Source organism: Trichechus manatus, unplaced genomic scaffold, assembly GCF_000243295.1.
Source record: "Trichechus manatus latirostris isolate Lorelei unplaced genomic scaffold, TriManLat1.0 scaffold00039, whole genome shotgun sequence".
Taxonomy (NCBI): Eukaryota; Metazoa; Chordata; class Mammalia; order Sirenia; family Trichechidae; genus Trichechus; species Trichechus manatus.
Window position 1 is genome coordinate 9,794,668 of NW_004443975.1, and position 72,089 is coordinate 9,866,756.

Sequence of the window (72,089 nt, forward strand, 5' to 3'; positions counted from 1 at the left end):
CCTGGGCAAGGGTGTGTCTCCCTGTGCACGTTGCTTAATCTGTGTGACTTAGTTTCCTCAACTTTAAATGAGGACAATAATACTTATTTCAAAGAGCTATGACAAGGCTTAAATGAGATAATATATACAAAGGGTTTAGCCTAGTCCCTGGCATATTCGAAACGTTCAGTAGCTATTATTGGCACTCTTTAATGGTCCTTTCTAATTGTTACAAAGTTCTTCCTCTTATTGAGCTGAAACTGGTCTCCTGTAACTTCCTCGAATTGCTATGAAATCTGTGCACTCTTGCAGTCATTCAGCAATGTTGACTGGATATCAGCTGTGTGCCAGGGCCTAGGCCAGGTCCGTGAGAACCCTGAGAATTAAGACCAGTCCCATATACAGGATAAGTCTCTCTCCCCAATATGAGAGTCATTGGAATAGGTAAAAACGGCTGTCCTGGCTTCGTTGATACACCTCTTTTCCAGGTATACCCTCCTTCTCCCCAATCCATTTAGTTGCTCTTCTTGCCTCGTGTTGTCAATTTCAGTTAAGGCTCAAAAATACTCCTCCTCCAGGAAGCCTTCCCAAATTGCACAAAGTAACTGGGATCACCCCTTTCTGGCCATCCTGTCAGCACTTGGGGACCCAGTTCCCACACTTCCTATTTGTTTGCACTTGCCAATTTTCTGGTGTGTTCACATTTTCTGGAGTGCAATTTAGACTCTCAGGCACTGTGTAAAGAAGTAGAGGACAGAATTGTTGAGCCACAGTCAGTATCCTTCAGGGGATTTTGGTCAATCTTCAGCCTGGTCACCAGGGAGCTCAAGTCAAGTATAAGGAGGCTGAGCTGTATGAGTAAGAGTGTGTCTCGGAGCTGGCAGGAAGCTTGGACTGGCTCCAAATTACAGGGCCAGTGAGTGACTGAGCCATCCTAGAAGCTGGGTCTCCTGGTTTTAGTTCTCTGCTCTTTCAAGAGCAGCCCTTACAAATCCTCAAGCAAGGCACATTCAGACTTCGCAGGGCCTGAAGCTTATACAATTATGGGGAGAGCTGGGGATTGTTAGATAAAATAACACAACAGTAGGTACAAACATGAATGTTTATTTACAATGAGAAACCACAACAAATTGAAAATGTTAAAAAGCTGACAAATACCACAAAATTTAAATAACATAATAATTATACTTCTTAGCAATTACTTGTATTATTAATACTTATTAATATGTTATCATTATTAATTGTCTTCCTGACACTCCTCTATAGTACTTTTCTTCCTAAATTTTTGGGCTGCCTACCTCTTGGTCTCCTCTTCATATGGTAACAATTTCATAATTTAATTTTCCAGAGATAATAAGGAGCCCCTGGCAGTGCCGTGGTTAAGTGCTCAGCTGCTAACCAAAAGGTCGGCAGTTTGAACCCACCAGTTGCTCTGCAGGAGAAAGACGTGGCAGTCTGCTTCTGTAAAGATTTACAGCCTTGGAAACCCTATGTGGCAACTGTACTCTGTCCTATAGGGTCACTATGAGTTGGAATCAACTTGGTGGCAGTGGGTTATAGATATAATAGAAAGATAATTCAGTCTTGCCTCTAGCATAGCTGATTGAAACTTTACCTTTTATACTGAACGTTTAGAAAAGTTTTGTCCTCCACCTTGTCACACCTGGGGCAGGTACACCCAGGACCCAGCCTTTGCACTGGCTCTGCTACTCCCAGGTGGGACCACACGGCTGCACATCTTCTCCCCCACTCCCCTACTCCTCTCTTCTTACCCATGAGGTGGCCCTGGGCCATAGAGTAGTGCCTGATCCACAGCTTGCCCCCTGTGGCCAAAGGACGGATCCAGATGCTGGATGAGGTCCAGGGCAAAGTGCCAGCAGGGCCTGCCGTGGAGCACGATCCCGGCTGGGGCAGCGATACCGCCTCCGGCCAGCAGGTGGGGGTCAGGAGTTTAAGTGTTAGTGAAAAAACAATTGACGTCAAGTAGGCTCCGAGGATCTTTTGAACAGGTCCTTGGAATCAGAGGCCCCGTTTCCTAGACTCTTCACCTCTTATTACCATATTTGGGAAACTCTGGTGGTGTAGTAGTTAAGAGCTATGGCTGCTAACCAAAAGGTTGGCAGTTCGAATCCACCAAGTGCTCCTTGGAGACTCCATGGGGGCAGTTCTAATCTGTCCTATAGCGTCAGTGAGTCGAAATGGACAGCACGCAACGGATTTTTTTCGAGTTTTTACCATAGTTGGCCGTTATTACTTAATAATAATTATCAGTATTATATGAATATTAATATTTGCGAGACAAATGGAATAATGTGCCCACATTGTTAAGACTGGTTACCTCTCAGGGATGGAATTAAGGGAGACAGGCTTTTGTGTTTTAAAATACAAATTTCTATAAATGTTTAATTTGTTAGAATCATTTTTAGTTTTCAATCTGAAGAAATATACATAATTTCATGATGGACAGTGGTCCCTAAGGGTGGTATGGGCCTGAAGGCAGCTGGAAGAGCCCTCTCTTACTTGTTTATGGTATTTTATAGTTTCTAAAGCACTTTCACAGAGATTAGCTGAATTAGGCCCATCAGCACCTTGCCATGCAAACGGGGCGGAACAATTCCTATTACAGGTAAGGAGACGGAGCCCCAGAAAGGTAAAGTAACTTGCCTAAGTTCATAGAGATGCAGCTAAAAAGTGGCAGATTCAGTCCTTTTTACTACTGTATATTGCCTCTCAGTGCTAGATGTTTATAGCAAATGACACTTATAGATTCCATAAGCTCTCGCCTCAAAAAACCAAACCACTGGGGACCATGGTCTCCCGGGACATCTAGCTTAATTGGCATAACATCGTCTATAAAGAAAATGTTCTACATCTGGCTGTCGAATAGTGACTGGGGTCTTAAAAGCCTGCGAACGGCCATCTAAGATACATCTACTACTAGTCCCATCCCGGCTGGAGCAAAGGAGAGTAAAGAAGACCAAAGACACAAGGGAAAGATTAGTCCAAAGGACTAACGGACCACAACTACCACAGCCCCCACCAGACAGAGTCCAGCACAACTAGATGGTGCCGGGTACCACCACTGACTGCTCTGGCAGGGATCACAATAGAGGGTCCCGGAGAAAGCGGGAGAAAAATGTAGAACAAAATTCAAATTCACACACACACAAAAAGCCCAGGCTTGCTGGTCTGACAGAGACTGTAGAAACCCTGAGAGGATGGCCCCCGGACGCTCTTTTAACTCAGTACTGAAGTCATTCCTGAGATTCACCTTTCAGCCAAAGATTAGACAGGTCTATAAGTGGTTAAGCATTCAGGCTGTTAACCAAAAGGTCAGCAGTTTGAATCCACCAGCCCCTCTTTGAAAACCGTAGGGCGCGGTTCTACTCTGTCCTAACGGATTGCTGTGAGTTGGAATCCACTTGATGGCAACAGGTTTAGTTTTGTGTTTGTTTGTTTGTTTAGTAGGGCCAACAATAACACACATCAGGGACGTGCTTCATAGTTCAATCATGTATCTGAGACTAATGGGCACACCAGCCCCAAAGCAAAGGCGAGAAGGCAGGAAGGGACAGGAAAACTGGATAAATGGAAACAGGGAAGCTGGGGTGGAAAAGAGGAGAGTGTTGACACATCGTGGGGTTGGCAACCAATGTCACAAAACAATTCATGTATTAACCGCTTAATGAGAAACTAATTCGCTCTGTAAGCTTTCACCTAAATGACAACTTAAAAAAAGCCAGTTGCCATTGTGTTGATTTCTACTCCCGGAAACCCCATGTGTAGCAGAGTAGAATTGAGCTCCACGGGGTATATTTTGTTTTTGACTTTGCCATTTTTAAAAAATTTTATTGTGGTAAAATATATGTAACAAAACATTTGCTATATTAAACATTCTTAAGTGTAAAATTCAGTGACATTAATTACATTCACAATGCTGTGTTACCATCACCGCTATCCATTTCCAAAAGTTTTACATCACACCAAACAAACTCAGTACCCCTTCTGCAGTAATCCTATTCCACAGAGTTTTCAATGGCTGGTTTTTTGGACTTAGATTGCCAGGCCTTTCTTCCAAGGTGCCTTTAGGTGGACTCAAACTACCAAGCAAGTGCTTAACCCTTTGCCCTACTCAGGGCCTCCGCTTTCACCCTAACCTAAACCAAAACCAAACCCATTGCCACTGAGTTGATTCCAACTCATACTTCACCCTAGTACTTCCTAAAATACTCATTTCCACTTTGTGGAATAGTGAATTTATGGGGTTCAGCTCTTCTTGGGACAACTTCCTTAAAGTTCCTGAAAAGTAACTTCACAGAAGTTTAGTCAACACTTTACAATCAGCCAAGATTAAAGGCTGAATAAATGGTGCCTGGACTGCCACTGCACATGGTTGGAGTTTTGAATTGTTAAAGAATATTTTCATGGCTGTAAGTCATAATTCAGCATGGATCTCAAAGCACTGTTAAAGAATTTAAAAAGTAGAGTGTTTCAAACTTTGATTATCCATAGAGTACTTGTATTATAAAGGTACGGAGCCTGAACTCTCTTTATCTCAGGGCTTCAGGTAGTTTCCAGCCCTTATCAGGAAATATTTGCTCTTGTGTTCTTGAGGTGCATTTCAAATTTAACGTGTTCCAAATCCAAATGCAGCACTTCCACTGCTATTGTTCTGCCAGATTTGTACTTCCCCTTGTATTGCCAGCCTTCATGGTACACTACCTTATCAGTTACCTTTGGGTATTATTTGGATTTGGCTCAAATCTCAGAAACCCAAATAACAATTTAATTAGAAATGATAAGGCAGCCCGGGATTAGTATGGCAACTTCACTTTCATTAGGGATTCAGTCTCCTTTAGCCGACCATGGCTTCCACCTCCTACTCAGCCATCAGGCTTGCATTCCAGCCAGCAAAAAGTAGAAAAAGGGAAGGTGAAGACACTTCCTGGAAGTAATACCCATCCCATTGGCCAGAATGAGTCACATGACCACAGCCAGCTGTAAGAGAGGCTGGGTGGCCACGTGCCTAGATAAAAATCAGAGTTTCCATTACTGTAGTAGAGAATGGGCATCGGTGGACGTATTAGTTTCCTACAGCTGCTGTAACAAATTTCCACAAATTCAGTGGTTCAAGACAACACAATTTTTTTTTTTAGTTGTGTTCTAGGTGAAAGTTTACAGCTCAAGTTGTTTCTCATAAAAAATTTATACACACATTGTCATGTGATCCTAGTTGCTATCCCTATAATAAGACAGCACACTCCCCCTTTCCACTCTGGATTTCCCGGCTTCATTCAACCAGCTCCTATCGCTTTCTGCCTTCTCATCTCCGGACAGGAGCTGCACATTTAGTCTCCTGTATCTACCTGAACTAAGAAGCACACTCCTCGCTAATATCATTTTATGTCTTATAGTCCAGTCTAATCTTTGTCTGAAGAGTTGGCTTCAGGAATGGTTTTAGTTCTGGGTTAACAGAGAGTTAGGAGGACACGTCTTCTGGGGTTCCTCTAGCCTCAGTCAGACCATTAAGTCTGGTCTTTTTAGTAGAATTTGAGTTCTGCAGTTCACTTTTCTCCTGCTCCTTCAGGGACTGTCTGTTGTGTTCCCTGTCAGGGCGGTCATTGGTGGTAGCCAGGCGCCATCTAGTTCTTCTGGTCTTGGGCTGATGAAGTCTCTGGTTTATGCAGCCTTTTTTGTCTCTTGGGCTAATATTTTCCTTGTGTCTTTGGTGTTCTTCATGCTTCTTCGCTCCAGGTGGGTTGGGACCAACGGATGCATCTTAGATGGCCGTTGCTAGCTTTTAAGAACCCAGACACCACTCACCAAACTGGGATGCAGAACATTTTCTTAATAAACTGTCATGCCAATTGACCTAGATGTCCCCTGAAACCATGGTCTCCAGACCCTCGCCCCTGCTACTCTGTCCCTCTAAGTGTTTGATTGTATTCAGGAAACTTCTTAGCTTTTCGTTTAGTCCAGTTGTGCTGATTTTCTCTGTATTGTATGTTGTCCTTCCCTTCACTTAAGATAATTCTTGTCTGCTATCTAGTTAGTGAATTCCCTTCTCCCTCCCTCCCCACCCTCGTAATCATCAAAGAATGTTTTCTTCTATGTTTAAACCTTTTCTTGAGTTTTTATAATAGTGGTCTCATACAATATTTGTCCTTTTTCGACTGACTAATTTCACTCAGCATAATACCTTCCAGCTTCATTCATGTTATGAGATGTTTTGAGGATTCATCGTTGTTCTTTATTGTTGCATAGTATTCCATTGTGTGAATATACCATAATTTGTTTATCCATTCATCAGTTGATGGGCACCTAAGTTGTTTCCATGTTTTTGCTGTTGTGAACAGTGCTGCAGTGAACATGGGTGTGCATATAGCTATTCGTGTGATGGCTCTTATTTCTCTAGGATATATTCCAAGGAGTGGGATTGCTGGATCCTATGGTATTTCTATTTCTAGCTTCTTAAGGAAGCACCAAATCAATTTCCAAAGTTGTTGTACCATTTTACATTCCCACCAACAGTGTATTAGTGTTCTAGTCTCTCCACAACCTCTACAACATTTATTATTTGTGTTTTTTGGATTAGTGCTAGCCTTGTTGGGGTGAGATGGTAGTTTTGATTTGCATTTCTCTAATGGCTGATGATTATGAGCATTTCCTTATGTATCTGTTAGCCACCTGAACGTCTTCTTTGGTGAAGTGCCTGTTCATATCCTTTGCCCATTTTTAAATTGCGTTATTTATCTTTTTGTGGTTGAAGTTTTGCAGTACCTTGTGGATTTTAGAGATTAGACCTTGATCGGACACGTCGTAGCCAAAATTTTTTTCCCAGACTGTAGGTTGTCTTTTTACTCTTTTGGTGAAGTCTTTTGATGAACATCATGTTTGATTTTTAGGAGCTCCTAGTTATCTAGTTTCTCTTCTGGTGTTTGTGCATTGTTAGTTATGTCTTGTATTCTGTTTATGCCATGTATTAGGGCTCCCAGTGTTGTCCCTATTTTTTAGTCCATGATCTTTATTCTTTTAGATTTTATATTTAGGTCTTTGATCCATTTTGAGTTAGTTTTTGTGCATGGTGTGAGGTATGGGTCTTGTTTCATTTTTTTGCAGATGGATATCCAGTTATGCCAGCACCATTTGTTAAAGAGACTGTCTTTACCCCATTTAACGGACTTTGGGCCTTTGTCAAATATCAGCTGCTCATAGGTGGATGAATTTACATCTGGATTCTGAATTCTGTTCCGTTGGTCTATGTATCTGTTCAAAACAACACAAATTTATTACCTTAAAGTTCTGTAAGTTAGAAGTCTGACACTGGTCTCATTGGGCTAAAATCAAGGTGTTGGTAGGGCTGCCTTCTTCTGGAGGCTCTAGAGGAGAAACCATTTTCTTGCCCTTTCCAGCTTCTAGAGGCTGCCCACATTCCTTGGCTTGTGGTCCCCTTCCTCCGTCTTTAAAGCTAGCAACATTCCATCTCTCCAACCATTCTTCCATAGTCGCATCTCCCTCTGATTCTCCTCTGCTGCCTTCCTCTTCCACTTTTTTTTTTTAATAGACTTAATTTTTTTAGAATAGTTTTAGGTTTACAGAGAAATTGAGACGAGAGTATGGAGAGTTCCCATATACACTACATTTGGTTTCCCTTATTAGTACCATCTTAACATTATTAATGCTGTATTTATCACAATTAATGAACCAATGTTGATACATTATTATTAACTAAAGTCCATGATTTATTCAATGCTCTTAGTTTTGCCTATTGTCCTTTTTCTGTTCCTGCATCCCACCCAGGATGCCATATTACACTTAGTTGTCATGTCTCCTTAGACTCCTCTTGGCTGTGACAGTTTCTCAGACTTCCTTTGTTTCTGATGGCCTTAACACTTTCAAGGAGTCCTGATCAAGTATTTTACAGGATGCTCCTCTGTTAGAATTTGTTCACTGTTTTTCTCATGATTGGACTGGGATTATGGGATTCTCTTTAATTTTTATAATTTATTTTATTTTTGTTGTTGAGAATATACTCAGCAGAACACAAACCAGTTCAACAATTTCTACATGTACAATTCAGTGACATTGATTACATCCTTTGAGTTGTGTAACAATTCTCACCCTCCTTTTCTGAGTTGTTCCTCCCCATTAACATAAACTCACTGCCCCCTAAGGATCCTATCCAATCTTTCAAGTTGCTGTTGTCAGTTTGATCCCGTTTGTTGTTGTTAGGTGTCATCGAGTCAGTTCCAACTCATAGTGACCCCATGTACAACAGAACGAAACACTGCCTGGTCCTGTGCCATCCTCACAATCGTTGCTATTTGAGCCCATTGTTGCAGCCACTGTGTCAATCCATCTCGTTGAGGGTCTTCCTCTTTTTTGCTGACCCTCTCCTTAGCAAGCATGATATCCTTCTCTAGGGACTGGTCCTTCCTGACAATGTGTCCAAAGGACATAAGACAAAGTCTCACCATCCTCACTTCTAAGGAGCACTCTGGCTGTATTTCTTTCAAGACATATTTGTTGTTTCTTTTGGTGGTCCATGGTATATCCAATATTCTTTGCCAATACCATAATTTAAAGGCATCAATTCTTTGGTCTTCCTTATTCATTGTGCAGCTTTCACATACATATGGGTCAATTGAAAATACCATGGCTTAGGCCAGGTGCACCTTAGTTCTCAAAGTAATATCTTTGCTTTTTAACACTTTAAAGAGGTCTTTTGCAGCAGATTTGCCCAATGCTATAGGTCGTTTGATTTCTTGACTGCTGCTTCCATGGGTTTTGGTTGTGGGTCCATATAGATAGATCTTAAAAGAGCACAGTGCTCATGACAGACATTCTTTACTAGTTAAGCTAAAGTATTGTTTGGTTTTAAGAAGACTTCAAGGGATATTTTTGGTTTAAGGTTTAAAGATTATCTCAGGGCAATAGTTTCAGAGGTTAATCCAGGCTCCATAGCTCCAGAAAGGTTTATGAGTTTTTGGGAGAAAGACGAAGAGGTAAAATGTCATTTTCATCACATCACATCAAAGGGACTGTTGTGAATTGTTTCCCTCAAAAGGATATGTTGAAGTCCTTACTCCCGGTTCCTGTGAATATGACCTTGTTTGGAAATATGGTCTCTGAAGATGTTATCAGTTAACATGAGGTCATACAGGAGAAGGGTGGGTCCTGATCAAATCTGAGTGGTGTCTTATAAAATAGGATAAAAGACACAGAGACACACAGAGGAAGGATAGCCATGTGAAGTGCATCTACGAGCCAAGGAACGCCTGGGGCTACCAAAAACTGGGAGAGAAGAGAAAGGATCTAGAGACTTCCGAGGGAGCATGACCTGCCTGAAACATTGATTTGGACTTCCAGCCTCCAGAAATGTGAGATAATAAATTGCCATTTTTATAAGCAACCCACTTTGTGGGACTTTGTTATGGCAGCCCAGGAGACTAAAACAGGTGCATACTATCAACATGATTTATCACTGCTGATGTTCACCTTGACCACCTGGATGAGGTAGTGTTTGTCATGTTTCTCCACCGTAAAGTTACTCTCTTCCACCCCCCCACCCCCTGCCATACTGTAGGAGTCCTGGTGGCGCAGTGGTTAAAGAGCTCAGCTGCTAACCAAAATGTCAGTTGTTCGAACCCACCAGGCGCTGTGCAGGAGAAAGATGTGACAGTCTGCTTCCGTAAAGATTTACAGCCTTGGAAACCCTATACGGCAGTTCTGCTCTGTCCTGTAGGGTTGCTACGAGTCAGAATCGACTCGACAGTGGTGGGTTTTGGTTTTGGTTTCCATACTGTACTCTTTGGAAGGAAATCACTACATGCGGCCCTCACTAAGAAGTAAAGAGTTATGCTCCACCTGCTTGAAGGCAGAGTATCTACATAAATTATTTGAAATTCTTTTGGAAAGGAGATTTGTGTCTTTCTCCCACTTATTTATTTATTCAGTCATTTATATATATCATTATGGACTGGCAGATGTTCACTTTATACTTCGGGTTATATCCAATACTACTTTATTTATCTTGTTGCTCAAAATGTTCAATTTGTTGCTCAATTGTTTGGCCACTGGGAACTCTTTCAGTTGATTCCTGTGTCTCTTTGACACAACTGCATCAATGTAGGATTTTTGTTTGTTTTGTTTTTTAGTAGTTCCTTACCTTCTGACACTATGAGATGCTCCAGGCACATCTTGTATGTTTCCTGCCCCGGTCTTAGAATCAGCCATTTCTCCAAGGAGCTATGGTTCTTTCGAATGGAGATGGTATTAAAAACCAAGATTAGATGTTAGCTATCTCCTTGCTACTGGAGTGTCTTTGCTTCTAGGCCCTTGCTCAGTAGATAGAACAAGGAAATACATATGCATTTATTAACCCATGTATATATACATATCTATAAGTATTTATATATGTATCTATATTAAGCTAAACATGATAGACAGCATAGTGATGTCTCCAACTCTAATCCGTCACCACATGGATCACTGTAGCCTTCTCCTCTTGTTGGTCTATAAATTCCCACTCCAACAGTAAGAAACCTGGCTCCCACAATCTGCCATCCATTTACTTAATCGTTCAATTCCAGTATACATATACAGCAGTATCAGAATTCTCTTCCACTTTTAAGGATCCTTTTGCCACGTAAGGTAACATATTCACAGGTTCTGGGGATTAGGACATGGACATCTTTAGTGGGGCATTTCTCTGCCTACCACAGTGGATGACGACCTGTTCTGCCACACCCTGCCAGAAGCCTTTGTGTCTTCTTTTATTGCCTTCCCTTTGGAGTCAACCCAGCAACACGGAAGAGGAAAGGCTTGACTACCTGCTTCGAACAATTCAGTCATTAAAACCCTACTATGTGAAGACTGTTGAAATGGCAAATGTTTTGGTTTATATTTACCACAATAAAAACAACAAGGCCCTATGTAGCACAGTTCTACTCTGACACACATGGGGTGGCCATGAATCAGACTCGACCAACAGCAACGGAAAGAAAAAGATATATAGAAGAAAGAGACCCACATACAGTCTGGAAGGTTTCAGGATGGTTTCTGAGAGGACATAATTCTCTAACTGGTGGGTTCGAACTGCCAACGTTTCCGTTTCAGTTAGCAGCCAAGCGCTTAACCACTGCGCCACCAGGGCTCCTTATTGTACGTAATAGTGGCTGACATTTATTAAAGCTCACTATAGTTCAGGCAGGCCCTTTAGAGTGAGTATTCACTCATTCAATCCTCTCAACAGTCTAAGAGGTGGATCCTTTTATTCTCTCCATTCTACAGATGAGGAAAAAGAAGTTAAGTAACCTGCTCAAGATCACTGAGTTGGTAAGTAAACTCTAGCACTGGCAGCCTGGTGCTGATATAGTGCTTCTCGCATGGTCTCACCTACCAGATCATTGACTCCTTGAGTTTGTACATCACAGCCATTCACCTTTGTATTTCCTACAGTGCCTGGCATATGAGGCACTCCTTAAATGTACGTTGAGAGGAGGCAGTCCTTTGGATGGCTCCTGGCTGTAGTTACTCCCCGTTCCTCCCCCTGCTGGTATCTTTTAGGCTTTGGGACAAACAATAGCCTACCCTGAAGTCTGATGTTCTGTCCAGATTAGTAAGCAGCAGGGCTAAAGAGATGAAATTCCACCTGGTTCTCGTATGTCTAACCATACCCTGTCCTTAGGAGGTCAGGCCAGAATATCTACAATTGTGCTCCCTGCAGTAAGTGATGTAGCCCGTGGAGTATAAAACTGGGTGGGGAGAGGACTTGCTAGTCCCTTGGTTAACGGCGCAAAGTGGGGGCATGTGTAAGAGTCTCCATCTCTGTTCAGGCGGCTTTCCCAGCCGGGGGACTGCGCACCAAGTAACTGCTCCTGTTATTTGCTGTGTGTTTTCTGTGAGTAATTAAGCGGCTTTCGTTTGCTAGCGCTTTGTAAGTTTCTTGTGTGGGCGGCTCAGTTATACTGGATGGATGTAGCACCTATAGAGGGCTTCATGCTACTGGTTGGGTCCTCATCCCTGTAGTCTTGTGGCTGCTTGCACCTTAGGACACCTCTGAGACAACCTGCACGCGTCAGGCATACATTAGCTGAATTGTATTATATGTAAATCAGGGCCAGATTACCCAATAAGCAAGGTACGCATGGGCCCATTTGTGCCTTCCCACCAACCTGCAGCGCACGTTTCCACCTGTCCCCACCATGTCAAGGATGTGGTGAAGCCCATGTGAAATTGCGCACCACAGCTTAGCGAGTAAATACAACTAAACCCGTACGTAGCTTGCTCAGTGCAAGCCAGTGCATATCGTGCTCACTGGTTAATCCACCCCTGTATGTAATAGATATAATTATACCTTCATTCATTCAGTTGAACATTCTGGATGCCTACCTCATCTCCCATCCTGTGGTAAGGATTGTGGGAGTCCAAGGACATGGCATGGCAGTCCCCCTCCAGCTGCTTGCCATCAAGGAGCACTGTTATGGATTGAGTTGTGCCCCCCACCCCCCCCAAAAAAAATGTCTGTCTACTTGGCTAGGCCATGATTCCCACTATTGTGTGGTTGTCGACCATTTTGTGATCTGATGTGATTATCCTATGTGTTGTAAATCCTAACCTCTATGAGGTTTGTGAGCATTAGAGGCAGTTATGTTAATGAGGCAGGACTTCAATCTACAGATAGGTTGTATCTTGAGTCAGTCTCTTTTGAGATACAAGAGAGAAGCAAGCAGAGAGGAGAGGGACCTCCTGTCTCACCAAGAATGAAGAGCGGGGGGCAGAACATGTCCTTTGGACCTGAGGTTCCTGCACTGAGAAACTCCTAGATCCAGGGGAAGATTGACGACAAGGACCTTCCCTAGAGCCGACTGAGAGAGAAAGCCTTCCCCTGGAGCTGGGGCCCTGAATTCGGACCTCTAGCCTCCTGAACTGTGACAGAATAAATTTCTTTTTGTTAAAGCCATCCATTTGTGGTATTTCTGTTATAGCAGCACTGGATAAGTTAAGACGAGCACCAAGTAACTCCCACTACTAAAATGTCCTGAATTACTAAGTAAGAGTAACTGCAAAGCTTTCCTGAGTACTGATGATTAATTCATTCATCAGATAAAGCAGGGAGCATAATACCCATCTCTGTCTCTGTCTGTTATCTAACAATATTTAACAGAGAAGATGAAAATATGCGGAGACAACAAAGGGAAAGGTTGATTTTAGGGAAGAAACTTCAGAAAGCATTTCAGAAATGCTAACACTTAACTTCTTTTGGCAAATGATTGAAAGGAATGGAGCTTAACTGAAATCCATAGAGTTAAGTTGGTAGGTCAAAAAGTACTCTCTTTTGTGAATTTTTGTGAAAAAGGAACAGATTTGGAGAATATATTTGAAAGGTTTCAAGAAATAACATACCTTTTTGATAATCTGGTGTGACTCCTCACATATATACAACAGGAGTATGGCAGGGAGCTTCTCTGAGCTGTCTCTGTAAGTTAGCTTCTACTGTGACAGGCATATTACAGCAAATGTCTATTGAAAAGTTTGGAGGAGGGACTATAAAATGGGTGATGGATATGTTTATTATCTCAATTGTGGTGATACTCTTACAGGTATATACGTACACCAAAACTCACTATAAACTTTAATTTGCAGTTTATTGTATATCAATTATACCTCAGTAAATGTGGTTCAGTGATAGAATGCTCACCTTCAACGTGGGAGGCCAGGGTTCGATTTTTGCCCAGTGTACCTCATGCACAGACACTGCCCACTCACTCATCTGCCAGTGGAGGCTTGTGTGTTGTTATGAGGCTGAACAGGTTTCAGAGGAGCTTCCAGACTAAAGTGGACTAGGAAGAAAGGCCTGGATGGCCATCTACTTCCGAAAATCAGCCAATGAAAACCTTATGGCTCACAATGGTCCATTCTGCAACTGAGCATGGGGATGGTGCAGAACTGGTCAGCATTATGCATGGGGTCACCATGAGTCAGGGGCCAACTTGACACCAGCTAACAACCACCACCAAGCTGTGAAAACATTTCCTAGACTCTTGCTGTTCAAAGTGTGGTCTACAGACAGCAACATCACCAGAAAGTTTATCAGAAATGCAGACTCTTAGGGACCCTTCCAGATCTACTGAATCAGAATCCATAGTTTAACAAGATCCTCAGGTAATTCCTATGCACATTAAAGTTTGACCTCTTATTATAGTGAATGTCTAGAACTCATCTCCTACAGTGGGTTCTTAAAAGGGAGTTCTATTCTCTAATCTTATTTTAGGTCTCTAAGAGCAACTACCTATAGTATGTCCCTGATGATTCTATTAGCTAGAGGGTTAGATGTTTGCTCTAGATGTTCATGTTCTTCAAGAATATTCAATATGCTAAATTAATGATTAATTGATTAATCTCTTACTATGTTTTACCTATCCACCTTCCTGGTTATATTCTATAGGTTTTTATATTTATACTGTTTTTTAAAATAACTTTTTTTCCTGATTACAAATGAAATGCTTATCATAGAAAACTTAGAAAACAGAAGTAGAGTTATATTTACTATCTCATTTTCACCTTCAACAGTTATAGATAACTAAAGGTAGAATGTTGAGCTAGACAGCAAGGGAATATATTTATGATTTCTTAGAGGGTAGGCCTTGTAATGTGCATATTTTAAAACTAATTAAAGCTAAATCTAAAGATCTAAGCTAAGTGGAAAAACCACGGGACTTGGAGTAGTAGAATTACTTTTGAGAAATGGGTATACCAAGGCCCTCAGAGGGGCCCTAGCAGTATATTCACATGGTCCAATGTTTGTTTTTTTTTTAATTTGCAAAAGTAAGGTACTTAAGGCCACTGTCTCTTTGCATTCTGACTTCCCTTCCATCACTCTTCTCTGTGTTAGGTGGTATTGGAATGGCCATGGACTTTTTGGTGGAAATGTCTAAGGGGACAATGATTAAATAAGGGACACATTTGAGTGTAATGGCATGCATTTATGTGGTTCACAGTCACTTCCGGGTACTGTTAAAATATTGCTCACTGTGGGTGTAGAAATGGCTTTCTGGAATACACCTACTGCCCATTATGCCAACTCAGCCAGCACTACGTCACGAGGTTGCAGAGCCAGAAGGCAAAGAAAGTCTGTGGTGCCCGGCACAGTAAGTACATGGGTAATAGAAGAGAAACAAGGTTTGAAATAAAAGGAGTGAGAAGCTAGTCCATAGAAAATTCTTCCAACTAACAGAAGAAAAATGAATAAGCAGAGGGATCAATTCTCTCGATGCCTAATCAAAATGGACGATCTCATTCATCACGGAATCTACTAAGTAATGTCATATATATAATTATAAATGCACCATACCTCTTTTTGTTTTAATGCAAATCATGCAAAATGGAATATATTAGAATTCCTGTATTGATAGGGCACAAACTTGTAGTTGTACTACAATGTGTCGGTCTGTATGGGAAGTCACATGTTTTATGAATCCCCACAGAGCAGATGATGCCTTAAGGCAGTAGACAAATTTTGTCCTGAAAAACTCTGGGGTTCTAGTAAAAACCGCATGCAAAATTGCCACTGAAGCAGCCAAGTGGCCCTGAAATCTTATAGCTCATATATGAAAGAAACCTAATAGTTTCCCCAATTTTGACCAAAACCCTAAACATGACAGTATCAGTAATGAATTGTGAAACAGAAACTTATAAACAATAATAAAAAACAAATTTTGATCAACCATTCTAGATAAAAGACATTCATCTATTTTCTTTATAGAAAATATTACAAAATAATTATCAGCCAAAAATGTAGGAAAAGTTATTATAATGGGTGTCCATGAGGCCTGGAAACATAGATGAATGTACATAACGTCATCGCGGACATCTTCAATATTTAAAACAAATAAAATTAAAAAATTATGTTTTTGGACTTTATAAACAACGTGTAGAATTCTATCAGGCAGTTAATAAAAATTTTATGGTTGTGTGTGTGTGCTGTTTGTGGATTTTAACTTTTAAAAATATTAGCAAGAGGGTTAGATGTTTGATCTGGAAGATGTTTAAAAATGTCATTTGTGATTTCTTTCTCATTCTAAATCTATATTCACTTTCCTACCTATATTTGTGTTCGTAATTTTATATTCTTCATCTTAAAGAGGGCCCCACTGACTGTATGAGCTTCAGTTATTGCAAAACTAGGATCTGCCCGTTTACAACCACCTCAGAGAAATCACTGACTTTCTCTGCAGCCTATTTCCTATTTAAAAAAAAAAAAAAAAAAGACATTTGCCCTGCATTGCCTCAAAGATGCTGTGAAGAACAAAGGAAACTGGTGGGCAAGAGAGTCCTGCAAAGCACACAACTGCTCACAACGCGAAGCTCCTCGGAACCGAAGGGTAGGCCGCTTGCCTATATTGTTGTCCTCCCCGCACCGACCCCCGCGGGCTCTCCTGACCCCGGCCCTGCCGGACCCCGACAGTTGCCGGGTAGAACGAAGTGCTGAAGACAGCTGGGATGTAGTCGTCGGAGTGTAGCACTTGCCCCTTGGGAGAAACTAAGGTCAGAGAGGACGGGTGAGGGCAGGGCGCGGTCTTCCATCGGGGGCGGGACCTCAGGGGCGGGGCGGGTGGTCGCGGAGGGGGCGTGACTGATGTCCTGGAGGGGCGGGGCACCAGCCATCAGCCCCTCTCCTAGAGCCCTCGAGCCTCTTCGGTAGCGGAAGTTCCGGTGTCGGTGAGTAGAGGTCAGAGGTCAGGAGGAAGTTGATACGTGGCCGCCGCCTGTCCCCGCTGAGGAGGCGCAGCAGCCGGAGATGGCGGCGGTGCTGAATGCAGAGCGACTCGAGGTCTCTGTCGACGGCCTGACGCTAAGCCCAGACCCAGAGGAGCGGCCTGGTGCGGAGGGTGCCCCGCTGTTGCCACCGCCGCTGCCGCCACCTTCGCCTCCGGGGTCGGGCCGGGGCCCAGGCGCCGCAGGGGAGCAGCCCGGGGAGGCGGCGGCGGGGGGCGCGGCGGAGGAGGCGCGGCGGCTGGAGCTGCACTGGGGCTTTGGCCTGGAGGAGCTGTACGGCCTGGCGCTGCGCTTCTTCAAAGGTGAGCCGGGCCGGCCGCTTGCCCTTTTTCCGGCACTGGAAGCCCGGCCTGGGCTGTGTCCCCCAGGGTGACTGGGCCTGTCTCTCCCGCACCCACTGCGGTGACCGGACCAGGGCTCCGCCCTTGGGGCTACCTGAAGCTTGTCACTATCCGCCCGGCCACCAGGTCACACCCCTGAGTGGCCTGGAACCTGGGTTTAGCACTCCCGAGTCCCGCCTTCCCGAGGTTACCAGGGCTTTTTACCTGATTTAATTTCTCCAGTTTCCACGAGCCGAGGTATCCCCTTTTGAGCCCTCTCTCCCAGAGATCCCATTTTGATGTTGCCTTTTTACTGTCGTTTTCCTTTTCCTGTTTCCCATGGCATGGACATCAGACCTCGCCGAGTTTTCCTCCTTCCCCATAGTGAAAGAAGTCTTTCTATAGGTTCCACACATGCTCTGTCCAGCCATTCTGGGGAACCATAAACTCGAATAGGACTTAATTACCTAGCAGTAATAATGTGGCAGAGAGAAGGAAGTAAAATATTAAGCCAATACATCCTCTCCGGCTTGTCATACTCAAAGGAGAAAGGATGTCCACTGTGTTCTGGCAGCTTCTAGATGGTTAAATTTTTACCTTGTAAGCAATTTGGAAGAGTGAATTCTCAGAGTAAGGCCTAAAAGTATCGTCTATGCTTCTAGCAGAATTAATTGAAAAATGTCTTTTTTCTCAGAGCAAGATGGTAGTATGTTTTTTTTTTTTTTACTGGATGATTCACTTAGTTAAATGGTGCTGATAGTCACATGATTTTTTCAGTGAGAAAAACTGGTAAGAAGTCGTTAGTTTGATTCTTAGGGGTAGACGGGTGGGAAGAGATACGTGCAAATGAGACTTTAAAAGTGGTTGCTAGGTTCTGTATACATTCCGGAACAGCATATTTATGACACCTTTCCTGGAGAGAGTACCTTTTTGAAGTACATATTTACTAGCTGAAGTTGAGTAGTTCAATGTAGTGACACATCCTAAAGTTGTTTCCTTGAAATATAACTTAAATTGTGCAAGCTACTGAAAATGTCCCTTTACAAATTTTCCAGAACATTTGATCAGTCCGTATTCATTGCATTTTTTATTTACAAATTTACCCTTGAAATATTTATTGTCATTGCATAATAAGTTCAGCCCTCTGTGCACTAGCTAGCTTGGGGAATTGGTAATGGCTAATGGGTTTTGGATACTTGACCTGTAGGTCACTGGCTTGAATTTAAAGTTTGCTGTAGTGATGATATATTACCACGTTTATAAAAATCTAGTGGTTTCTATAATATTTCTATAACTACATTCTATCTTAAATTTTTAGGCTTGGAACTTTTCCAGTATTCAGTAATATTAAAGGGAGAAATAGCACAGGAGCAATAACAAGCTACCTTTCTGCATGGATCATTACATCAGCTAGCAATGAAGAGGCTATTAGTGTAGGAGATGCCTAATTGAGGGGAAAAAGAAAAATACGGATCCAGAAGCACTCAGAAGAATTATGGAGAGTGGAGTGAGCCAAGTGTTGCTGTGTTTGTTTTAATGTATGAATTTTTCTAGTGAAATACTTGTGTTTTAATCAGTCTTGCAAGAATTTCTAGTAGATCATTATTTTGTGGTTTTGTACCAATAGCTTACAAGAATTAAAATTACATATTCTCTTCTGCTGTGGAGTAAACATAAATCTTGAAAGCATGGATATCTTTTCCATTGAAAATATCTTGGACTGGGGGTAGGAACCCTTTTTCTGGTTCCAGCCCTGTCACAGTGGTCATAGGCCAGTGACTGAACCCATTATGTCAGCTCCCTACCCTCTTAATTTTGTGAAGATAAAAGTAAAATAAAAGATGAAAATGTAGGTAAGTGTAAGTGTCTTAATTACCCAGTGCGGCTGTAACAAAAAATATTTTCTCACAGTTTAGGAGGCTAAAAGTCCAAATCATGGTCTTGGCCATGACAGTTGCTTCTGTGAGCCTCTCTCCTAGTTTCTGGTGTTTGCTGGCATTCCTTGGTGTTTCTTTGCTTGTAGCTCCCAGCCAGCTCACCTCCCTTTCTGTCTATTCTGCTCTTTTTATAAGACACAACACTGAAGGAATTATATTTAGGACCTGCCCTACTCTGCCGTGACCTCAGTAACATAACAAAAGAAACCCCCTATTTCCAAACAGGTTCATATTTACAGGAACAGGGGTGAGGACTTCCATACATCTTTTTGGGAGACACAGTTCAAGCCATAACAGTATTTTACCATCTAAACTTTATTCAGTAGACATCTGTCAAATCCTTATTAGAGAAGGTGTTATATTAGGTTAGCGCTATAGTTAAACAGGGAGCCCTGGTGGTGCAGTGGTTAACAGCTCAGGCTGCTAACTAAAAGGTCAGCAGTTCGAATCCACCAGGCACTTCTTGGAAACCCTATGGGGCAGTTATAGTCTGTCCTATAGGGTCGCTATGAGTTGCAGTCGACTCGACGGCAGCGGGTACAGGTATAGGTAAATAGTACATTCCCCTTGCCATTAAGGAAGTTACAGTCCAAAAGAGGAAATAAAGACCCAGTGACAACTGCAGTACAGGATTGAGGGAGCAGATGCCATTCCAGAGAGGAGGAAAGCCAAGAGCCGTGAAAATCTAAAAGGGCAAGCAATATATGTCTGGAAAATGGCAATTAGGAAATAGTTTGACCTAGAGAGCTGGAAAAGTAAGGTGGAGACAGGTCATGAAAGGCTATGGTAAATAGTTTGGCCTTTTTTTTTTCAGTAGACAGTGGGTAATCGTTGAAGGTTTTTAAAAGGAGGAGCAAAATGACCCATCTCTAGCCTAGCCCATAGTAGCCTGTTGTCGTTGAGTCGATTCCGACTCATAGTGACCTTATAGGACAGAGTGGAACTGCCCCGTAGGGTTTCCAAGGAGATCCTGGTGGATTTTTGGTTAGCTGCTGTAGCTCTTAACCACTACAGCACCAGGGTTTCCAAATATTTCCTTCTTAAATATTTATTGCCTTAATAAGCTGGTAGATGTCTGCATTACTTTAACATTCCAGAGTAATAATTGCCACCGGTTATTGAGCAGATGTTCACTAAATGTCAGATACAATGCTGAAAGCTGTATATACAGTGTTTTGTTTAATCCTCCGCCAGTTCTTCAGTGAGGGTATTATCCCCGTTTCTTAGTTGTGAAACCTGCCCAAGGCCATTCAGTTTTTAAAAATGAGAGACAGAGTTGGTTGTCAGCTTGTCCAAAATCCAAAGATAGTTCTTCCTACCACAGGAGGAACCCTGTGTATTCTGAGGGAGATAATTCAAAGCTACCTACTCTGTTCTTATCACATGTGGAATGTTAATATATTTACTTGAAAATAGTAAGGATAATGGAATGATCCAAATTGATGAAGTTTTTCTAAGTGTGATCACTTTATTGAGTCTCTTTAGATATCTGGAAAAGGAAAATGTGGATGAGAGAACTTCTACTCTGAATTCCTGCATAACATTGCTATCAGGTTTGAAATTTTGGATGGAATGGTAAAATCCCCTCCAAAGGACTGAAATAAGTGTGCCCATCAAAAAGACTGATATGCTAAATTCCATTGCTAAAAACCAGCCACACTGAGTTGACTCTGACTCATGGTGACCCCATATATGTCAGAGTAGAACTGTGCTTCATAGGGTTTTCAATAGCTGGTTTTTCAGAGTTGATCATCAGGCCTTTCTTCTGAGGTGCCTTTGAGTAGACTCGAGCCTACAACTTCTCAGTTAGCAGCTGAACACATTAACTGTTTGCGCCACCCAGGGATTCAAAATTCCATTGCTACTAATACAATATTAGACTCTTCCTCTGGAAAGAATTAATCTCATCCTTTGGTGGTGGGGGGGCAGCATTCAGCCAGTGCAATCATGGTTTGTGTCACTTTTTTACTCTTGTAAGCTAAAAATGGGTGTGGAAATTTTTTTTTAATGAAAACCAAAGACAAAGGAAAGATTAGTCCAAAGGACTAATGGACCACAACTACCACGGCCTCCTCCAGACTGAGTCCCGCACAACTAGATGGTGCCCGGCTACTACCACCAGCTGCCCTGACAGGGATCACAATAGAGGGTCCCGGACAGAGCTGGAGAAAAATGTAGAACAAAATTCTAACTCACAAAAGAAGACCAGACTTACTGGTCTGACAGAGACTGGAGAAACCCCAAGAGTATGGCCCCCAGGTACCCTTTTAACTCAGTATTGAAGTCACTCCTGAGGTTCACCCTTCAGCCAAAGATTAGACAGGCTTGTAACACAAACCGGAACACATGTAGCTCAGCCATGTGTGCAAGACTAAATGAGCACACAAGCCCAGGGGCAAGGACGAGAAGGCGGCAGAGGACAGGAAGCCTGGATGAATGGAAATGGGGAACCCAAGGTCAAGAAGGGGAGAGTGGTTGATACGTTGCAGAGTTGGCAACCAATGTCACAAAATAACATGTGTATTAATTATTTAATGAGAAACTAATTTTCTCTCTAAACCTTCATCTAAAGCACAATTAAAAAATTTTTTTTTTAAGTTTAAAATTTCTGAATTTTTATTATGGAGAATTTTGAATATGCACAAAAAACAAACAGAATAGTACAGTGAACCTCCGTGTACCCGTTGCCAAGCTAGATGCACCCACCCGCCTCCCGTGTCATCTGTAAATATTTCATATGTATCTCTAAAAGATGAGAACCCTTTTTTTTCCTAAAATGACCACAATACCATTATCACACTTAGAAAAATTAAAAATATATAATAATTCATTAATATCAGATACCTAGTCAAGTGATCACATTTCCAGTTTTTTTCTTTTTTATATAATGTATTTTATTTTTGTTGTTGAGAATATACATAGCAGAACATACACCAGTTCAATTTCTGTATGTGCAATTCACTGACATTGATTATATTCTTCAAGTTGTGCAACCATTCTCACCCTCCTTTTCTGAATTGTTCCTCCCCCATTAACATAAACTCACTGCCCCCTAAGTTTCCTATCTTATTTTTTGAGTTGCTGTTGTCAGTTAGTTCACATATAGATAGATCTTAAAAGAGTACAGTGCTCAAGACAGACATTCTTTACTAGTTAAGCTCAGCTACTGTTTGGTTTTAAGAAGACATCAGGGGATATTTTTGGATTAAGTTTTAAAGATTATCTCAGGACAGTAGTTTCAGGGGTTCATCCAACCTCCATGGCTCCAGAAAGACTGGATTCCTTGAGAATTTGAAATTCTGCATTTTCCCCATTTTGATCAGGATTCGTCTGTAGAGTCTTTGATCAAAATGTTCATAATGGTAGCCAGGCACCATCCAGTTCTTTTAGTCTCATGGTAAAGGAGGCAGTTGTTCATGGAGGCAATTGGCCACACATTCCGTTTCCTCCTTTTATATTCCTGGCTCTTTCTTCCTCTGTTGCTCCAGGTGATAGAGACCAATTATTGTGCCTTGGATGGCCACTTGCAAGCTTTTAAGACCCCAGGCACTACACAATGAACTAGGAGGTAGAACAGAAACCCTAAACACGTTATTAAACCAATTAACTGGGGTGTCCCATGAAACCATGACCCTGAACCTCCAAACCAAGGAGCCAAATCCCATGAGGTGTTTGGTGTACATAAGCAGCCTCAGCATCTACTGTTTGTGAGTGGGTCGTTGTTGTAAGTATATCTATCACACATCTTCTGCCAATTCAACTTTTTACAGGTGTACAACTTACTGACAGTAATTACGTTAATCAGCTTGCAGCCCTGCTATTAATCAATACAACCCTACCCTTAATCAATGCTATTTTTCCATCACCGTAAACTCAAACTCAGTACTCCATAAGCAATAACTTCTCTCCCCCACCCCTTCTCCCTGAATCCCACACCTGGTAACCACTAAGAAACCTTGGTCTCTATACATTTGTCTTTTCTTGTCTTTTTATGTAAGTGAGGTCATACAATGTTTGTCCTTTTGTGATTGACTTATTTTACTCAGCATAATGTCTTCAAGCTCCGTCCATATTGTAGCATATATCAAGATATTTCTCTTACTGGCTGAGTAGTATTCCACTGTATGTGTGTACCGCGTTTTGTTTATCCATTCATCTGTTGATGGGCATTTAGGTTGTTGCTACCTTTTGGCTATTGTGAATAATGCTGCAGTGAACACGGGTGTATAAGTCTCTTTTAGAGTCTCTGCTTTTAAGTCTTTTGGGTACATACATACCTAGGAGTGGAATTGCTGGGTCATATGGTTGTTCTATTTTTAGTTTTTTGAACACCTGCCACACTATTTTCTGCAACGGCTGTACCATTTGCATTCCCACCAGCAATAGATAAGGGTTCCAGTTTCCCCACATCCTGGCAAACATTTGTTATTTTCTATTCTTTTATTTATTTTTTTTATCTTAGCTATCCTTGTGGGAGTGAAATGATATCTCATTGTGGTTTTGATTTTTCATTTCTCTGACGGCTAATGACTTTGAGCATGTCCTATGTGTTTGGTGGCCATTTGAATGTCCTGTTTGGTGAAATGCCTATCAGGTCCCTTGTTCATTTCATGATTGGGTTATTTGTCTTTTTTGATAAGTTGTGGGAGTTTTATATAGGTATGGGTCGCTTAACATCTGTTTGGGCAATGTCGACTGCATATACGTCTTTGGTTCCATAAGGTTATCCCAATCAGAGAATGGCACATAGGGGACTTATTTTGCTAAGCAGAAGATCAGATCTGTCTCTTGGCTGCCCCAGCTCTGAGATGGCAGGGGGAGGGGATCCTGACACCTGTCCGTGGCTGCCTGTCCCACTGTGCTTGCTTCAGACAGGGACCACACAGATGCCACCAGAGCCGCCAAGGGGCTTGCCCCTCGAAGCCACTGCCCCACTCAGCCAGGTGCCCTGTGCATCATGCTCTGGCAGGCGGGACTGGAAGAGTTTAAAGCCCTATAGGGAAGGCAGGCAGGGAGGAGGGAAGGGAAGGGAAGGGAGCTGGTGGGGTGGAGGGGCCGGGAGCCTGCTGGCTGGACAGTGAGTGCAGGTGGGTATGGCTCTGGGAGACCAAGTGCGACCACATGGGACTGGCAGAGGAGCCCAAGTTTTTGCGAAGTTCCCTGGGCGCACAGGCAGCCCAACCATCCTGAGCTCCTCTTTCCTGTATATAATACAGTGTTTGTACAGCATCCAAATCACATAACATCATATTTCACAGAATGTATTGTGGATATTAAGCTATGCATACCTGTGTTTGGTTATTAGATTCTTATCAGATATGTGATTTATGAAGATATTCTCCCAGTTGGTAGCTTGACATTTCCAGTTTTGTGTCATAATTTTTTTTTAAATGGTTTGTTTAAATAAGGATCCAAATAAGATCTGCACATTGCAATTAATTGATAATGTTCCTCTCCCTTTTTTTTGCCTTTGCAATTGGGTGGTTTTTCATTATATTTGGCTGATTGCATCCCTGTGCTTTAACATACTCTCTGATACCTGTATTTCTGTAGTTGAATCTAAAGACATGATCAGGTTCAGGTTCTTCTCTTTTTTTGCAAGACTTCTTCATGCTGTGTTTTTTCATCCATGAGGCGATAAATGTTGGGTTGTATCTCTTTTAATGATGTTAGAAGCCGTTGATGATTAATGTCTGAATCTGTTAATTCATTAGGAATTGAAAAATGATGATATTCTAATTGTCTTTCCTTCGCTAGAACACTTTTCCTCATCTACTATTTGGCTTCCCTGGAGTGCAGTTCAAATAGGAAAGGAAAGTGAATGCTTTCTCTTTTTACTAGTTTTCAAAGTAATGAGTTGTTTCCCTAGCAGCCTCAAAATGTGACAAATTTGTGTTTTATTTTTTAAATATCATTCTGAATTCATGCTTTAAACATATTTGATGGTTTTTTGTTTTGATTCTCGCTGTTTTTATTATTGATGCCCAAATTGTAAAATCTTTGGTGAATGGGAGCCTTTTCAAGTTGGATCCTGAGTTCCTTTGACATGACTTACCGATCTCCGACAGCTTCCTTGCTATCTGGTATAAGATGTTCCAGGTTTATCTTACACATTTCCTAGCTCAAACCAGGAATCAGCCGTTTTTCTGAGGAGCCATGGTTTCTTTTAGCAGGAAATGCATTCGAAGAGCCGTATTCTGGGTACCGGGGGAGGGTGTTCATTGCTACTGAACTGGTCATTGTTTCTAGCCTTCTCAGTAGCCAGATCTAGGGTGTGTGCTGCGGGGTGAGGGTAATGTTTGATGGTGTGATATATGAAAGGTAAAAGGAAGCTGTAGTTGGATTTGGAGAGACTTAAATCTTCTACTCAGTTTCTTTATGAAATAGTTAATATATTTTCACTAGCATTGCTGTTGATTACACTTAGTTATATTACTGACAACTGAGAGGCAATCATATGGAAATCCTGAAATGGTTCATTTTCCTGTAGTCTTGCTTAAGTATAGGTTTATACAAGAACTTTTATAAATGGTGTAATTAATGTTTTAAAATACTGTACAGTTATAAGTTATTCATTGGTAATATATATAATTAGCATGTACCTCTTGGATTTGGGTGCATATAAGGTCGCTGTGAGTTGGAATTTATTCGAGGGCAACAGGCAAACCACAGATAATTTCAAGTTTAGTTGTTACTGTCAGACAGCTGTTGGGGGCAGTGGTGGTTCAGAGGTAGGCCTTACATTCGGGAGACTCAGGTTCGATTCCCAGCTAGTGCACCTCATGCACAGTCGACACCCATCTACTTCTGAAAATCAGCCAGTGAAGACCCTGTGGATCACAACCGTCAAATTTGCAACCGATCACGGGGATGACGCAGAACCAGGCAGTGTTTGATTTTGTTGTGCACGGGGACATCATGAGTTGAGTGCCAACTTGACGGCAGTTAACAACAACAACATATATATATATATATAAAACATTTACCATTTCAACTATCATATCTATTTTTAATTGCTTGGGAAAATGTATTTTATGTGTTGTGTTAGTTTCCTGTTGATGGTATAACAAATTACAACAAACTTAATGGATTACAACACGTATTATTTTACATTTCTGGAGGTCAGCAGTTTAAAATGAATCTTACTGGTCTAAAATCAGGGTGTCAGCAGGACTGCGTTCCTTCTGAAGGCTCTAGGGGAGAATCTGTTTCCTTGCCTTTTCCAGCTTCTAGAGGCCCCTTCCTCCATCTTCAAAGCCAGCAGCATAGCATCTTCAAATCTCTCTTTGACTCTTCTGCCTCCTCTTCCATTTGTAAAGATCTTTGTAATTACATTGGGCCCACCTGTATAGTCCAGAATAATCTCCCCATTTTAAGGTAAGCTACAAGCTTAATTCCATCTGCAACCTTAATTTCCTTTTTTCCATGCAACCATGCATGTTCATAGGTACCGGGGATTAAGGCATGGATTTCTTGGGGGGTCTATTTTTCCACCTACCACATATGTCATAATATCTTACAAACTACTGAAATTGAGCCTGTGAATTTACTCTTTTTACCTTTTTATCAAAGTGGAAGCCTAAGTAATTGAAAAGGTCAAGTTGTACTTCAGAATTTATAGTGAAAAATAATCATCCCCTGTCTCTCTTCTTCCTCATCTCTAAAACCTTCTCTCCTGAGGCAACCAGTTTCAATTATTTTAACCTTTTTTTTTCCTGATATTTACTTCCATTTTCCTGCTGCTTCTTGGATTTAAATATATATGTATATTTCTCACTTGTGTATGTATCTCTATCTCTTCCTCCTTCCGTTTTCCCAAACTCCTAATTTTGTGATATCACATTTTAAGGCTAAATCAGTGTTGAATTTGTATTTGTAGGTATTATTCATTGCTGAGACAGGTTGTGCATTTTCATTACATTTTGTTTCTTGGGCAAACTGTAGTTAGAGGTGACTATTTTGTCTTCAAATAACTTTTTTTTTTTACTAAAAAAAAAAAAAAAAAAAAGGCGTCCCTCCTAGATGCACCTAAACTCTTGTTCCAGTCTTAACTTTCTACCTTAAAGGTCTGTTGCCCGATTGTCATCCCAGGAAATTACCTTTTTCTCTCTGCTGTATATTCTCTTTTCCTTCCATTGTTCTCTTTTGTAGTTGTTCATTCCCTTACTTTGGGAGTGCATATCCTCTAGTAGAGGAGCCTTAGTGCTGCAGACAGTTAAGCGCTCAATTGCTAACCTAAAGGTTGGTGATTTGAACCTACCCAGCAGCTCTGGGAGAAGGACCTGGCAATATGCTTCTGTAAACCTTATGGGGCAGTTCTACTCTGTCACATGGGGTCGTCATGAGTCAAAATTGACTCGATGACACCTAACAACATTCTCTAGTAACTTCGTGAGAAGAGAATACATGGGAAATGAAAAAAAATTTCTTTTTTTATTGTACTTCAGGTGAAGGTTTACGGAACAAATGATTTCTCATGAAACAGTAGTACACATATTGTTTTATGACATTGGTTAACAACCCCACGACATGTCAACCCTCTCGCTTCTCGACCACCCCCCCTTTTTTTTTTTGGTGAAAATATACATAGCCAAAGATACACCATTTCAAAAATTTCTACATGCACAGTTCAGTGACATCAACTACAGTCTTCTGATTGTGCTGCTATTCTCACTTTAGATGAGGTTTACAGATCAAAATAGTTTCTCATTAAACAGTTAGTACACATGTTGCCCTGTGACAATGGTTAACAACCTCACGACACATCAACACTGTCCTTACTCAACCTTGGGTTCCCTATCACAAGCTTTCCTGTCCCTTTCTGCCTTCTAGCCCTTGTGCCTGGACTGCTGTACCTCATTAGTCCCATTTGGTTTTATGGGGCTGTCCACTCCCCGGCTGAATGGTCAATCTCGGAATTGACTTCATCACTGAGCTAAAAGGGTGTCTGGGGGCCATACTCTCGGGGTTTCTCCAGTCTCCTTTTTTGTGTGTGTTAGATTTTTGTTCTACATCCTTTTCCAGCTCTGTGCAGAACCCTCTGTTGTGATCCCCGGTCAGAGCAGTGAGTGGTGGTAGCCGGGCACCATCTAGCTGTACTGGACTCAGTCTGGTGGAGGCCTTGGAAGCTGTGGTCCATTAGTCCTTCGGACTTATCTTTTCCTTGTTTCCTGTTCTCTTCATTCTCCCTTGCTCCTGAAGGGATGAGACCAGTGGAATATCTTAGATGGCTGCTCACAGGCTTTTAAGACCCCAGACGCTACTCACCAAGGTAGAATGTAGAACATTGTCTTTATAAACTGTGTTATGCCAAATGAGCTAGATGTTCCCCGAGACCATGGTCCCAACAGCCCTCCACCCAGCAGTTCAGTCCCTCAGGGAGTTTGGCTGTCTATGGAGCTTCCATGACCTTTCCTTGTACAAGTTGTGCTGGTTTCCCCAGTATTGTGTACTGTCTCACCCTTCACCCAAGATACCACTTACCTATTGCCTATTTAGTATTTCCCTCATCCCCACCCCTCCCATCCCTGGTAACCAACAAAGATTGTTACATTTTGTGTGTGAACTTTTTCATGGGTTTTTACAATAGAGGTCTCATACAATATTTGTCCTTTTGTGATTGACTTATTTCACTCAGCATAATGTCCTCCAGTTTCATCCATGTTATGAGATGCTTCACAGATTCATCATTGTTCTTTCTCGTTGCACGGTACTCCGTTGTGTGTATGTACCATAGTTGGTTTATCCATTCATCTGTTGATGGGCATCTAGGTTGTTTCCATCGTTTTGCTATTGTGAACAATGCTGCCATGAACATAGGTGTGCATATGTCTCTTCGAGTGACGACTCTTATTTCTCTAGGATATATTCCTAGGAGTGAGATTGCTGGATCGAATGATATGTCTATTTCTAGCTTTCTGAGGAAGCGCCATATCATTTTCCAAAATGGTTGTATCATTTTGCATTCCCACCAGCAGTGCATAAGAGTTCCAATCTCCCCGCAGCCCCTCCAGCATTTGTTATTTCCAGTGTTTTTGATTCATGCCAGTAATGCCGGGGTGAGATGGTATCTCTTCGTGGTTTTAATTTGCATTTCTCTAATAGCTAGTGATCTCGAGCATTTCCTCGTGTGTCTGTTGGCCATTTGAATGTCTGTCTTCTTTGGTGAAATGTCTGTTCATTTCCTTTGCCCATTTTTTAATAGGATTATTTGTCTTTTTGTTGTAGAGGTGTTGGATTTTCTTGTAGATTATGGAGATTAGACCTTTGTCTGACTTGTACTGTCCAAAAATTTTTTTCCCAGTCTGTAGGTTCTCTTTTTGCTCTTTAGGTGAAGTCTTTTGAAGAGCATAGGTGTTTGATTTTTGGAAGATCCCAGTTATCTAGGTTATCCTCTGGGGTTTTTGTGTTGATGGTTATGGTTTGTATCCTGTTAATGCCATGTATTAGGGCCTGTAGCATTGGTCCTATTTTTTCTTTTATGAATTTTATAGTTTTTGTCTTTATATTTAGGTCTTTGATCCATTTTGAGTTAGTTTTTGTATATGGCGTGAGGTATGGGTCCTGTTTCATTTTTTTGCAGATGGATGGGAAGTCAAAATTTTGAGATATTGCCTTTCCAGAAATGTCTTTGTTTTGCCATCATGTTTTATTTAATAAGCTATAAACGTCTAGATTGGAAATAATTTCTGCTCAGAATTTTGAAGGCATTATTCCATTGTTTTCTAGCTTTCAGTATTCCTTTTATGAAGTCTATAGTTATTCTGGTTCTTGATGTGAATATGAATGTGACCTGTTTTTCTTTCTGAAAGCTTTTAGATTTTATCTCTAAAGTTCAGGAATTTCTTCAATTGTTGTCTTTTTGCTTGTTTTATTTATTTATTTATTTATTTTCAGTGATTGTGCTGAGCATTTGGTAGTTCTTTCCGTCTGGAAACTTGTGCCCTTCATTTATGGGAAATTTTCTTACATCATTTCTTTGGTAATTTTCTCTCCTTTTTCTCTCTCTGGTACGCTGCTATACAGACATTGGAGCTTATGGGTTGAATTTCTAATTCTCTTTATCTTTTCCCCTCTTTGTCTTTTTGTTCTGTTTTTTTAAGGAAATATCCTCAATTCCTGTCTTCCAACCTGTCTGTTAAAATTTAATCCTTGCGGTGTCTGGTATCCTCACCTGTGGAGCTTCTCTGATACATTTTCTCTGGTAAACATCCACCCCTCTGTTAAATTAGGGGCAAGGTAGCCATCTGCCTACTTGGGATTGCTAAATACAATGGGAGAGAGGGTGGCTGTCTGCTTCTTATAGACTTTAAACCACATTTTTTGTTTTTATCCAGACTCCAGCTTTCAGAAGAATCTGGTGCCTTCAAGTACTGAACCTTTTCAGGTTTCTCTAAATTGGTTTCCCTATTCCTCTTAGTGAGATTTCATGAGAGATCAGAGGTGATTGTGTATGGTAGGTCCACCATGTTTAGCTGGAGGTTTAGATGTATATTTCCTCTCTTTTTAGTTATATTTGCATCTTTAAAATTTTTTTGGAAATCATTTGACTTTTTGAGTGTACTTCTTCCTATAGTCCAGGAGTCAGCAAACTTTTTCTGTAAAGGGCCAGATAGTAAATGTTTTAGGCATATTGTTACTTTTTTTTTTTTTTGCTTTGTTTTATAACATTTTAAAAATGTAAAACCATTCTTAGCTCACAGACTTATGAAAACAGGCTATGGGTGGAGTTGGCCCAGTTTGCAGACCCCTGCTTTAGTCTGTCTCCTTTAATCTTACTTGATTTTTAACGTCACTTTTATTATTGGTATTCAGTTTTGTAGAAAATGAACTTCCTTATAATTGTTGCTGGACTGGTGATCTCTTTAAATTGGTTGAATTAAGAATGGTTAATTTTGTAGTCGGAGCCCTGGTAGCATAGTGGTTAAGAGCTCGGCTGCTGACCAAAACATTAGCAGTTCAAATCCAGCAGCCACTCCTTGGAAACGCTGTGGGGCAATTCTCCTCTATCCTATAGGGTCACTATGAGTCAGAATCGACTCGACGGCAGTGGGAGTTTAACTTTGTAGTCATGCCTCCCTAGGTACTACAAGTAGTCATTTTATACTTTTCATTGACAGTAATAAAGATGTGTTTTCACACTTGAGTCTAAAAAATAGCTCTGCAGCTTCTTTCCATGTGTATATATTTTTGGTTTTTGTTGTTGTTATTGCTAAGAAAGTAGAATTCCAAAATTGATTAAATAACCTTGTAGTAATTGACTCGAGTGTGGGAGCCTAGGATGATGCCTGTGTTGCTTTCTGCCAGGTCTGAAATAGAACTGTCCTCTAGGAATATGGCCTAGTTAAAGAATTTTCAGTTTTAGCATGGCCTTTTCTGTTTATGAAGTTAATGGTAATTACTACTTTATTTTTGCTAACTATGTTTAATGTTGGTGGAACCAGAAATAATTTAGAAGAAAGTTATTCTCATTTAACTTTAAAAAAAAAAAAAAAAAACAACCCTTGTGATGCGTGACCCAGAGCCACCTGGAGAGTAAGAGAGATGTAACTGTGGTTTGTAATCCTAATTGTCTGCCTAAGTTGTGGATGAAGGCTTTTCGTTCAGTGATTTCTTTGAAGCCTAGAAAGTCAACATGATGCTGGTTGTGCTGTATTTAAGGTGGTTGGGATTAGCATTTCCTCCTAGGTTTTGTGTTTTCCTCATGGGAGAATAATTGATCTGTTAACCTCATCCCAAAGGCTGAAAGATAAATTGCCTTGACTTCTTAAAAATATGTGTTTAAAAAAAAAGTGCATGTGTGTTCAATATAAAAGTACACATGCTTACTGTGGAAAATTAAAAAATGAGTAATAAGGAAGAAAATAAAATCAATCCATAATTCAGTCTTCCAGAAATAATTATTGCTAGCATTTCTTTATGTTTCCTTTTCCTTGACTTTTTTTAAAGACAAATTTGGTTTACAACTAGAACCAAAAAACCCAAAACCAAACCCATTGCCATTGAGTCCATTCAGACTCATAGCAACCTACAGGACAGCGTAGAACTGCCTCATACAGTTTCCAAGGAGCGGCTGGTGGATTCAAACGGCCGACCTTTTGGTTAGCAGCCGAGCTTTTTAACCACTATGCACCAGGGCTCCACAGCTAGAACAGTGATGGTTAATTTGAAGGTTCAATAAAGGAAGGATTATTGGGTAATTCTTAAAACACTATTTAGTGTATAAAAGATTCTATGAAAAATGCCAGTACAGTACAGTCACAAAAATGGATGTGCTGTTTTGCTCATTCTCATAGAAATTGACCCATAAAGTCAGTTTCTTCTTTAGTTAAATTTATCGAGATGGTTTTGGAGGTGAGTACCTGTGAACTGTCCCCGGGGTTTACAGTGGGGAACAAATCTATTTGACTACTTGACCAGGGCTAACATTTAAAAGCATATTCCTCTTTTTAAAAAATACTTTATGGGTTGACTATATTTTTTAACTCTCTCAGGTGTAAAAGGGGCAGACATTAACATATAAAATGTACCATGTCTACTGATGAGTCTCTCTGTAATGCTCAAGCCTAGATGAACAGCTTGCTAAAATGGGTACAGTTTCCTTATGGTTGTTTACTCACCGTCTCCCATAGTCCCCTAGTTTGCACTACCAAATGTTTGAAATAAAGCAAATTTATCACTTGGTAGGAAATTGACCCATCCCCCGTTAGTAAAACAATGGCAGTATTTTACAAATAACTTCATAGTAGTCATAGATAAAACTTTATTTTTCATATCCGCCAGCCCTATTAGCTTCAAATCGTCTCCCTGCAGCAAAAAAAAAAAAAAAAGTCAGTGTTTGAACATTACTGTATTATATGACTAATCAGAAAAATGTTTGTTCTTCCAATGAATAATGTTTCCATATGATTTTATCTTTACAGACATTTAGGTCAGTGGCTGCAACAGTGGGCTCAAATGTTACAACGATTGTGAGGATGGTGCAGGAACAGGCAGTGTTTCGTTCTGTTGTACATACAGCCGCTATGATTCGGAACTGACTCGATGGCACCTAACAAGCTAACAAACATTTAGGTCAAACCAACAGCTTTCATAGAATTCGTACACTTTTTCAAAAAAGAAAAAAAAGAAGCAAGCAGAACCCTTGGAACACTAACTGAACAAACTCAGAGGAAGTTTCTTTCGTCTGTGCTTCGTCCCAACTATTCCTCAGCCTTGGCATGCTTTTTTTTTTTTTTTTTAATCATCAGCAACATATTTTCCTTTTACAAGGCTCAAGGTAGGATGACATAAGTTTTTGCCTTTTTGATTTTAAAGAATAAAGCTCCTAAATAATCTTTCAACTAAAAGATTAAAATCTGAAGTTGGAGCAGTTTTTTTTTCAATAATATGGCCGTGGGGAGCTTTTTTGAGGGTAATGAAAGTGAGAAAGAAGTTCTGGGTTGTAAGTCTTTAATAATCACCTTGACACAGTTAGCATAAGAAAACTTTTGGTGATTAATATGTGCAATATTAAGTAGATAGTAAAGAAAGGTTATGGGAACTTTTAAAACTGGAGAAAGGCTTTTTGGTAAGTAGCGTAAATGCAGATAGTTGCGGTTGCTTTACATATTTCAACAGCCTGACAACATCTTAGAATACAGAATTCTAGCTAGCTAATTTTGTAAGATCCATTGCCATCGAGTCAATTCTTACTCATAGCGATGCTATAGGACAGAGTAGAACTACCCCATAGGGTTTCCAGGGGGCAGCTGGTGGATTTGAACCGCTGACCTTTTGGTTAGCAGCCGATCTGTTAACCCATTACACCACCAGACCACAATGTTTTCAGTCATTTCGTATATTTTCAAAAGCTGGATAATGAATAAGGAAGACTGAAGAATTATTGATGCCTTTGAGTTACGGCGTTGGTGAAGAATATTGAATAGACCATGAACTGCCAAAAGAACAAACCAGTCTGTCTTGGAAGAAGTACAGCCAGAATGCTCCTTAGAAGTGAAGATGGCGAGACTTCGTCTTACATACTTTGGACATGTTTTCAGGAGGGACTAGTCTCTGGAGAAGGACATCATGCTTGGTAAAGTAGAGGGTCAGCAAAAAAGAGGAAGACCCTCAACGAAATGGATTGACACAGTGGCTGCAACAATGGGCTGAAGCATAACGAATTGTGACGATGGTGCAGGACCGGGCAGTGTTTCGTTCTGTTGTACACGGGGTTACCATGAGTTGGAACTGACTCAGCGGCACCTAACAACAACGATTTTGTAAGAAAAATCTTAACCACAGTTTTTTTTAAAGAAAGAGTTACAGATTTAATTCCTTACCTAAATTCTTAAAATTTTATCTTTTCACATTCCCTTTGGGTCTTTGATTACATTGTAACATTACATAGTTGTAAGCATAGTGAATATATAATTCTACATTCTGTTTATTTTCATAAATCTGTTCTCTGAAATGCTATATAAGCTGTATAATTGTCATTTTAATAACTGTATAATCCGTTCAATGGATTACTGTAATTTAAGTAAATTTAAATAATGCAGGAGTGAACATGTGTAATGTTTTTCTCAAGATAATTTTTCAAAGTTGTATTTCAGAGAGATTTCATTGGGAAAATAATGATCAGAGAGATTTCATTGGGAAAATAATGAAATGAACAGTTCTTTTAGGCTTGTTGGATTTTACATGAAAGATAAGGTAAAGGTGTATTGTTTTGTAAATGTTTATTCATTTTGTTTTATTTTTAGTACATAAATTTAACACAACTGCTGGTCTATCATAAAGAGTTGAAGCAAATCTACTTCATTATCTTTTTGACCTAATGTTATTTTTTTCTAGCCAGAAGTAAACTCTAAAGTAATTTTGTCTTTACCTCTTAATATAATTTTGTTTGCAGTATATTTACCTGAAATATGCACCTAGACACATTTACTGTATCCAGGTTACAATTTTTAATTGACCTCAATAGCTTGTGAGCTCCATGAGGGCGATGAATCCCTCGTGTCCAGCACAATGATTTTTTTTTTCTCTTTTTTTTTTACTGTACTTTCGATGAAGGTTTACAGAGCAAATTAGTTTCTCATTAAACCATTAATATACATATTGTTTTGTGACATTGGTTACCAACCCTACAACATGTCAACACTCTCCCCTTCTCGACCTTGGATTCCACATTTCGATTCGTCCAGCTTTCCTCTCCCCTCCTGCCTTCTTGTCCTTGCCCCTGGGCTGGTGTGCCCATTTAGTCTTGTACACATGGTTGAGCTACGTGTATTGTTTGTTTTATGGGCCTGTCTAATCTTTGGCTGAAGAGTAAACCTCAGGAGTGACTTTAGTACTGAGTTAAAAGGCGATAGCACAATGATTTGCACACAGGGGCTCAGTAAGTATTTATTAAATTGAATAAATGACTAAAACAAGATTAATGTAATGTCCATGACTGATTAACTAGCATTCTGAAAGCTAGGCTTTTGAATTGAGAATTGCCTTTTAGTTGGTAAACATAAAATAAGAGCTTAGAGGAAGTTCCCTGGTTCTACATAGTCTGGAGGTATTGTTTGCTCAGTGGCAGAGAGTTGGCAAGTTCAGAGGTTACTGAGTTGTCTCCATTTTTATTAAGTAAGGTCAGTGCCACATTGTTGTCTTTTTAAAATATTTTTCCAAGTATTGCATGAGTTTGTTCTTGTTGAAAAAAATCTTAGCTATATGGAGGTTATATATAAGTGGGAAACTCGTCTTCAACCCCCCCCCCCAATTTTGCCAACCATTTCCCTAGAAATACTTCGTAACAGTTTAGAATGTGTCCTTCCATATATTGTCCTTTGAAAGATTAAAAAAAAGTCGCAAAGAAGACTTTAGTTCTCTTTGATGACCACTCCCAGTCCTAATCCCCTCCCTTCTTTCTCCTTCTTATTTATTTGGTGTGACTCCTTCTAGATCTGTTTTTTTTCTTTTTTGCATTTGTAGTCATATAAATGTACTCATAGGATATATGTGTGGGTGAGTTTAACATGCTGTATTTCATCAATCTAAGACTCATTATTTTACATATCATAAAGAGAGAAAAACTGCCATTTGTAACCATAAAATACCATAGATTGTAAAACCTAAACTGATATTAGAGATGTTAAAATGTGTGTGTGTGTGCACGTGTGCTGTTTAGAATTGATGAAATACATTGTGTGCTATGATTGTATATACTTTTCTGCAGTTTATTTTTTTCACTTAGCAGTGTTTCTTGTAATTGCTTTATTTATACCAAAAAATGAATGGACCACATTTTGTTATTCCCCTATTGATGAACTTTTAAGTTGTTTCCAGTAACAGGAAGACAGGACTGTATCTGCCTCTTTGTATATCTATGGGAGTGTCTCTCAAGGGTAAGGACCCCTTGTGGCACAGTGGTGAAATGCTCGGCTGCTACCTGAACCCACTTCGCAGTTTGCACCTACCAGCCACTCAGTGGGAGAAGGATGTGGCAGTCTGCTTCTGAAAAGGTTACAGCCTTGGAAACCCTATGGGGCCGTTCTGCACTATCATTAGGGTCTCTGTGAGTCTGAATCGACTCGATGGCAAGGGGTTTTTGTTTTTTTTTTAATCAAGGGTAGATAATGAGAACTGGAATCCCTGGGTTGTAGGGCATTGTTGTTGTTAGTTGTTGTGGAGTTGGCACTGACTCATGATGAACTTAAGTACAACAGAACAAAACATTGCCTGATCCTGTGCCATCCTCAGTCTTTGGTATGTTTCAGCCCATTGTTGCAGCCATTGTGTCAGTTCATCTCATGAAGGGTTTTCCTTATTTTCACTGACCCTCTACTTTACCAAACATGATGTCCTTTCCTAGCAATTGATCTTTCCTGATGACGTGTCCGAAGTAAGCAAGGCAACTCTTGCCACCCTTGCTTCTAAGGAGCATTCTGGCTATACTTCTTCCAAGACAAGTTTGTTCATTCTTCTGGCAGTCCACGGTATAGTCAGTATTTTTCGCCAACACCACAATTCATATGCGTCAGTTCTTTGATCTTCCTTTTTCATTTTCCAACTTTCACATGCATGTGAGGAGGTTGAAAACACCATGGCTTGGGTCAGGCACACCTTAGTCATCAAAGTGACATTTTTGCTTTTGACACTTTTTAAAAGAGGTCTTTTTTGCAGCAGATTTTCCCAACGCAAGAAGTCGTTTGATTTCTTGACTGCTGCTTCTGTGGGCACTGATTGTTAATCCAGGTAAAATGAAATCCTTGACAACTTCAGTTTCTTCAGTGTTTATCATGATGATGGTTATTTGCCCAGTTGTGAGGATTTTCGCTTTCTTTACGTTCAGGTGTAAGCCTGTATTAAAGGTTGTAGTCTTTGGCCTTCATCTGTAAGTGCTTCGCGTCGTCTTTACTTTCAGCAAGCAAGATTTTATCATCTGCATATTGCAGGTTGTTAATGAGTCTTTCTCCAGTCCTAATGCCACTTTCTCCTTCATATAGTCCAGCTTCTCAGATTGTTTGTTCAGCATACAGATTGAATAAGTAAAGTGAAAGGATACCACCGTGTCACACACCTTTTCTGATTTTAAACCACTCAGTATCCCCTTGTTCTGTGTGAACAACTACTGCTTGATCCATGTACAGGTTCTGCATGAACACAATGAAATGTTCTGGAATTCCATTCTTCATAATGTCATCCATAATTTGTTAACAATCCACACAGTCAAATGCCTTAAATTTTGAAGTATTTTGTCAGATTATCCTCCAAGATAACTGTCGATTGATACTTCTAATCTTAGTGTGTGAGTGAGTACCTGTTTATCCCATTCTCACCAACCCCTGATGTTCTCTAACTTTTTTTGACCTATCGGATGAGAGAAGGGAGTCTTCTTGTCTCCTAGTTTTAATTTCCATTTCCCTGATGACTAGTGAGGTTGAATATCTATTTGGATGCTTATTTGCTAAGTGTATTTTTTTTCTTGTCTGAATTTCCTGTTCATGTCCTTTGACCCATATTCTTTTGTCCTCCCATTATCCCATTAGTGATTTTTATTTTGGTGACTGCCATGTATATGGATGATATTAAGTTGTAAGAGTATTTGCTATTTTTTGATTTTTTTTTTTTTTTTCAGGTTGAAATTTGTTAGTCTGTTCTTACCCTCGAAATCAACCAATAATTAATGCTACCGTTAAGCAGAACTATGCTCTGTAAGGATTTCCTATTTTACCAGTACCCAATTTCGTATTGGTGGTAGTTAAGACTTTATAGTATAACTAGCTTCACTCATAATTGCTCTTATGGAAACTTGTCAGAGGCCAACCATAATATGAAGAAAGGAAAAGGATCTATTAATAATAATATTATCTGTGAGATAGTGGTGGAATCCTTACTCATTAATGGACCCTTATTAAATGTTTCTTAGCTAGGAAATGTCTGAGATTTAAACCTAGATCTGCCTGATTCCAAAATTCCTTCCACTGTATCATACTGCTTCAGTGAGATGGATAAGTTTTGAATACAACATTTCAAAGTATGTATAATCCGTTATGTATGATCATGTTAAAAGTAATTAATATAAATTTATTTTTTAAAAACTGGTTCTTTCACATGTTCTTAATATGTGTAAAATGTGGTAAGTGGTACAATTGTATATGTATGTCTGAGTGCATCTTGATAGATTTTCTCTGTAGTAGTTTTAACATAAACATTGGTATTTGGCTTCTTTTTTAAAAAATTAATTCAGTATAAAGGGTTTCTGCCTTAGACTTCAACTATAAAAATTTAGTAATTGAAATAACTTACTATAAAAATCACTATAATAGTGTTTATATCCACCACAGGCAGTTTGTGACATAGCTTATAGCAAGAGTTCGGAGTATAATGCTGAAAATGATGTTATTTTTTCCAGTGCTGATTGTTTTCTTTGTGTTTCTTATAGAAAAAGATGGAAAAGCATTTCATCCCACTTATGAAGAAAAACTAAAACTCGTGGCACTGCATAAGCAGGTTCTAATGGGTCCATATAATCCAGACACTTGTCCTGAGGTTGGATTCTTTGATGTGTTGGGGAATGATAGGAGGTAAGGATGTTTTGTTGTGTGATGAATTTAATGAGAATAATGTTGAAAGGGATACAAAGTGAATTGCTTAAGGTATAAATAATTGGTTCATTAGCTTAGAATAAGAACGGAAACAAACTTTTTTGCTTGTAGCGTCTGGAGTCTTCAGATGTTTCTTTTTGGCTTGTAAATGTTTATGACTAAATATTATGGAAGAAGGTTACTCATCTAATTATGATCATAGGACAAGGACAGCTGAATTTGATTTTCCTGCACAGTGTTAAAAGCAGCCTTTTAAAATAAATAATTATTGATCCCCCATTGGAACAAACAGAGTTGTGACAAGAGGAATACGTTGAGTGTTTTATTTGGTTAAGGCTAAAACATGCTATCAGGAAAATAAAGCTTTGATACCCTTTTGCTAGCATAGGAATTATAAGGAATGAAGTCATAAGTAGCTCTTTGTAGTTTCCAGCAATAAGCTTGGATTGTACATGACATACATATCTTAGTAAGCCAATGTGTGTTTATTGAAAGCTTTAAGTTTTGAGCCTTTTGCTTATAGTAGAATCAGTCTTCATTTTGGTTATAACTGAGAATTGTTCATAAGTAAGTTGAAATCAAATTCTTGTTCTGTTAAGAAGGTTAGACAACTATTCTTGTTATTCTTTACAGGAGAGAATGGGCGGCCCTGGGGAACATGTCAAAAGAGGATGCCATGGTAGAGTTTGTCAAGCTCCTAAATAGATGTTGCCATCTCTTTTCAACATATGTTGCATCCCACAAAATAGAGAAGGAAGAACAAGAAAAAAAAAGGTGACGTTTGCGAGCGCAGAATAGTTTATCCCTGTGCAACCCAATGCACTGATGCTTTTGCTTTATGGAGTGTCTATTCTAGATCAGGTGTCTCACTTCCCTTGGATCCCCACTTCTTATGGCAATTGTTCAGACTTCCTGATCTGAGCAAGTACTTATATTATGAGTTTTGGTTAGAGGAGGGTGCTGCTTCCTTCTGGCTGTAGCTTTAAAAGGACCTGCCCGTCCATCATGGCAGAATTCCTTTTGTCTTGTTACACTAAGTTTCTGAGCAAGCTCCACCATGAACTCAGCCTCTGGCTCCTCTCTACCCTCCTGGGCTGACACATACAAACACCCTTTGCGGCTGTCTCCCTTGAGCTTCTAGAGTATTCGTGCTCCATTTCATGGTTGTCAGCTGTGCTACATGGTAGGCCTTATATAGGTACTCATATTTGGCTCTGGCTCCCAGATGGCCTATTAATTATTCTCAGGGTTAGAAGGAGAGCTGCTAAGTGCCCTGTTTACGTTTATGAAGTCCTCTGAAGTGATCGTGAATTCAGCAGAAGTACAGTTAACACCTTATTTATCTAGAGGTTACACTTTAAACAACTTTGACTATCTAAAACTTCTAGGTAACCAAAAAGATGTTAGAAAACCAATTTTATCTCAGATTACATTATACTTATTTATTTTAGAAACAGTTGCTTTTGTGGTTTCTCACTTCAAACTGGATTAGAAATAACAGGTTAGAAGAGAAAGTAGCCTCATAACGAGGGAGAAGACAGGAACCATGAAAAATAGACGCAGGAGTTTTAAAAGAATGGCAGTCAGGGGCCATTTAATACCAGAGCAGACTTGTCCATCACTGTGTTATGACCCAGTACAGTTTTATGTTTGTAGTTATAATCCCTGAGCCATCAAGAGACAGGGAGCACTAAGTGTAATTTATCCTTGTTTAGGAAGACAGGAAACAGCTTAATACATTTTCAGATTTTTATCTAAAGGAAGATTTTTTTTTTCCCTAAGGAAAAAAGTTGAGTCTTATAAGAATGGAATGAGGTACTTTTAACTAGAAAATTGATTTATGTGCTACAGTCTAATGTGTAGCAATGTTGGATCAATGAGGTGTAACTATAATGTCTTTGGAAGTGTGTATACATTGCTTGTTCTTATTTTAGTGATAAATATTCAGATTTCTCTTCAGCATTGTCAAAAGTTACTCGTTTTAACATATAAAGCTGCCATTTTCCCTTTTAAAACTACACTTCTGTCAAGAGTTGAAGTTCATATAGAATTTTTTAGGAGTGTTTAAGACTAGAGCTCATCTCTCTTGAAGCATAAGCTCTGACTTACGGAACATCTTGCCCTGTACCAGCTGTCACACGTTAAAAGAGGTCATGTTATTGCTTCATCATGAGCTGTGGCCATGGCTCAGATGTGTTGTTAATCTTGTACAGGAGTTTGGGGAGAAAGGAAATCTTCCCTTTCATCCTGTCTTCAGCCCCCTTATACTACACACCACTCTTAGACACAAAAGGTATTCATTCCTAGTGTGACAGATTGCATTCTCTTTTTTGGAACAGAGCATGTTGGGGTAAGAGCTGGATAAGGGCAGCACCTAGATGTCCAACATCTGGGCTTGGCTTTTTCAAATTAAAAGTTTTTAACTTTTTTTAAATTTCAGAAACAGTACACAAAATGTATGCAATATAAATGATTTTTCGATGTATTTACCTGCTTTTTTCATTAAGCAAACGTGTTCGTTGTCTTTACATACTAGCCCACATAGTTCTGTCATTTTTTTTATGGCTACATCACATTCCAGGATGGTCTATTATACACAGTACACATTAGCTGAGTTCCAGTTCTTTCCAGCACTGCGCTAAGTTCTGAAGATGTAGCAATGTAAAATAGTTCCTGTCTGCCCCTTATGGAGCATATACTATTACTAAATTTGTCACACAAGTGTAATTCTGACTGTAGCAAGTATCATGAAGGAAAAACTCATGGTGCAATGAGCATATGTTAGAGAGGACTCTTCGGGGTATGGGTTTATCAATGCTTTAAGTGGTATCTTACTGGTGGACATATTTTTCTACTGCTATGCTGCAGTAATTAGTCTTGGCATAATTTTGTATATTGTGAGATTAGATCCAGATAAATTTCTAGTAGTGGAGTGTATGTATTTCAGATTTGATGTATATTACAACATTGTTCTCTAAAAAGGCTGTGTCCATTTTCACTGGGAAATGAAGTCTTAAATTATTTCTAAACAAGATTCCTTATATAAGGTTCATTCCCTCTATTCTTTACTTTGTAGGAAGGAGGAGGAGGAGCGAAGGAGGCGTGAAGAGGAAGAAAGAGAACGTCTGCAAAAGGAGGAAGAGAAGCGTAGGAGAGAGGAGGAGGAAAGGCTTAGACGGGAGGAAGAGGAGAGAAGGCAAATAGAAGAAGAGAGGCTTCGGTTGGAACAGCAAAAGTAAGCGTGTTGTATGGTTTGTCTTTGTAAACGAGAAGTGGACTACCACACCTTACTACTTGACTTTTTACCCTTGTGTGCTGTTAAGACTGGGCAGTAGATCAATATTAGCTACTTGCCATTTGTACCAGTGATCTGTTACCAAAGAGGGCTTTGTCTTAAGTGTCATTTGGTTGCAAAAAGCAGGAATATATTGGGAGGATTTGGGATTAGCTCACAGAACCCAGGGCCCAGAAGCAAGAGCTGAGGTTGCTTGATTGCCCTCTCTGTTTCTGGGTCCACGTGACCTTTTGCCTCTGCTTCTCTCAGCTTCCGTCTCTGCTTCATTTTTCCTGCTCTCTGTAAATTGTCACTCTCTGCTTTGGCATATGCAAGGCTATCCCAGCCTGGATTTACATGGTCTACGTTTCCATGCGTCTCACGGAGACTGGCTGGAGTCTGTGAGGCCCAGTTAGAAATTCCTAGGAAAGGGAATCTAGTTGGCCCAGCCTATCTCAGGACTTAGGAGATGAAACCGTTTCCTACTCATTAAGAGCTGTGAGAGCAGCTGTCTCAGAAGGGACTGGTCCTTCAGGAGGGAGCTGTGGGTACAAAGAGGAGGTGATCAGCACCATAGAACACTGTAGGAAGAAGGCCTGGGACCCTAGGGGTGGCATGAGGGACAGGTTAAACCAGAGAACATGAAAGTTCATGGGTTTCTTCTCATTATTTCTGTGTAGTACCTCAGAAAAAGTTTCAGTGATAGCCTCAAACTAATCTGGGGCCTCATTCTACTTTAGAAAAAAACTATGAATACTGCTCTTTTTTTTCCCTCCCAGAGGGCTTGCCCTAGGTGGACAAGGTATCAGGAGTTTGTGCGGTTTTGCTTTATTAATAGATTACCTTGAGTTTTTGTTAGGTTGGTCACATGACTGAGTTAAGCATGTGGTTCCTCTAAGAAAGAATATAAAAAATAATTGTAATAGTTTACAGAAATTAGTATCTCTAAACCAAGTATAAGGAGCCCTGGTGGTGCAGCGGTTAATTAAAGCGTTCGGTGATTTGAACCCACCGGTGGCTATGTCGAATAAAAGACCTGACAGCCTGCTTCCATAAAGATTTCAGCATAAGAAACCCTACGGTTAGTTCTACTCTGTCATATAGGGTCGCTGTGAGTCGGAATCAACTCAGCAGCACACAACAACAATGAACAACCAAGGGTGCCCAGATACTGTTTTCAGTGTTTCTTTTTAAGGCAGCCTTTAAATGTATATAAAATGCTTTGAATTAAACGGATCCTCAAGTTTTCACTGGCTTTCCTTACACTTACCAAGGCCACCTGTAACATCTTTTAACTATTCTCCTTCCTCTTATTGCTGTTCGCGTATCTAAGTAGAAGAGCCATAACTAACAGTTTAATCCCTCATCTCTGCCATAGATAACATAGTGTCATGGCTTGCAGCATCATGACTAAAGCGTATAGGCTCTGCAGCAGACTGCCTGGACCTGAATCCTGGCTCTGTCGTCTACTAGCAGCATAATCTTGGGCCAGTTACTGAACGCCTCCATTTCCTCGTCTGTGAAACCCTACCTCGGGGGTGTTGTGAGGATGAGATGGGTTAGTCCATGTACGTGCTTTCAACACCGTGTGCCACACATAAGGACACAGTGAACGTTAGCGCTTGTTGATGGTGATGATGGTGGCGATGACGATAGACTTATTGTCCTCCCTCTCCATCCCAGATTTTCCTTGAAAACCCTAAGTAGAAAGTTAGAGACCAAATTTATTTTCTTAGATCTTTCTTCTGGGCCTGGGACACATGCTGATGGGTATACATTTCTAGTTGAGTCATTTTGAAGAGTTATAAGCTTATAAAAAATAAATAACGAGGACATTTTATTTTGTCATGAACAATCTCCTGTAGTCAGACTAGTATATTTTTTAATGTTTTTAGGCAGCAGATAATGGCAGCTTTAAACTCCCAGACTGCCGTGCAGTTCCAGCAGTATGCAGCCCAACAGTATCCAGGGAACTACGAACAGCAGCAAATTCTCATCCGCCAGTTGCAGGAGCAGCACTATCAGCAGTATATGCAGCAGTTGTATCAAGTCCAGCTTGCACAGCAACAGGTATGATAGATAACCCCAGCTTTCAGCCTTAGAGAGAGTTTTTAGTTTCATCAGAACCCATGTTCTTTTTTTTTTTTTTTTAAACAGTTGCTGCTATTAAATTTTACATTAGTTAGCCTCTTAAGGTAAAAGTAGCTTTTAGGTGGCTGTTATTAAGGACAGACTTTAGCACTGCACTGGCAGTTATGAAAGAAACTATATGGTATTGAAGCCGCAAATGATGAGGCCGCTATCAGTTGTTGTAGGGTATTTGAGAGTTGTACGGACCAAGTGTCATTGTGATGAGTCTGACACAGACCCTGATAGTAGACCTGGAACCTTGAATGACTTGGGGAACTAGCCTTAGCTCAAGTAGGTCCTTCAGGCCGTGCACCGTCATAGGCCCAGACAACGTCCAGTGGGAGGACTTCCCGTCCCCACTATAGGCTGAACTATAGGCTGGTTCTTCAGAGCTAGGTTGGGACCATCCTGATGTTCATGCTAGATGAGCCTGGTGTCCTGAAATTGTGGAAATGAGGGTACCCCAGAATTAGTAGCCCTAATTAGTTTTTGACCATAAGTAGGCAGTACTTACCTACAACATGTAAATATTCTCCCTCCAACTCCCCAACCCCAAATATTTTGCTTCCACGTAAGAGGATGGTTTAGGGGAAAGAACGCAGGACTGGGAGTCATATACACTTGGATCCTGTCCTGGCTTTGCCATTATCTTGTTTGTTCACAAGTTACCTGCTGCTCTGATCTTTCTACTGCTTCTCCCAGTCTGTCAGAATGGAATATGAAATTAAAGTACCTTAGTCTTAATGGAAAGGAGCACTAGTGACGAATGGTTAAGTGCACTCAGCTACTAACCTGCAGTTTGGCTGTTCAAACCCACCCAGCAAGTCCACGGGAAAAAGACCAAAGATTACAGCCTAGAAAACCCTTTGGGGCACTTCTACTCTATTTTGTGTTTCTTTTTAAGGGAGGATTTAAATTTAAATAAAATTGCTTTAAATTAAATGGATCCTCAAGCGATGGGGGTCATTGTGAGTCGGAATGGACTCGACAGCGCTTGACAACAACTATCTTGATGGGAGGTACTGATTTTACATTTGCTGTTTTCATCTTGTGGAGGCATAAAATGCCTCCTTACACTTACCCTAGGTACATTTTACTTATTTGATTTTCACTTATAAAACAGCTACCACCTGTCAAAAGATCTGAGTGAAGAAAAGGGCTGCACCATAATTGCTCAGCATTTCTTCTTAGATGAAATAATCTTGGTTGTCTTTGCAAAACTCATTAAATTCCATGAAAATATGTGTTCTTACCTAGAATACTTTCTTCCCGAGTCTTTGGCATCAGTGAGAAGTTGAGAAGCACTACAGGTTTTGGTTAATCTGTAAGAGGAGGAAAAGGATCCGAAACCAGGATTTATTCGAGACAATAGGCAGCATTTTTGAGGCATTTCTTCTCTGTCGTCTAAAGTCTGTCCTTGTTTCTGTTTTAGCCTGTCACTCCCCTTTTCCTGCTTGTGTGTTAGGCAGTGGGGTAGGTTTTTTTTTTTAATAGGATAGCTCACACACACTGTCCTGCTTGTAGGTTGCTGTCACTTAATGAGAACAAAGTCAGACAATTAGGGCAAAACCAAGAATCTTTGAAATGGAATTAGAATGTCATAATTTAGATTAGAATGATCAAACTCAGTTTATCAAATTGATTGGCTGTCTCTGGGAAGAAAGAAGGCAAGGAACTAGGGAAGGAACAAAGGGAACGTCAGCTGTATAAAGTATTAATTTTTACATAAATACTGAGCAAAATGACAAAATATGAACACTTGTTAATTTTGGGGTGTGGTTACATAGGTGTTTGGTACATTATTCCTGCACTTTTCTGTGCTTTTAAAAATGTCTTAAAGTATAGGAAAGAGATTATATAAAGAAATAATTTCAGTCTGTTGTATATAATACAATAAAACCTGTGAAAGCTGGAACCTGTGTAAGGCGGAAACCTGTGAGATATTTTCCACTAAATAGTGATAGAAAAGTGGTGACGGCACTCTGTCAAAGGGGGAAAACTTGAGAGACCCAGAAAGACAAGGCAGTCCCATCAAGTTCCAGCTCTCACAGGTTTCACTGTAGATGTATATGCACGGGCAGTAGGATCGCAGAGGAAGGAATTGTTCTTTTCAGGAGTGAGTTGCAAGAAAGCAACCATTTGAGCTGGGCCTGTTGAACATCAACACAAATGTTCTTTCTGCTTTCCTGTCATGCAGTGAATGTTCTGAGTGTGCTGCCTTTTTTTGGTTATATGTGCTTTTTCTAGAAAACTAATGCAGAAGTTAATTGAGAGTAGCTTAGTCTAGGCCTTGGGAGAAGGTACTTTTTAAATCCTTAAGAGTGTTGTTACTAGCCTGCTGTAGCAGAAGAGAGAGGTGTCGCTGTTTGTTTCAGTAAATGGTTTATAAATGAAATGTTCAATGAAACATGTATACAGATAGGCATAGGAAAAAGTGGAATGATGTGCCAAAATATGTCATTATCCCTAGATCATGGTATTTATAAAGGTATTTTCCCCTGTATTTTCTAATTTTTTGTTAACCACAGTGAATATATGCTTACTTGTGTGTTTTAGTTTTGAAAGTTACTTCAATGCCCAAATGGCTATCAGAAGTAGAATGGATAATTAAATTTAATATTTTCATAGTGGAATATTCTCTAACAATGTAAATGAATAAACTACAACTACTCGAGACCCTGCAGCTAAACCTCCCAAAAGTAATGTTGAGTGAAAGAAGCCTAACATACAAGAGAACATAAACTGCATGATTCCAGTGAAGTTCAGAAACAAGCAAAACTAATCTATAGTGTTAGCTGTTACCCTTTAGGTTCTCTTGTGTCTGAAAGGGGGCACAAGGGAGAATGCTGGCATGCAGATCATTTAATTTATTGATTATTTTTGTCTATATTTGATTTATTGGTTATTTTGGGAGGGTCCGTATAGATTTTACCAATTACAGCTTCTGCCTTGTGAATTTTCTCTTGTGACCATATATTTCCACCAAGTTTAATATTTCTCATTCAGATTTTATTATCTAAATTATCAGTATTTCATTCTTCCATTTTTAAGGACAAATGTTGCTATGTTCAGCTCTTAATAGTTTTATTTTGGACTGATTATTTCTGCCTAGCCTCATTTTTCCCTGGTTTGCTTTTCTCCAGTGTTCCTCAGATAACAAAAATACAATCGTCAGTCACAGTTTTTTGCCTGTTAACTGTCTGTCATTTTTAGCTGTTGTTTTTGATATTGTGTTGATAATATGAGGAGCCCTTGTGGCGCAGTGGTTAAAGCACTCAACTGCTAACTAAAAGGTCGGTGGTTATTAGTTGGCTTATTAGTAATTCGTTGGAGTGGAGCAGTTTGCAGGGCAAAGGCATAGGGTCAGATACAAAGGTCCCACTTGGTAGCCTTCCTGGTCATTGTATCTTCACTTTTTCTTGACTTGTAGGCAGCATTACAGAAACAACAGGAAGTGGCAGTAGCCGGGGCTTCTTTGCCTCCATCCTCAAAAGTGAATGCAGCTGTACCAGGTGATATGATGTCAGTTAATGGACAGGCCAGAACCCACACTGACAGCTCTAAGAAAGAACTAGAACCTGAAACTGCAGAAGAAGCCTTGGAGAATGGACCAAAAGGTACTGTTTGTCACATGTGTTCACCCATCCAGATGTCATAGTTTAGACTCCATGAAAAGCAAAAGCCAGGAGGTCAGCTTAGCTAGCTTTTGAAAGCAGTTCCATATTTGTGAGAGTTGAACAATTTTTCACTCTTTTTAGTCTGAATCTTGATGCTTCTGGTGACCCTTAAAATACTGTAGAAGAGTAAGTCAGATGTCTCTTGGACACTTTGGGTTATCTTACAATGTGCATTGGTTCTCTATTGCTGTGTAAGTTTACACCCAAATTTAGTGGCTTAAAATAGCAGTAAACATTTACTGTCACACAATTTCTGTGGGTCAGGAATTCAAGAACAGCGTAGTTTAGTGGTTCTGGCTAAGGGTGACATGAGGTTGCAGTCAGGATGTTGACTGGGCCTGTAGTTGTCTGAATACTTGACAGGGACTAGAGGATCTGCTTCTGAAGTGATTTTCTCATGTGGCTGGCAATTTGGTGCTGGTCTTTAGCAGGAGACCTCAGTTCCTTGCCCAGTGAAGCCTTTCTATAGGGCTGTCTTCAAGACACAGTGACTGGCTTCCTCCAGAGCACGTGATCCAAGAGAGAACAAAGCAGAAGTGGCAATATCTTTGATGCCCTACCATGGAAGTCATAAGCCATCACTTCCATTGTATTCTATTGGTTACACATACCAGTCCTGGTACAGTGTGCGTGGGAGCTATACAAAGTGCATGAATAATCGAAGGTGACGATCACTGGGCGCCATCTTGGAGGCTAGCTACTATATATCACAGTTTTTTTTTGTTTTTTTTGTTTTGAGAGAAAGTACTATGGTACCCAGAAAAGAGTGTTTTTCAAAGCTCTACTAGCTTTTCTTGGGCAGCTCATTCACCCATTCAGCAACTGGGTAAAGGCATTCTGAGTGCTAGGGATATAGTAGTGAGACAGAATAACACACATAAAATGTAAACTGTAGCTGTGATAAATACTGTGGTGGAGAAAAAGGTACATTATACTTTGGGAACACCTAATATAGGGCATTTGACCTAGTCAGAGAGGTCACCAGAGGCTTTCCTGAGGAAGGGACAGTTGAGCTGAGATCTGAAGCAAGGGTAGGAGTTAGCTAAGTAAGAAGGAAGAGAAGAGTATTTTAGTGACAGTGGGCAGTAGTTTATAAGAAATTTGGTTTCAGAGATCTTCCTTGTCTTTTTAAACAAGTAACAAAAAATAACTTCAGAAAAGACCTTCTATTCCCTTGGTTTGCTTCTCCCTCTCACACCCCCCACCATGAAGAATTGACCAGTATTTTCAAATCAAAGAATCTTTTGTTAAAGACCCTGTGACTGAATCTGGAATACCTGTTGAATAGTCTCAGACACATAGATACTGCTCAACAAAACTTTACCCTTTTTTAGTCTTGTCCAAATTTTTCTGTTTCTTTGACCTCCTTTTAGAATGTCTCCTAGAACTGCGGAATACTTGGAGGTCAAGACTTTTTTTCAACATACAGACTAAAGTCAAAGCCTGGTTTTCTTTGGCCACAACCAGAACAGTCCAGATCTCTCTTCCTTGCTAGAACGTTTCCCTGGGCCCAGTTAGGGAGTTTCCAAGGTCATTCTTAAATCCCTTCATGCAATTAGAGTGTTGAAAAAAAATCACTTCTAACATGATGGATTGCATTTGTTGCTTGAAGTGGTGGTATATGACCTCTGAATGCCTGTGATATTGTTAAATGTAGTCAGTTTGGGAAAGACTCCATGAGGAGGCTTTTATATTCCTTCCAGTCCTTGATCTAAACTAGTTGTAGCCCTGAGGCCAGATGTAGTGCACTTGGTGCCTAAGTACTGTTGGCAGCTGGTCCTAAGCAGATGTTGCTGCCTGCAAGTGAAGACTAGTCCGCTTTAGCGTCTGTAATTCCTGTTGCCTTTAGACTCTCTTCCAGTAATAGCAGCTCCATCCATGTGGACACGACCCCAAATCAGAGACTTTAAAGAGAAGATTCGGCAGGACGCAGATTCTGTGATTACAGTGGGCCGAGGAGAAGTTGTCACTGTTCGAGTACCCACCCACGAGGAAGGATCATATCTCTTTTGGGAGTTTGCTACAGACAATTATGACATTGGGTTTGGGGTATATTTTGAATGGACAGACTCTCCAAACACTGCTGTCAGTGTGCATGTCAGTGAGTCCAGCGATGACGACGAGGAGGAGGAAGGTACAGCCAATATTCTGTATTCAGTAGCTGCTAGGTTGCATGTTGGCAAAAATGGTGCTACAGTTCAGATGTCAGCCATTTTTATGCTTACTGATTAAGTCTTGCAAAGGGAAAAACCTCTTCGTTAGTGGAATCTTAAGCTGAAAAGTTATGAGAAAGCCAGTCTCATCTAGGGGAATGGGACCTGGACGTGAAATTTTCTAAATGCCAGGAGAGTGGCAGTTTGTCGTTTTACTGCATTGTGAAAAACGGTTTTACTTTCAACCTTGTATGTTGAAAAGCCAAATATGTGAGATTACTTTGAAAAATTTTAAAGGAGTAAGTAAGAAATTCTGTCAATCTTGAAATTTATTTAAATTTATAGTTCTGGTATTAGCTTTTTTAGGTAATTATTCTAAGATTTTTTTAATGTAAACAGAAGAAGCTGACCAGAACATCCCACCTTAAAAAATTTTTCAGTGCTTCTCTTTGGAAATGCCAAAGTGTAATTTTTTATTTTCTCTGAATAGGTAGACAAAATTGGGTGTTTTCAAAGACAGTCGAAACTATCTTGGTCTAGCAAGTAGGTTACAAAATGTAGTACTTATTAATTGAGAAGTTGGTCTCCTTTATTTTGTTATTCAAAAAAGTCAGAACTGTAAGCTTTTCTACGCAGCTAGTAAGCATGTAAATTATTTGTTGACTTGATTGAGAGTGATATGGGAGGAGTGCCCTGACTCTGGGAATGGAACAAACACCGTCACAGTTGTTTGGGACTAACCTTTCAGGTGGCTTGTAAACAGAGTGCTTCGTCTTGAAGAGGGTTGGTGATACAGTTCCACAGGGATTATATTGGGATAAATTTAAAGAGGTAATGTTTAGGGAAGTGAAGAGAGCCTGTCTTAGTTATCCAGTGCTGCTATAACAGAAATACCACAAGCAGATGGCTTTAACAAACCAAAATTTATTCTCTCACAGTCTAGGAGGCTAGAAGTCTGAATTCAGGGCACTACCTCAGGGGAACGTTTTCTCTCTCTGTCGGCTCTGGGGGAGGTCCTTGTCTTCCCATGGGGCTAGGAGTTTCTCAGCCCAGGGACCTCAGGTCCCAAGGATGCGCTCTGCTCCTGGCTCTTCTTTCTTGGTGGTAGGACGTCCCTCTCCTCTTTGCTTACTTCTCTTACATCTCAAAAGAGATTGACTCGAGATACAGCCTAACCCTATAGATTATGTCCTGCCTCATTAACATAACTGCCTCTAATCTTGCCTCATTAACATCATCATAAACCCGTTGCCGTTGAGTCGATTCCGACTCATAGTGACCCTATAGGACAGAGTAGAACTGCCCCATAGGGTTTCCAAGGAGCAGCTGGTAGGTTCAAACTACCGACCTTTTGGTTAGCAGCCGAGCTCTTAACCACTGCGCCACCAGGGCTCCCATTAACATCATAGAGGTTAGGATTTACAACATATAGGATAATTACATCAGATCACAAAATAGAGAACAACCACACAATACTGGGAATCATGGACTAGCCAAGTTGACATATTTTTGGAGGACACAGTTCAATCCATGACAGAGCCTAAATCAACTTTTGAGGTACACAGTTATTCCAGTCATTTTACTATAACCATACCACACTCTGGGGTGTCATGTATGGAAACACACAGCAGGTGTGCCATAAGCATTTCTTGAAATTAAGTTTAATATTTAATGCTTAATTTAATATTCATCATATTTAACAATCAGTTTTTCAGCTTCAAAAACAGTTTTTGTACCATTACCTACCATTGTCTATACCTGTCCCATATTTTCATCAGAGCAACCCATAAATGCCAGTACATCTTGCAGATGGACTCTCACCCCAGAAGCAGATTAGAAATCTGAGCTGACAAATGTGGAACCATGTCCATGGGCCAGTGTCATTTAGGAGTCGCCTTGTCTTACATGACATTTGGTTTTTAGCAGTCTTTATTCCAGAGTACCACTAGTAAGAGAGCACTGCCCATAAATACTACTGACTGAATTAGAAAAAATACAAGAGTGAAAACAGAGGAGAAGAGGTGAGAGACCTTAGCAGACTGGCCAGGCATAACTACTGTTGTCTGAGGTGTCCCTCAGCAACATCAGAACCAGGCGCTACAGAGTCCTGTACTGGGCTTTTGGACGCATCATAAAAAACCAAAACCAAACCAGTTGTCGTCGAGTCGATTCCAACTCATAGTGACTTGATAGGACAGAGTAGAAGTGCCCCATAGGGTTTCCACGGAGCAGCTGGTGGGTTCGAACTGCTGACCTTCTGGTTAGCAGCGGAGCATATCCCAGGGACTCATTAAAATCAAACTATTTGCAAATGTCTGGGAAAGAGGTTTTTTTTGTATGCAAATTATTGAACTTATCAAGAGCTTTGTGAATGAGTGAAAGAATTCTCTGTTCAGAAGTGGGTTGAGGTAATACATTTTTCTTGGGTTGCCTGGTGGGGAGCTTCTAAAAGGAAGTACTCCTAGCCTAAGCTCTGAGCTGGTTACAGTTTTGGGGCTATTGATGTTGGGACGAGCACTGACAAAAGTGACTGGGGTCCAGTGCCTGTCTAGACGTGAGAACCTCAGTGTCCTTGACCTTAGCCTTAATGGAAAAAAAAAAGAAAACCGTTGCTGTCGAGTCGATTCTGACTCATCGCAACCCTGTAGTATAGAGTAGAAACACCCCATAGGGTTTTCAAGGAGCGGCTGGTGGAATCGAACTTCCATCCATTTGGTTAGCAGTCGTAGCTCTTGATCACTACACCCAGTCTATATCCCTAAAATGGAAGAGAACATTACCCACTTCTGTACCCGTTCCTTACCATAAAATGATTTGTGACTAAAATGAATCCATTAGAACCTCTGTATTAGCAGCGTATACAGTGAGGGCTTACTGTTCCTAAGAGTTGTTTGCTAAGAGGGAGCATAAGTTTCTCCTGATGCAGATTTAGCAAGTTCAGATGTCTTCAGAGGCTCCTGTACCACCATGTCTTATCCACGTTGTAGGAGTCCTTTTGGCTTCACTTAGGAGGGAAGACGAGTTCGAAGTTTCCTGATTTGGTTTGGTCTTAGGTCCTAAAAGTAGACAGAAGAATTTTTCTCTGAAGTATACGTGGTAACCCAGACTCCTATTTTTTTTTTTTAATCTTTTAATTTTATTTTATTATACTTTAAGTGAAAATGTACAATTCAAGTTAGTCTCTCATAAAAAAACTTACACATATGTTGTTATGTGACCCTAATTGCACTCCCTATACTGTGACAGCACACTGCTCCTTTCCACTCCTGATTTCCCGTCCAGATTCCTATCTTAATTCATTTTCTCTATTGTTTCTGAGTCTCAAGTCTTGGTTGAAATTGATGAAAGGTGCATCATTATCCATCCCAGTAACCTTTAGTTTTGCAGATTTTGAACAAAATTTTTATCTTGAATTAATGGACCAGTCTGTTTCATGAATGTCCTTCTGGGCAACTGTGTATTTCTCATTTGTACATGAACAACATTTAATTTTAGGTATTGCCATGGTAAAGCCTACTTTTGAGGCCTACTTTTTAAGAGTGTTTTCTGCTTTTTCTTTTTTTCCCAATAAGCCTTTTATTTTAGAATAGATTTATAGAAAAGTTGCAAAGATGTACAAAGAGTTTCTGTATACTCAACACTCATTTTCCCTGTTGTTAGCATTTTACATTGTACAGTAAAACCTGCAAAAGCCAGAACCTGTGTAAGGCAGAAGCCTGTCAGACAAGGAAAACTCAAATGTTTTCCACTAACAGAGAGCTGTAAGGAGCCTCGGTGGCACAGCGGTTAAGTGTTCGGCTGCTAACTAAAAGATTGGTGGTTCAAACCTACCGGCCGCTCCATGGGAGGAAGATGTGATAGTCTGCTTGCGTAAAGATTCTAGCTTTGGAAACCCTATGGGTCAGTTCTCCTCTGTCCTTTAGGGTCACTATGAGTCAGAATCGACTCAACAGCAGTGGGTAATAGAGACCGATAGAAGAGTGGTAAGACTGTACCCTGTCAAGGGCAGAAAACTTAACGAGACCCGGAAAAACAAGACAGTTCCATCGAGTTCTGACTCTCACAGGTTTCACCGTACTTTGGTATGTTTGTCATACCTAATGAACCAATATTGGTCTATTATTATTGACTGAAGTCCATATTTATTCAGATTTCCTTAGTTTTTGTTGAATTTTCTTTTTCTGTTCCAGGATACCACAGTCTAGTTAGTGGTCATGTCTCCTTAAGCTCCTCTGGACTGTGAGAGTTTCTCAGACTTCCTTGTTTTCCTGATGGTGGCCATTGACAGGCATCTCCCGTTAACTTGTGCCCCCAGAATTTACTCTGCCATGTTATAAACCTAAAAATCTTTTATCTTCTGTGTTGAATGTTCCTTTGACCTATTTCCTTGAGGCTGTTTATATTTAATATGTTACATGAAACTTTTAAGCTGGTTCATAATTTTCTTATAGTTACTCCTATAGTTTTCTAGAGGTATTTTTTTTCCTAATCTCAAATCATTACTGTTTAGGAAACTATAACTGGGGCAAACCTATAATCAGAGCTCATTTTTTGCTACTTGGATTATCTGGGTTACACAGGCGTAGTGAATGCCTCTTTTCAGGGTATCTCTGAATGCCTGCCTCCACTGTGGTTTCCTCATTTTACTCTTTAAATGTCAGACATAGAAGGTAATAGTCCTCAAAGGCTTCCTTTCCCCTTCCTGAAACAGGGAGGACTCCCATATTGTTGAAAACAGGGAGTATTTGAGCAACATTTTCCTTGGTTTTACTCCTATTGGGAAAAATTAGGAATTGAATGGATATGGAAGAGGAAAAATGGGGCCCAGAAATAGGAGCAGTGGTCAGAGTACAGAGAGGGATAGGATGCTGATGGCTAACACAACCTGGTGTTCCCACTGGGCTCCCAGGGCGCAGAACAGTGCTTGGTACAGAACAGGTGCTCAGATGTGTGGATGAATGCGTGCATGAACAGACACATGCTGGCATGCAGATAAGTGCAGGATGGATCGAAAGAATTCTTGAAAGAGTACTTTCTCAAAGAAAGGATAGAATATAATTGCTTGCTGCAAATATGGTTTTCCTGGATCTATTCATTGACTTCTGTCTTATTCTTTCTCATAGAAAACATCACTAGTGAAGAGAAAGCCAAAAAGAATGCCAGCAAGCCTCTGCTGGATGAGATTGTGCCTGTGTACCGACGGGACTGTCATGAAGAAGTGTATGCTGGCAGCCACCAGTATCCAGGGAGAGGAGTCTATCTCCTCAAGTTTGACAACTCCTACTCTCTATGGAGGTCAAAATCAGTCTACTACAGAGTCTATTATACTAGATAAAGATGTTGTCACAGTCTGGCGTCTAGGGTTGGGCAGAAGATGGCATTTAATTTGGAAATTTCATTTGACTTCTGTGGAGCAATGGAGTCAGTGTTTACTCGATTGATTTTGGTCTGAAGGTTTGTGACCTGTTGGTGGGAATCAGGATTTCCCTGAGACCTTTTAACATTAATACTTTGGGGTTAAAGGGATTCCTCAGACTCATCCAGCCCTTGCACACTGACCAGCAGAGTCTCTGGTGGATGCTGAAGTTACATGAACTACGTGTTAAATCTCTAAAGTCTCAAAAATAAAACATCCCAGCACTGACCCAACTTGGCTGATGGTTAGTCCATTGCTGCCTGTTCCATGTGTTACATGAGAGCCCCTACTTATACTGCCCCCTGATTTGAAATCTTTATGTTAAATAGGCTACATGAGATAAACAGCTGGCTTTGATTGAAGGTCACCATTTTTACAACCTTAAAAACTCAAGACCTCACTGATTAAAATAGAAAAAGAAATTGTCTCAATTTGATCTTGTTCTGAATGACCCAGATTGTTTGTGCTCCTGGTGCGGCTGTTTAGTTCAGAGTTATATTACAGAGAATTATTTTCTGAGATAGTCTTAACCTAGAATGTTCAAACCCAACTGACAATTGAAGTATCAAGACGCATAGAACACATCCAACACCCTTCTCAGCGAGCCTCTACAAATTCTCAGTCCTTTTCCTCTTTGTCTGTTTTCCAGACTACCAATAGCAAAGCAAAATTAATTAGTTTTGTCTTAAGGGTGGCTATATAGATCATCTCAAAGTGCAACTGTTTTTTGCACAACCATACAGTTAGGGATTTTGTAGTTACATTGGCACCTACTGAATTTAAATATTTACAATCATTTTAATTTAATTTAGTGATGAGGAATAACATTACACCAATATGGAAATCACTGCCAGAGACAGTCTATTTTCTTTTTGTTACTACTTAGGCACCAATCCTTCGTGATTCCAGTTTGGAATTACTTACTAGAGAGAATTGGAAATACACGTGCACATGCTTAAGTTTTATAGCTTTAATCTATATTATGTCTTTACTGATGGAAAGAGGTACATCTTTGTTTTCCTCACTGAAAACTAATATGAATTCATTGCCTCAAATTTGCATAAGTGATTAACTAGTCTAGAGATTGTTTTCAGAAGGGAGTGTGGTATAGATAGAAAATCACAAAAGTGGCAGTATACACTTAATGTTGTTATATGTTGTTACTGGCATACTTAGATGTTTTTATTTCAAATCATAAATCACTTGTAGAAGGGTTTCTGTTCGCTGCGGCATATTCAGTTCACTACATAACGAGCTGCTCGAGTTTCGTACGTACTGCCTTTCCTTCTGTTTTTAATACCTGGTTTTGTACATATCTAACTCTTCTCTCTTGGTGGTTCAGAAATTGGATTGTTTTCTCCTAAGAAGTGCATAATTTGTGTTTTTTAATTTTGATTCAGAAGTAGCCCAGCTCATAGGTGTCCAACCATACTGTCATGTCCAGAACGTCCATCAGGCTGTCCATCAGCTCTCATGTACATATGGTATAGAAACCATGGGGGCAAGGCACTTCCTGGCATTTTTTTTTTTTTAAATGAGAAAAATACTGTATTTAAAATGTAAAATAAACTTTTAAAAAGCAGGCACTAATATATATTTGTTCCAGGCTTTGATTACAGATTTTGTCCTTAGACGTTAAGATGAATTATCTTCTAAAAATGTCGTTCTTGGGAGCAGTGTGTTACTTTACATAGCGATTCCTGTCACGTGTCATGTCAGACATTTTTGGTTTTAAACTTTTTTATTGCCTTTGGCTGTTGATTAGTACAGTAAAGTGCGATTTCAAAAAGATCTTGAAATAATATATTTAATCAATTAAAATGTTTATCTGTAACTTGTTGGTGTTTCATTACTATAGTTGCTCTCTGAAGCATTAGTACTGTATTTCATTGTTTCAGTAGGACAAGAAGAAATGTTTTAAATGACCTTTCCTGGCTTAGAAAAAGATCTAGTTAAAAAACAACAATACACGACTTCTTTTCTGGCAAATAATTTTGTTTCTGCTATGAAGTACCCCAGTGAGTTAAGATTTAAATTTTCTCAGACTTGATGAAAAGGAAAGCACTGACTTTTCTTACTGAAAGTGACTTGTTATAAACTGTTTCCCTACACAGCCATGTATGTGTGTAGCTTGTTCCTTGAAGTGCGCATGGAAAATCCAAAAGAGCTCCAGAGGGGTGGCACTTACTCAGAATGGGTGATTGCAGAGCAGTAATGAGGGGAGTGCCCAGTCCCAGTCCGTGTGCTATGGAGTGCCAGAAACTCTTCTGCTTAGAATTGGCCCCACTGAAATGCAGGGTGGCTTGGGTGTTTTTCTTTTGAAATATGCAGTAGACAAAAAGTGGTGATCATCTTGGTATTTCTGCTGTGTGGGCTGCTGTAAAGCCAGACCGGAGGACAGTTAAGGAGAGCTGCTGATGTGTGAGCGCCCCTGGAAACCACGCTGCTGAGTCTTGACCATCTGTTTTGTGGAAGAGGAGAAGCAACCAACTCAGAATGATAAATAATTGCTGATACCTCATGGGGCTTAGAGTGCGGCAGTCTCAGCCAAAACAGTTGTTGCTTCTGTCCCCAGCTGCCGCTCCACCCATGTCAGCAACCTAAGGATGTGGGCATGTGTTTCTTCTTGGGGTAGAGTAAATAATAACTTATTTCTGTTCACTGACTGCTCAAATTGTGTGTAATTACTGTTGGTCTTTTATCTCACACATATAAGCCTAGGATTATTCACTTTCTCATTGGACATTTTTCAAGACCAAGTTGATTATTGGCCTTCAAATCCCGTTTTGAATTTATTATGTTGTCTGTATTCCAAGTGCTTATTATTTTGATTTCCTTTGTCATGAAAGGCAAAAGCACTCTTATAGTTGGCATGTCACGTGCAAGTTGTGACTTGACTTAGGGCACTTAATACTAGGAAACTAAGTGGCTGATTTTTCCAAATTGACGTTGCCATTTGAACTCAGTAACTCATGGGCTAAAAGTATAGATTGGAGCGGTTAACTCATTTCTGATAACTGTAATGAAAGCTTGAGCCTGATTGCTCAATTTGACCCTATCACACAAACTGTTATCTCAAAGTCTGTTTCTGGAAAGAGCAAGTACCAGTGGGATTACAAATGCGGATTTTTTTTTTTTTTTTAACCTTTCTTTAATTACATTTCTATACAATTTTAACAGTTTTTACCCTTTTGCAAGATCATCAATTTAAATACCTCTAGTTGAAATTGGTACACCTTTTCTTTGGCACGGCAGATATATAAATGTAAACATGTTTTTCATAAGGTCTACATTTTGCAACTTTTTTATTCCAGATTATGTTTTGGGGAACTTTCCCTGTTAGTAAATAGAGATCTGTGTTCTTTTAACGTGCTGTGTATTCTTCCAAAGAATGACTGTTTGGCCATTTTTCTGTTACCGAGCATTAGGTTACTTCTGATTTTTTTGTTACCATAAATGATGTTCCAGTGAGCATGCTTTTATATATGTCTGCAAATCTGCATGAGTTTTTCAAAGGTAGATGCTGAGAAAATGCTGGGTCAAATGCACAGGCTCTGTGTATTTAATTTTTGTAGACACTGTCAAATTGTCCTCCAAAGAGGCTGAACTGATTTCCACTGCCATCAATATTATATGAGAATATGACGTTTTCCCTGGCAACATTTGATATTATCAGGCTTAAATTTTGGTCAACTGGATGGGCAAAAAATTAACTTCATTTTAATATGTGTTTCCTTGATAAATTGTAAGGTTAAGTATCTATGTTTATTGGTCATTTGTAGTTCCTCTCCTATAAATTGCCTGTTTGTGTCCTTTACTCATTTTCCAGTTGGGTAATTTTTTTATATTGATTCATTAGCATTTTAAAAATACAATGTATATACTAATCATCAGTTATATATAAGTATTTTCTTCCAGTTTATTGCTAGTCTTAATTTTGTTTATGGTGGTTTGTAGGTTGTTGGTTTTTTGATTTTGTTTTCCTTTTTCGGTCGTAATTATTTTAAATTATGTTATCAATGTCATCCATTTTTTTCCATTACTTTTGCTTCTTTCCATATATATATATGGGTCTGTTTCAGAAATCTGTTCCATTTATTTGTCCAGTTATGTACTAATATCATGCTTTAAATTACTATAGTTTTATAATATATTTTGATATAAGGCAAATCTCCACTGTTCTTTTGATATTTTCTTGGATATTTTTGCACCTTTACTCTCATATAAATAATCATCAGCTTGTCATGTTTCATGAAAATTCTTACTAGGATTTACACTGGAATATTGCCTTGAATTTATAGATTTACTTTGTGGACATTCAGCTACTGATTTCTAATGTGAGCTTAGATGACTTTAAAAGATTGAGAGCTCATCTTTATTCCTGAATGGTATCTTCAGTGGAAGAGATGGCAGGTACAGCTCTCCAGTAGTCTTTTCTGCCATTATTATTTTGGATACTGGCTAATCTGGGGCAACAGAAGACTCAAAAATAAAATGGCTCAAATAAGATTGTTTGCTCTCTTTTTATAGGTTAAAGAAGTTAACTGGTGTAGGGTGGATGGGCTCCAACACTTCACTGAGTGGTCGAAAACTCCAGGTTTATTTTGTTTCACCATGCTAAGGGATGGTATTGTTTTTCTATGCATGGTTAGAAGCTGGCTTGCGGGCAGCACAGTCTCATTTCAGCCTGAGAGGGAGGGAGGGCCCATGCCATTAGGAAGTACTTAGTCACGTGGCCTCCACTAGCTGCAAGAGCTGTTGGGAACTGTCTCTAGCTGGGCAGTCAGTCATGTTCCCAGCCAGATCTCAGAGAGGAGCAAGTATCTATAGAATTACACAAAGGAAAATAGATTGTAATAAACAGCAGAGTGCCCCCACTGCGCTAAGCATTGATCAGGTGAGTTTTAAAATGTATAACTTGCATTGATGTTTTTCCTCATTATAAAAGCCACACATAGTTTTTGTAGAAAATTTAGACCATGCACATAGGCAAAAAGAACTAAAACTAAAATTACAGACCTACCACTAACAGTTAATGGGTGTCATTTTGGGATATTCTGGTCTTTTTCTTTTTCCTTCTAATTTTCAATTATAATTCTAGCATACAGAGAAAGAAAATAATGAGTTCTCATGTACTCACCACCGCCATTGGTCACGTCTTACAATTTTGCCCTATTTGCTCCCATTCTTGTCTAACTAATAAAACAGTGAGAGAGCCTGAGGTCTGTGTACCTTTTCCTGATTACCATTCCCCCTTCTTCTTCACAAAGGTAATCTTACCCTGATTTTGATGTGTTATTGTTCTGTATGGTCTTTATAACAAATGTGTGTTTCCATAAAAAATAAGTAGTATGATTTTGCAAAATGCTTTTGAGTTTTTTAGTAAAATCTCATTTGGGAATTTTTTTCGTAATCCACATTGTTTTTCAGTGGTATACAGTTGATTCTTGCAGCTCTACTATTGTATAGTAATCCTTTCTTCAGTAACTTGTCATATGGATACTATATGTACCATGTGGTCATTCTTCTGCTGTTGGTCATTTAGGGTTTGTCCCAGGTTTCTACGGTTATAATCATTCTTGTACATGTCTGCTTATGCTCATGTGCAAGAATTTCTGTAGTGTGTGTACCAAAAGGTGGAATTGTTGAGTCATAAGCTGTGTGGATCTCAAACTATTCTGTTGTTGCTAGGTGTCAGTTCGGACTCATAGCAACCCTGTGTACAACAGAATGAAACACTGCCCAGTCCTGTGCCATCCTCACAATCGCTATGCTTGAGCCCATTGTTGCAGCCACTGTCTCTCAGTCCATCTCATTGAGGGTCTTCCTCTTTTTCGATGACCCTCTACCAAGCATGATGGCCTTCTCCAGGGACTGATCCTTACTGATAACATGTCCAAAGTATGTGAGATGAAGTCTCCTCATCCTTGCTTCTAAGGAGCATTCTGGCTGTACTTCTTCCAAGACAGATTTGTTTGTTCTTCTGGCAGTCCATGCTATATTCAGTATTCTTCACCAACACCATAATTCACCAGCGTGAGTTCGTCTTCCATATTCATTGTCCAGCTTTCGCATGCATATGAGGCTATTGAAAACACTATGGCTTAGCACGAAAAAAAAAAAGACCAGACTTATTGGTCTGACAGAGACTGGAGAAACCCCAAGAGTATGGTCCCTGGACACCCTTATAGCTCAGTAATGAAGTCACTCCTGAGGTTCACCCTTCAGCCAAAGATTAGACAGGCCCATAAAACAAAGTGAGACTAAATGTGCACTGTAGCCCAGGGGCAAGGACAAGAAGGCAGGAGGGGACAGGAAAGCTGGTAATGGAGAATCCAGAGTCAAGAAGGGGAGAGTGTTGACGTGGGGTTGGCAACCAATGTCACAAAACGATGTGTGTATTGTTTAATTAGAAACTAGTTTGTAAACCATCTAAAGTACGATTAAAAAAAAAAAAAAGCTGTTGAGGCTGCTTATTAAAAAAACACCATGGCTCGGGTCAGGCACACCTTAGTCTTCAAGGTGACATCTTTTTAACACTTGAAAGAGGTCTTTTGCAGCAGATTTGTCCAGTACAAAAGGTCGTTTGATTTCTTGACTTCATGGACGTTGATTGTGGATCCAAGTAAAATGAAATCCTGGACAACTTCAGTCTTCTTCGTTTATCATGATATTACTTACTGGTCCAGTTGTGAGGATTTTTGTTTAAGTTGAGGTGTAATTCATACTGAAGGCTGTGGTCTTTGATCTTCATAAGTAAATGCTTCAAGTCCTTGCTTTCAGCAAGCAAGGTTGTGTCATCTGCACAACGCAGGTTGTTAATGAGTCTTCATCCAATCCTGATGCCATGTTCTTCATATAGTCCAGCTTCTGGGATTATTCGCTCAGCATACAGACTGAATAGGTACAGTGAAAGGATACAACCCTGACACACACCTTTCTTGACTTTAAACCATGCAGTATCCCCTTGTTCTGTTCAGACAATCTCTTGGTCTGTGTACAGGTTCCTCATTAGCACAATTAAGTGTTCTGGAATTCCCATTCTTTGCAATGTTATCCATAATTTGCATAGTCAATAAAACACAGGTTGGTTGGCCAGATGTCTTTTGGATTTCTTGGCATAGACAAGTGAACACCTCCAGCGCTGTATTCGTTTGTTGAAACATGTCAGTTGGTATTCTGTCAATTCTTGGAGCCTTGTGTTTCATCAGTGCCTTCAGTGCAGCTTGGACCTCTTCCTTCAGTACCATCAGTTCTTGATCATATGCTACCTCCTGAAATGGTTGAACACAGACCCATTCTTTTTGGTAAAGTGATTCTGTGTATTCATTGCACCTTCTTTTGATGCTTACTTCATCATTTAATATTTTCCCTGTAGAATCCTTCAGTATTGCAACTCGAGGCTTGAATTTTTCCTTCAGTTCTTTCAACTTGAGAAATGCCGAGCATATTCTTCCCTTTTGGTTTTCTAACTCTCGGTCTTTACACACTGCATTATAATACTTTACTGTGTCTTCTGGAGCCCCCCCGCCCCCGCCTTTGAAATCTTCTGTTCAGCTCTTTTACGTCATCATTTCTTCCATTTGCTTTAGCTACTTAACGTTCAAGAGCAGGTTTCAGAGTCTCTTCTAACATCCATTTTGGTCTTTTCTGGCTTACCTGTCTTTTTAATGACTTCTTGCTTCACGTATGATATCCTTGATATCATCCCACATCTCGTCTGGTCTTTGGTCATTAGTGTTCTGTGCATCAAATCTGTTCTTGAGATGGTCTCTAAATTCAGGTAGGATATACTCAAGGTCGTACTTTGGCTCTCGTGGACTTGTTCTAATTTTCTTCAACTTCAGCTTCAACTTGCATATGAGCAATTGATGGTCTCTTCCACAGTTGGCCCCTGGCCTTGTTCTGACTGATGATACTGAGCTTCTCCATAGTCTCCTTCCACAGATGTAGTCAATTTGATTCCTGTTTATTCCATCTGGCGAGGTCTATTTGTATAGTTTTCTGTTTATGTTGGTGAAAAAAGATATTTGCAGTAAAGAAGTCATTGGTCTTGCAAAATTCTTTCATTCGATCACCGGCATCATTTCCACCACCAAGGTCGTATTTTCCAAATACCAGTCTATCTCCTTTGTTACCAGCTTTCACACCCCAATCGCCAGTAATTATCAGCGCATCTCAATTGCATGTTTGATCAATTTCAGACTGCAGAAATGGTAAAGATCTTCAGTTTCTTCATCTTTGGCCTTAGTGGTTGGTGTGTAAATTTGAATAATAGTATTATTAACTCGTCTTCCTTGTAGGCATATGGATATTATCGTATCACTGACAGCGTTGTACTTTAGGATAGATCTTGAAATGTTGTTTTTGATGGTGAACGTGACACCATTCCTCTTCTATTTGTCACTGCCGGCATAGTAGACCATATGATTGTCTGATTCTGAATGGTCAGTACCAGTCCATTTCAACTCACTAATGCCTAGAGTATTGATCTTTATGCGTTCCATTTCATTTCTGACAACTTCGAATTTTCCTAGATTCATACTTTGTAAATTCCATGATCTAATTATTAATGGATGTTTGCAGCCATTTCTTCACATTTTGAGTCGTGCCGTATCAGCAAATGGAGGTCCCAAAAGCTTGACTCCATCCACATCGAGGTCAACTCTACTTTGAGGAGGCAGCTGTTCCCCAGTTGTTTTTTGAGTGCCTTCCAACCTGAGGGGCTCCTCTTCCAGCACTATAACAGACAGTGTTCCACTGCTATTCCTAAAGTTTTCACTGACCAATTTTTTCAGAAGTAGACTGCCAGGTCCTTCTTCCTAGCCTGTCTTAATCTGGAAGCTCCGCTGTAAAACCTGTCCACCAACGGTGACCCTGCTGGTATTTGAAATAGCAGTGGCAAAGCTTCCAGTATCACAGCAACATGCAAGCTACCACAGTATGACAAACTGACAGACACATGGTAACAAACTCTGGTAATGCAAAACTGCTCTTGGAATGATTGTGCCAGTTAAACTCCCAATAGCAATGTACCTGAGTTCATGTGTACCACATTCTTGCCAACAGTTGTTATTGTTAGACTTTGTAATTTTATCAATTTGACGGGTATAAAATAGAATTTTATCTGTGGTTTAATTGCATTTTCCTGATAACCACTGAGCATAAGCATTTTTTCATGTGTTCACTGGCCTGTGAAATGCATTTTCATATCCTGTATCCATCTTCCGTTGGACTTTTTTCTTGATTTGTAAGAGTACTTTAAATATTCTGGATATTATAATTTTTTGGTCATGCCCATCACTAAATGAATAATTTCTTTTATAAGGATCACAAAGCTAGTTCCTATGAGGCGGAGGTTAAAGATGTCCCATATCTAACTTTTCCAAGCTGCTGTACGACTCCATCATCTCTAACATCAGCTACTCCCTCTCACTTCAGTACTCTCCGTCCTGTCTTTGGGTTCCCTAATTCTCTGCAGCATCTCACAGAACTCATAAACCATATAAAGTAAATGGCTCACTTGGTCGTGGAGGCTGGCAAGTCCCAGATTCGTGGGTCAGGCATAGATTTCTCCCTGGCCCTCAGTCTCTGCCCAAAGGCCCTGTTTTCTGCTCCGTCTCTATGCCATCTCCTGCAGGTCTCTGCTGCGGGTCTCTCCTTCGTTGGTGGTGGTGGGCTCTCCTCTCTGCTCTGGAGTTGGCTCTCTTTTAAGACAAAACTGACCCGTCCCCCCGGTGGGGCACAATTATCTTATTTGCACAGCCCCACCCAATCTTTGAGTGGGGGTCACAAAACCATGGCTAGAAAGGCCATACACAAAAGTAATTAATCGCACCGCAATCAAATAACTTGTGCCAGGCTTTGATTTTTGTTTGTTTATCATGTCTTTTATTGTTTAGAAGTTTTTACTTTTAAATTTATCAAACTTTGATGGTTTGTGCTTTCTGTACCTTTAAGAAGTTTTTCCCAGCCCTGAGGATATAGTCTATTTTTTTTCCAGAAGTCACGAAGTGTTGTGTTTGCATTTAGGTCTCAAATACACATGAAATTTATTTTTGGTGTGAGACAGGAATCTGATACTACTTTGTTTTTCCATAGGGTTATCCAATTACACCAATAGCGTTCATAGACTAGTCTTTTACTCAAGACTTGTAATGCCACCTCTGTTATGTATCAAACCTTCATATCCACCTATGGGAGTCAGTCTCTGGGCTCGCTATTCTGTTTAGTTATTTTTATCTATTCTTGTGCTAATACCACTCTGTCTTAACTTTAGCTTTAAAATGAGTCTTGCTATCTGGGACAGTGAAGTTCTTCCCCCGTCCCTCCAATTATTTTTCAAAACTGTTTTTCTCTAGTTTGGCCCTTTGCTGTTCCATATGAATTTTATTTTGGTTAATTTTTGTTTTAAAAAATTTTAATAGTAATATATTTGTATTAATATTTATATTAATAAATGCATATATATTTCAAAAGGTATGAAAGCTTATATAATAAGAACTTATCACCCTGTCCCTAACCACCCAAGGATTCATGTTTTCCTCCCTGGAGGTAACCAGTATTATCAATTTCATCTGTATTCATATCTAAGTAAATAAGTACATATTTATAAATTCTCTCCTACCTAATAGTCTTTTCTCCAACTTTTTTTCACTTAGAAATTTATTTTGGTAATCTTTCTATATCAATATATAAGAACTTCCTCGTTCTTTTTTATGACGGACCAATGGATTTTACTACTTCCCTTGTAAAGGACATTTAGGTGGTTTCCAGTCTTTTGCCGTTAGAATTTCGCTGCAAATGATCATGTACCTATATCATTTTGCATATGTATCTCAGTGTCATTTCATGAATAAGATTGAGCCACTTTAAAAGTCTCATGCGTTTTATGTTATTATAGGTCCTGTATTTTTTTATTTATTTTAATGTTAGGTTTATTGAAGTATGAGGAGCCCTGGTGGCACAGTGGTTAAGAGCTCAGGTTACTAACCAAAAGGTTGAGCAGTTCGAATCCATCAGCTGCTCCTTGGAAACCCTATGGGACAGTTCTAGTCTGTCCTATTGGGTCGCTGTGAGTTAGAATCGACTCAGTAGCAAGGAGTTATTGAGGTATAATTTACATACAATAAAATGCACTCCTTTTAAATACATAGTTGGATGTCATCACACCAAAAGTGTTTGTCTTGTTCCACTGGAGTCAGTCCCCTTTCCCAGACCCCTGGCAACACTAACCTGATTTCTTACTCTCTGGATTTGCCTTTAGAGAATGTCATATAAATGTAAACATACAGCACGTAGCTGGCTTCTTTCACTAAGCGTAATGCTTTTGAGACTCATCCATATCCTTGATGTATCAGTAGTCCATTTCATTGCTGAGAAGTATTCCTTTGTATAGGTGTGCCACACTTTATCCATTCACCTGTTGATGATATTGGGGTTTTCCAATCTTTGGTGTTTATAAATAAAGCTGCTGTCAAAATTCACATATAGGTCTTTGTGTAGACATATATTCTCATTTCTCCTGCGTTAATAGGTAAGAGTGAATTTGCTAGGTTGTATAGTAATTGTATGTTTAATTTTTTAACAAACTGCCAAACTGTTTTCCAAAGTAACTACCATTGTGCATTCCCACCAAAACTATATGAGAGTTCTAGTTGCCCCACCTCTGCACAGTACTTTGTATTATCAGTTTTAAAAATTTTAGCCATTTAGCAGATGGTATCTCATTGTGGTTTTAATTTGCATTTTCCTAATGATGTTGAGTATCTGTTTATGTGCTTCATTTGCCGTTCGTATCCGTTTGGTGAAATGTCAGTTCAGATCTTTTGCTCTTTTTTAACTGGGCTGTTTGCTTTTCTTATTACTGAGTTCTAAGAGTTCTTATATTTTCAGGACACAGGTCCTTTATCAGGACTGTATTTTGCAGATATTTTCTCTCATCTTTTGGGTTGTCTTTTAATTTTCTTAACAGTGCTTTTTGATGAGCAGAAGTTTTTAGTGTAATGAAGTTCAATTATTAGCATTTTTCTTTTATGGCTTTTGGTTTCTGAGTCCTTAGAAGTCTTGGCCTAACTCATAGTCACCAAGGTTTTCTGCTATATTTCCTTCTAGAAATTTTATACTTTAGATTTTATATTTACATTTAGCTTTGTGGTCTACTTTGAGTTGATTTTGTTTTTTTAGATGGTGGTTTTTATTTTATTTTTTTGCACATGGCTGTACAATTGTTTTACTACCATTTATTAAAAAGACTATCCTTTTTCCTTTGAATTACCTTGGCAACTTTGTCAAGAATCAGTTGACCATGTATGTGTGGGTCTATTTGTGGATCCTGTGTTCTTTTCCATTCATCTATATGTCTGTCTTTATGCCAATACCATGCTGTCTTGATTACTCTAGATTTCTTGTAAGTTTTTACATCAAATAGTATGAGTCTTCTAAATTTGTTCTTAGTAAAAATTGTTTCTGCTATTTTGGGACTTTGCTTTCCCATATAAACTTTAGAATCATTTCATCAATATCTTTAAAAAAAAAAATCCTGCTGGTATTTGGTTGAGATTCCATTGGTCTATAGATCAATTTGGGGAGAATTGAAATCTTAACAATATTCGGTTTTCTGATTTGTGAACATGGTATATCTCCATTTATTTAAGTCTAATTTCTCTCACCTGTGTTTTGTAGTTTACATTGTACAGATCTTAAACATATTTTTTAAGATTTATTTCTAAGTATTTCTTGTTTTTTATAAATGGCTCTGGTTTCATTTCAGTTTGTAGTTGTTCAGTTGGTTGTTTTTTTTTTTAATATTCAACTTGTAACTGAACTTGCTAAACTTTTATTAGTTCTAGTAGCTTATTTGTAGATTCCTTAAGATTTTCTATGTAGACAATCATACCTCCACACAGTTTTAATTCTTTCTTTCCAATCTTTGTGCCTTTTATTTCTTTTTGTTGCTTTATTGCATTGTCTGCAACCGCCAGTACATTGTTTAATTTCAGTGGTAAGCATGAACATCCTTGCTTTATTCCATCTTAAAGGGAAGGCATTCAATCTTTCACCATTAAGAATGATGCTAGCTACAGGTTTTTCATAGATGCCCTTCATCAGGTTGAGAAAGTTACCTTCTAGGTTTGCTGAGAGCTTTTATCATAAAAGGATGTTGAATTTTATCAAATGCTTTTTATGCATCTTTGGAGATGATCATATGGTTTTTCTTTATTGGTCTATTGATAATGGCAAATTACATTGATTGCTTTTCAAATGTTGAATGAACTTTGCATTTCTGGAATAAACCCAGTTGGTAATGATTCTTTTTAATATATTACTAGATTTGATTTGCCAATATTTTGTTGAGGATTTTTGGTTTGTTTTGATCTATACTTTTGTTTTCTGGTAATGTCTTTGTCTGGTTTTGATATCAGTAATGAAGTCCTCATAAAATGGGTTGAGAAGTATACCCCCTTTTCTATTTAATAGAAGAATTTGTGTAGGATTGGTATTATTTATTTCTTCCTTAAATGTTGATCGAATTCTCGAGTGAAGTCATGTAGGCCTAGAATTTTCCTTTTTGAACTGAAAATTCAGTTTCTTTAATAGATATTGAACTATTCAGGTTATCTATTTCTTCTTGAGTGAACGTTGGTAGCTTATGTCTTTCAAGGAGTTTGTCCATTTTATCTATCTTATCCAATTAATTGGCATATAGTTCTTCATAATATTTCTTTGTTTTCCATTTAATGTCTTAGCATCTGTAATGATGGCTCCTCTTTCATTCCCACTGGTAATTTGTATCTTCCCTCTTTCTTTCTTGATCTAATTGTCTAGAGGTTTATCAATTTTATTGGTCTTTTTAAAGAATGAGCCATTGGCTTTACTGTTGTTGTTTTTTTTTTCTTTCTATTTTCGTACTTTTAATTTGATTTTGTGTCTTGTTATTTCTTCCTTCTGCCTGTTTTGGGCTTAATTTGCTTTTTTCCCCCTGATTTCTTAAGATATCTTAGGTTGTTAGATTTGAGATCTTTCTTTTTATAATACAGTGAAACATGTGAGAGCTGGTACTCCACGAGACTGCCTCATTTTTCCAGATCTCGCAAGTTTTCCGGCTTTGACAGGTGCAGTCACCACTTTCCTGTCGCTCTCTGTTAGTTGAAAATATTTGAGTTTTCCTTCTCTGACAGGTCTTACACAGGTTCTGCCTTACACAGTTTCCAGCTTTTGCAGGTTTTACTGTGTAATCATTTAAGCTATAAATTTCCCTCTAAGCACTGCTTTAAATTTTGATATATGGGCTTTCATTTGCATTAGTTTAAAATATTTTCTAATTTGTGATTTCTTCTTTGATACATGTGTTATTTAGAAGTATATTTAGTTTAATTTCCAAATATTTAGGGACTTCCCAGTTTTTTTCTGTTGTTGATTTCTAATCTTAATTCCATTGTGGTTATAAAACTTATTTTGTATTATTTCAGCCCTTTTAATTGATTGCTGTCTGTCGCAGAATGGTCTCTTCTGGTGGATGTTCTGTGTTCACTTGGATAGAATGTATAGTGTGCTTTGTTGCATGGAGTGTTCTGTAATTGTCAAGCAGGTCACGTTGGTTGATAGTGGCTTTCAGCTTTCTGTATCCTTACTGATTTTATGTCTACGTGTTCTATCGATTACCAACAGAGGAGTGTTAAAGTCTTCAACTAAGTTGTGGATTTGTCCATTTCTCCTATTACCTTTGTCAGTTTTCTCCTTGTGTATTTTGAAGCTGTTACTGAGTATGCACACACTACTCAAGATCCTTGTTTATCTTCTTGAAGAGTTGACCTCTTTATTATTTTGTAATGTATCTTTCCATCACTAGTTATATTCCTTGTTTTGAAGTCTGTTTAGTCTGATGTTACTATTTCCACCCCAGCTTTCTTTTGATTAAATTTATACAGTATATTTTACACATCCTTTTACTTTTAGCCTATCTATGTCTGTATAGTTAAAGTTGATAGCTTATAGTCATGTTTATTGGTGCTGGTGGTTGTTTTGTTTTGTAATCCAATGTGACCATCTCTTTCTTTTAATTGGGATGTTTAGGCAATTTGCATTTAATCTAATTATTGATATAGTTGGATTAAATCTGCAGTCTTGCTACTTTCTCTTTGTCCTATCTGTTCTTTGGCGTTTTTTCCCCTTCTTTTACTGCTTCCTTTTGGATTGAGTATTTTTTATAGTTCCATTTTATCTCTACTATTGGCTTATTATTTCTTTTCATTTTCTTTTTTTAGTGTTTGTGCTAGGGTTCACGATATAAATCTTTAACATATCACAGTCTACCTTCCAATAATGATATACCATTTCATGTACAGTGTAAGAATATTACAACAGTATACTTTCATTAACTTCCTCGTGGCTTAAGAAGACATTTTTGCCTCAGCTTTGGAAGTGAGCTGGTTTGCCTCCCTTACCCAGCAGCATTAGGCGGAAGTGGGCAGGGCTTTATGCTGGACCCTTGGAGCTGCATCTGGTCTCTCCAGCAGTCACTGCTGGGTTCCTCAGCTTCGAATCTTTCCCATCTCCTGCCTGCACCGCTGGAGGCCAGTAGAAAAGAGTTTACGAGTGAGTGTGAGCGCCCTTGTCTGGGCCTCTCGGCTGGTCAGTGTTGACACTAGCCTGCATTTGGCCTTTAAGAACTTGTTAAAATTCGACCTCTGCTCTCACACGGGCCCCCCAAAAGTTACAGTTTTAATCTCTGTTTTGTTTTGTTTTTTCCTCATTGTTAGCATAGGAGAGAGAGTCTCTTGCACCCTTCTACATCTTAAGCAGAGCAGAACCTACATGATGTATTTTTAAATACATTTTCTCATGGTTTGTTGCTAATTGTTTCGCCATATTGATCTTGTATCCAGAAGCCATTGTCTTTTGAAAGAAGTTATTCCATCCGGAGGGGATTTGACCTTTCTCTTCAGCCTTAGAACAAGACCGTTTTGACACCCTACATTAAAACAAGGCAATTATAACAAATCAGTGACAGAGATTTTTTGAAGGCCTCTGCGCTTTTACCCAGCGCCCTGGACGGTATAGCTGAACCTTTTAAGCAGTAAGTGCAGAAGTGGATAGTGCAGCCCGCCCCACCCAGTGGGCCTCAGGGTTGTGTTGAGAACTAGCTTTGGAGTCGGGGCCTGGTTAAGGCCTGGTTTGTCACAGTCAGTTGGTGGTTATACTCTGAGGTGTGCATTCAGTACAGGGCCTCCTTTGTGTTCTCAAAGACCTTTATTTGACCAGTTCTGCTCTTCTGAGGGCTTCTGTTTACCGTTTTTTTTTTTAAGGCCCTGTTGTCAGCACTCTGTGAGGAGTCTGGGAGT

At 39.6% G+C, this 72,089-nt stretch overlaps 1 protein-coding gene and 1 pseudogene across 1 annotated transcript; both read left to right on the plus strand.

The window, feature by feature from the left end:
• Positions 1-16,731: 16,731 nt before the first annotated feature.
• On the plus strand, positions 16,732-57,580 carry ACBD3 (acyl-CoA binding domain containing 3). The gene is made up of 8 exons (XM_004375885.1): positions 16,732-17,060; positions 38,934-39,075; positions 39,730-39,870; positions 42,173-42,331; positions 44,266-44,440; positions 47,931-48,117; positions 50,027-50,311; positions 55,454-57,580. The coding sequence occupies exons 1-8, from the start codon at positions 16,781-16,783 to the stop codon at positions 55,663-55,665; spliced, it is 1,581 nt and encodes a 526-aa protein (XP_004375942.1). The 5' UTR covers positions 16,732-16,780; the 3' UTR covers positions 55,666-57,580.
• On the plus strand, positions 56,065-56,810 carry LOC111820472 (uncharacterized; annotated as a pseudogene).
• Positions 57,581-72,089: the final 14,509 nt, after the last annotated feature.

What these genes read in the sequence shown, in the direction of transcription:
- ACBD3 (XM_004375885.1), top strand. Translation starts at nt 16,781, where the DNA reads ATGGCGGCGGTGCTGAATGCAGAGCGACTCGAGGTCTCTGTCGACGGC. An exon ending in GGCGCTGCGCTTCTTCAAAG is followed by an intron (nt 17,061 to 38,933) that starts GTGAGCCGGGCC and finishes TGTTTCTTATAG; the next exon opens with AAAAAGATGGAAAAGCATTT. An exon ending in TGACGACGAGGAGGAGGAAG is followed by an intron (nt 50,312 to 55,453) that starts GTACAGCCAATA and finishes TCTTTCTCATAG; the next exon opens with AAAACATCACTAGTGAAGAG.